Below are 72,089 nucleotides of genomic sequence, written 5' to 3'. Positions count from 1 at the left end.
CACAGCCTCTGGTGTGTGGCTTAAAAATATATATATATATTTTTTAAAAAATATGTATCTCCGCTCTCAGGAGTGGTCTTAAACTCACCTACTTCTCCTCTCCTGGTTCAGGAGCAGCCAATCTGTTTAAACAGCAGATTCTCTCGGACATGGTGCATTTGGGCTGCTCCTCAACTTTCAATTCTTCAGAAATTTAGGGAAATGTAGTTGTTGTTTCCAAGGAGCATGCACATTTTTAGGAAGCCAAAATTCCCTGTAAAGAAATCCCAACATGTAGAAATGCATGCATACAGAAAAAACAAAACAAAACAAAAAAACCCCCAACCAACAACAAAACCCTACATTAAAAGAATGTTATAGTTGCAAAGACAAGCACTCAAAAGTTAAGAAATGCCAGACCTACAGTTAAACTGTAAAATTAGCAACCTTAATTCAGGCCTCTTGTGCGTGTATTGTGATACAGGTTTTAAGTCAGATCACATACTATTTTGCCACAAAACTCCTTCCTTATTCAGTGTATGGAATGGACCACGTCTGAGATAAACCAGAGTTGTGTAGTGAAGGAGGCTATTGTCTATAGAACCCCTGTCTCATTTGTTGCACAAGTTGGAAGGTGTGTTGTGAATGACAGGACTGCAGGATGAAAAAGTTTGGTCTTATGGTTAAGGCACTTGAATGCTCACCTGGACATTGGAGTCTCTCTCTGCCTGTGCCACAGAGTTCCTATCTGATGCTGGGCAAGTCACTTAAACCAAAATTTTGATAGGTGGCCACTGGATGTTCCTCATTTTCTTGGTACCCAACTTGAGATGCTGGGGTCCTATTTGCAGAAGTGCTGAGCACTCACAGCTGCAACTGAAGGCAAAGGGAGCTGTGCTTTGACCATATAAAGGGTTATAAAAATGCAAAATACTCTGAAAAAAAAATCAGACATTACATGTCTCAAGTTGGGCCCCCCAAATTAGTAGACATTTAATAATTTTGGCTTTAATCTTTGTGCCTCTTCTGTAAAATGGAGATAATAGCTTCTTAACTCTCAGGGATTTTGTGAAGATAAATTCATTAATGTTTAGAATATCTGAGTGCTTCACAATGATGAGTGCCATAGGAAATTAATAATAATTTATTCAGAGTAAGATTTGAACGGTGTGCTGTAAATAAGGCATAGGACTGGACACTGATTAATGAGGATGACAAGAAATATTGAATAGCTGGTCGTTCAGTGAGCACCATCCACCCTCCATTCTGAACAAAGCAGGTGTCCTATGGAAAAAATATGATGTGATTAAATTAAAAGCTGTATCATAATGCACACACAAAGGGACTAAATTAAAGCAACATGGGCAACATTAATGTGCCATTTCCCAACTTTCAGTGTTTGGAATTTGTAGCCTTAATACTCTTTTAATGTAATCATAGAATCATAGAATATCAGGGTTGGAAGGGACCCCAGAAGGTCATCTAGTCCAACCCCCTGCTCGAAGCAGGACCAATTCCCAGTTAAATCATCCCAGCCAGGGCTTTGTCAAGCCTGACCTTAAAAACCTCTAAGGAAGGAGATTCTACCACCTCCCTAGGTAACGCATTCCAGTGTTTCACCACCCTCTTAGTGAAAAAGTTTTTCCTAATATCCAATCTAAACCTCCCCCATTGCAACTTGAGACCATTACTCCTCGTTCTGTCATCTGCTACCATTGAGAACAGTCTAGAGCCATCCTCTTTGGAACCCCCTTTCAGGTAGTTGAAAGCAGCTATCAAATCCCCCCTCATTCTTCTCTTCTGCAGACTAAACAATCCCAGCTCCCTCAGCCTCTCTTCATAAGTCATGTGCTCTAGACCCCTAATCATTTTTGTTGCCCTTCGCTGGACTCTCTCCAATTTATCCACATCCTTCTTGTAGTGTGGGGCCCAAAACTGGACACAGTACTCCAGATGAGGCCTCACCAGTGTCGAATAGAGGGGAACGATCACGTCCCTCGATCTGCTCGCTATGCCCCTACTTATATATCCCAAAATGCCATTGGCCTTCTTGGCAACAAGGGCACACTGTTGACTCATATCCAGCTTCTCGTCCACTGTAACCCCTAGGTCCTTTTCTGCAGAACTGCTGCCGAGCCATTCGGTCCCTAGTCTGTAGCGGTGCATTGGATTCTTCCATCCTAAGTGCAGGACCCTGCACTTATCCTTATTGAACCTCATCAGATTTCTTTTGGCCCAATCCTCCAATTTGTCTAGGTCCTTCTGTATCCTATCCCTCCCCTCCAACGTATCTACCACTCCTCCCAGTTTAGTATCATCCGCAAATTTGCTGAGAGTGCAATCCACACCATCCTCCAGATCATTTATGAAGATATTGAACAAAACCGGCCCCAGGACCGACCCCTGGGGCACTCCACTTGATACCGGCTGCCAACTAGACATGGAGCCATTGATCACTACCCGTTGAGCCCGACAATCTAGCCAGCTTTCTACCCACCTTATAGTGCATTCATCCAGCCCATACTTCCTTAACTTGCTGACAAGAATACTGTGGGAGACCGTGTCAAAAGCTTTGCTAAAGTCAAGAAACAATACATCCACTGCTTTCCCTTCATCCACAGAACCAGTAATCTCATCATAAAAGGCGATTAGATTAGTCAGGCATGACCTTCCCTTGGTGAATCCATGCTGACTGTTCCTGATCACTTTCCTCTCATGTAAGTGCTTCAGGATTGATTCTTTGAGGACCTGCTCCATGATTTTTCCAGGGACTGAGGTGAGGCTGACTGGCCTGTAGTTCCCAGGATCCTCCTTCTTCCCTTTTTTAAAGATTGGCACTACATTAGCCTTTTTCCAGTCATCCGGGACTTCCCCCGTTCGCCACGAGTTTTCAAAGATAATGGCCAAGGGCTCTGCAATCACAGCCGCCAATTCCTTCAGCACTCTCGGATGCAACTCGTCCGGCCCCATGGACTTGTGCACGTCCAGCTTTTCTAAATAGTCCCTAACCACCTCTATCTCCACAGAGGGCTGGCCATCTCTTCCCCATTCTGTGATGCCCAGCGCAGCAGTCTGGGAGCTGACCTTGTTAGTGAAAACAGAGGCAAAAAAAGCATTGAGTACATTAGCTTTTTCCACATCCTCTGTCACTAGGTTGCCTCCCTCATTCAGTAAGGGGCCCACACTTTCCTTGGCTTTCTTCTTGTTGCCAACATACCTGAAGAAACCCTTCTTGTTACTCTTGACATCTCTTGCTAGCTGCAGCTCCAGGTGCGATTTGGCCCTCCTGATATCTTTCCTACATGCCCGAGAAATATTTTTATACTCTTCCCTGGTCATATGTCCAACCTTCCACTTCTTGTAAGCTTCTTTTTTATGTTTAAGATCCGCTAGGATTTCACCATTAAGCCAAGCTGGTCGCCTGCCATATTTACTATTCTTTCGACTCATCGGGATGGTTTGTCCCTGTAACCTCAACAGGGATTCCTTGAAATACAGCCAGCTCTCCTGGACTCCCTTCCCCTTCATGTTAGTCCCCCAGGGGATCCTGGCCATCTGTTCCCTGAGGGAGTCGAAGTCTGCTTTCCTGAAGTCCAGGGTCCGTATCCTGCTGCTTACCTTTCTTCCCTGCGTCAGGATCCTGAACTCAACCAACTCATGGTCACTGCCTCCCAGATTCCCATCCACTTTTGCTTCCCCCACTAATTCTACCCGGTTTGTGAGCAGCAGGTCAAGAAAAGCGCCCCCCCTAGTTGGCTCCCCTAGCACTTGCGCCAGGAAATTGTCCCCTACGCTTTCCAAAAACTTCCTGGATTGTCTATGCACCGCTGTATTGCTCTCCCAGCAGATATCAGGAAAATTAAAGTCACCCATGAGAATCAGGGCATGCGATCTAGTAGCTTCCGTGAGTTGCCGGAAGAAAGCCTCATCCACCTCATCCCCCTGGTCCGGTGGTCTATAGCAGACTCCCACCACTACATCACTCTTGTTGCACACACTTCTAAACTTAATCCAGAGACACTCAGGTTTTTCCACAGTTTCGTACCGGAGCTCTGAGCAGTCATACTGCTCCCTTACACACAGTGCTACTCCCCCACCTTTTCTGCCCTGCCTGTCCTTCCTGAACAGTTTATAACCATCCATGACAGTACTCCAGTCATGTGAGTTATCCCACCAAGTCTCTGTTATTCCAATCACGTCATAGTTCCTTGACATCACCAGGACCTCCAGTTCTCCCTGCTTGTTTCCAAGGCTTTGTGCATTTGTATATAAGCACTTGAGATAACCTGTTGATCGCCCCTCATTCCCAGTATGAGGCAGGAGCCCTCCCCTCACAGACATTCCTGCCTGTGCTTCCTCCCGGTATCCCGCTTTCCCACTTACCTCAGGGCTTTGGTCTCCTTCCCCCGGTGAACCTAGTTCTCTTAAGTGTTTTTAATCTCTTAAGTGTTTTTAAAAAGGAAACTGAAAAGGCAGAAATCCCTTCATGTGGAACCATACTGACCTCTGCATGGGTCATCCGCAATGTTGGAAACCTTTCAGTCTACCATTTGAGTCAATGGTTATCCTCTGTAAGGAACAGCTGCTACAAGGAGATGAGAGGCACGCTTTGCCATAGGTTGCTAGACAGCAGAGGAATGTTGGGATTCAAGAATCACAGAAATGTAGCGCTGACAGGGAACTCTGGGTTCTATTCCAGGTTCTGAAGGCAAGTGTTCCCTAACAATTATAGACCCTGTCAGGGTTCCTTCCCCACTCTGAACTCTAGGGTACAGATGCACTTACATGAGAGCACTTACATGAGAGGAAAGTGATCAGGAACAGTCAGCATGGATTCACCAAGGGAAGGTCATGCCTGACTAATCTAATCGCCTTTTATGATGAGATTACTGGTTCTGTGGATGAAGGGAAAGCAGTGGATGTATTGTTTCTTGACTTTAGCAAAGCTTTTGACACGGTCTCCCACAGTATTCTTGTCAGCAAGTTAAGGAAGTATGGGCTGGATGAATGCACTATAAGGTGGGTAGAAAGCTGGCTAGATTGTCGGGCTCAACGGGTAGTGATAAATGGCTCCATGTCTAGTTGGCAGCCGGTGTCAAGTGGAGTGCCCCAGGGGTCGGTTTTGTTCAATATCTTCATAAATGATCTGGAGGATGGTGTGGATTGCACTCTCAGCAAATTTGCAGATGATACTAAACTGGGAGGAGTGGTAGATACGCTGGAGGGGAGGGATAGGATACAGAAGGACCTAGACAAATTGGAGGATTGGGCCAAAAGAAATCTGATGAGGTTCAATAAGGATAAGTGCAGGGTCCTGCACTTAGGATGGAAGAATCCAATGCACCGCTACAGACTAGGGACCGAATGGCTAGGCAGCAGTTCTGCGGAAAAGGACCTAGGGGTGACAGTGGACGAGAAGCTGGATATGAGTCAACAGTGTGCCCTTGTTGCCAAGAAGGCCAATGGCATTTTGGGATGTATAAGTAGGGGCATAGCCAGCAGATCGAGGGATGTGATCGTTCCCCTCTATTCGACACTGGTGAGGCCTCATCTGGAGTACTGTGTCCAGTTTTGGGCCCCACACTACAAGAAGGATGTGGATAAATTGGAGAGAGTCCAGCGAAGGGCAACAAAAATGATTAGGGGTCTAGAGCACATGACTTATGAGGAGAGGCTGAGGGAGCTGGGATTGTTTAGTCTGCAGAAGAGAAGAATGAGGGGGGATTTGATAGCTGCTTTCAACTACCTGAAAGGGGGTTCCAAAGAGGATGGCTCTAGACTGTTCTCAATGGTAGCAGATGACAGAACGAGGAGTAATGGTCTCAAGTTGCAATGGGGGAGGTTTAGATTGGATATTAGGAAAAACTTTTTCACTAAGAGGGTGGTGAAACACTGGAATGCGTTACCTAGGGAGGTGGTAGAATCTCCTTCCTTAGAGGTTTTTAAGGTCAGGCTTGACAAAGCCCTGGCTGGGATGATTTAACTGGGAATTGGTCCTGCTTCGAGCAGGGGGTTGGACTAGATGACCTTCTGGGGTCCCTTCCAACCCTGATATTCTATGATTCTATGTGGGGACCCGCATGAAAGACCCCCTAAGCTTATTCTTACCAGCTTAGGTTAAAAACTTCCCCAAGGTACAAAACTTTGCCTTGTCCTTGAACAGTATGCTGCCACCACCAAGCGTTTTAAACAAAGAACAGGGAAAGAGACCACTTGGAGATGTCAGAATATCCCCTCCCCTTTCCCTGGGAGGCTTGAGAATAATATCCTAACCAATTTGTTACAAAATCATCAAAGACCCAAACCCCTGGATCTTGGAACAATGGAAAAATCAGTCAGGTTCTTAGGAGGAGGATTTTATTTAAAAAAAAAAAAGGCAAAAATCATCTCTGTAAAATCAGGATGGAATATACTTTACAGGGTATTCAGATTCAAAACACAAAGGATCCCCCTCTGGGCAAAACCTTAAAGTTACAGAAAACAGGAATAAACCTCCCTCTTAACACAGGGAAAATTCACATAAAACAAAAAATAAACTAATCCACCTTGCCTGGCTTACCTATACTGGTTGCAATATTGGAGACTTGGATTAGGATGGGTTGGAGAAGATGGATTTCTGTCTGACCTCTCTCAGTCCCAAGAGAGATCAACCATGTAAACAAAGAGCACAAACACAACCCTTCCAGCCCCCCAACATTTGAAAGTATCTTGTCTCCTTACTGGTTCTTTGGGTCAGATGCCAGCCAGGTTAGCTGAGCTTCTTAACCCTTTACAGGTAACAGGATGTTGCCTCTGGTCAGGAGGGATTTTATAGCACTGTATACAGAAAGGTGGTTACCCTTCCCTTTATATTTATGACAGACCCTTTTGCCCCTATACCCCCCAGCATGCCCCATTCCCCCTCTGATCCCTACTCTGCATTAGAGTAAGCCATTTTCACTCTCTCCTCAGGTCTGGTGTCTGGCACCACAGTGACACTTGCCAGCTAGGAGGAGTAATTGAAGGGAAAGATCCACTCAGTCCCAGCCACTCTTCTCTACAGCAGTGGTTCTCAACCAGGGGTACATGTACCCCTGCAGGTACGCAGAGGTCTTCTAGGGGGTACATCAACTCATCTAGATATTTGCGTAGTTTTACAACAAGTTACACAAAAAGCACTAGCAAAGTCAGTACAAACTCAAATTTCATACATGTTTATACTGTTCTATGTACTATACACATCAGTACAATATTTATATTCCAATTGACTTATTTTATAATTATATGGTAAAAATGAGAGTCAGCAATCTTTCAGCAATAGTGTGCTGACACTTTTGTATTTTTATGTCTTATTTTGTAAGCAAGTAGTTTTTAAGTGAGGTGAAACTTAGGGTACGCAAGACAAATCAGACTCCTGAATGGGGTACAGTAGCCTGGAAAGGTTGAGAGCCACTGCTGTAGAGCATGTTTCAATCCAAATGAAATCTTCAGATAATTTAGCTGCCAGCCTCTAACAAATCTCTCCTAAACATGTGCATGCTGCATTTCAGAAGCCAAATGTGTGAATTTTTACATGGACAGAAAAGGGTATTTGCCTGACGCTAAGGTAATCTTCCTGCTAAATTTGAAGTCCCTGCTCCAAACCATGGAGGTGCTAATGCATTGCACTGAGACAATTGTAAAAAATGACTCAACCATTTTTGCTGAAACTTTCCAGAAAATATCAGTCTGAGACAGGCATCTGGCATGGAAAATTTTAGCCTGAACAGTAAAAGTTTGGCAAAATTTTAAGCAATGAAGGCAGGGTGTTATAATGGAAAGTGTCAGGCAACCTAAACTAAAGATGTCACTGCCAGCTCCACCTAGAACATCTTAATCCTGCACTGGCAGGGAAATGGACTTGGTATACTAACAGGTCTTTTTTGCTATGGTTCTGTGCTTCCTTTGGATCACCGCATTGGTCTCACTCCCAGGAAGTTCACCATGTAGTTCTTGGTATTGAAGACACTTAATTCCTAGATTTGGTCAGATGGGGGCGAAGGGGGACTTTTTAAATTTTCCCACAGGAAGTGATGCAGGTCCCATCAGCTGAGAAACATATGGTAAAACTGGCCTCAAGAAAACCCTAGGGAATTGTAGGGGACACATGCATAGTCCCCAGATAAGAAGGAACTAGATGACTCCTACCTTAATGGGGCTTTCCCATCTGTAACTTTATTTTAAAACATCTAAATGTTTGTTTTGCACATTCCAAATGCTTTTTCCTAAAGAGATCTACCCTTGTTCTTGCCTTGAGAAATAGCACTTTTACATCCAACACTGTCAACTCGCTGACTGCCATTTATGGCATTTAGAAACCCTTCATATTGCTTATCACTAGAGAGTCATGGTCAACAATTTGCCTCTAGTGTGAAATTGCTAGACCCTGGTGTGGAGTATCCTGACACTACTCTGGATTTGACATACCCATTTGTTTACATGGGGAGTGTTGAGTCCTTGAGTTGGCATTGGGTCAATTTGCATGCATGTTTTTAGTTGTGCACACAAGCCTAGAGGCAATAGGTACATTTTATAATTAAAATAAATAATTTATAAGAGATGTTGATAAATGTCAAAGAATAAATGAAAGCCACTATTTTTGTGGGCCACACAAAAATGTGTGGACATCTCTACTGCTGGCTCTGCCACAAACTATTCAGACACTATTCTAAGAGCAGTTCCCAACCTAGCTGACATCCTTGATGCTTCTGGTTTAAAACCAATGAAGTAAATAAAAGTGGATCACACTAAGCAACTTCTGTATTTAAAGAAAACCATCATTTATCAGATGAGACACTTCACTGACAAAGTTTAGAAACAGAAGTGCACATGGGGGTGGAAGTGGAACACGTTATCACTTATTTTGCTAAGTTTGACAGTATACTTTTATTGTCACAACATTGACAATATTTGTTAAGTCAAAGCAATAAATTCCTAAATCGAGACTAACTAAAGAGTTAGCTCCCTCTTTTTGTTGGCAAAGAAAAGAGAATGTCCAACATTCATCCCAAGCCACACACTGCAAATGAACTGAGAAATTCTTAATTGACAAGGACTCTGGGAAAGAGGATAAATAGAAATAGAAAAGTACCCTGCAGGAATGCTGCAATCTCAGCAAGCCCCATTCTGACCAATGGGTTCCACCAGCACCACTTCACTGTCACACCCACGCTGTGCCTCTGCGGCTCATCCTGTTTACAGAATGTGCAGTTTGCAGATAGGAACAAAAATATCAAGAGCCTTTTGAAACTATTCAGTTTCAGAAAGAACGCTTCAAATACTATCCAAAGTATTTTTCTGTTTGTTTTTTTTTAAGTGCTTCATGATTTCTGTGCTATTGAAAAGTGCTAGATTGATGTGATAGCCGAAGTCCTATAATTTATACCTACAGCAGTTGATGCACAGGGGAATTTCCTACATGGCTCTCCTCACAGATAGCCTCAACCTCGACTTTTAGAGACCAATATCATGTGTGAGAGAAGAATTCAACCTCTGGATCCATTTGAACCTTGGGCTCCCTGCTGAAATTGCTGAAGACCAGACTAATCAGTGCTCACAGTGATGCTAGTTTTGGTGAAACAAACACAAACACTGACATGACACCACCAGCTCATTTCAAGATGGCTCCAGTTGACTTGGGCCAGATTTAACATGGTGATTCAGGTGAACAGCTACTTGAGAGCCACTTGGATTTAACATTTCAAATTACAGGGAAATGAAGTCATGACACGCCAGCAAACAACAAGGCCACTGCAAAACAAGGAGCAATGGTATGGGCATGGTAAAGTGGGGTGGGCCCAGCAAACCCCTTCTCCTGGAGTCAAGAAGCTGTGACTTGAATGGTGAAGAAATAATCTCTCCTGCAACTTCTCTGTTGAGTTGTACATTATTATTACTTCGACCTATATAGGAGAAAGTGAATAGGCAAAGAAGTATGTCATTGAGGCGTGATTGCATGAGTTCATTTAGACGTCAGTGAACCTCCTCATTCCATTGCAGGTGTGTTTGTTTTACATCACATACAACTCTTTATTTTGAATATTGATTTTATTTCCAGTTTCTACAATCTGAACAAAGATTCTCAGAGAGTACACAGCATGTTTTTAGACCAAGGGACACAGACATGAGTTTTCCTTGTTTACAACCTTACCAAACAAATAGCCCTAACAGTCTGGAGTCCAAGCCCTGTTAATAGGGAAACTCCATGACCACACAAAACACTTGTGATATGTACATAGTGCTGCATACAGGCTTCTAGGAGAAAACCATCCCAGTGCTCTCTTTGGATAGGCTGCCCATAACAGATGAATGATCAAGTTTCTTCTAGCTTTTCCTGCTTTTGGCTTAGTCTCTGGTGCAGCCAAAGGTAAGAGAGAGAGGGGGAATTCTTAGACTTCAGCTCTGCCCAGGGGCCAGCTCAATGCACATGGCCTCAGTTCAGGGTATTAATAGCAGACCTTCCAGTACCAAGGACTAGAATACACCATTCCGGGCAACAAAGACAGCTGCTAGCACTAGATATCAGTGCCAATTCCAGGACCCATGATTTCAGAGTTGGCATGGGGCACTGCCCTATCAGTATAGGAATTTTACATTTATTTTGAAACATGCCAGGAGATGCAGTTTGGTGCATTTTAAAGCTGGTCATTGCCCTCTCATTATTAGAGACCATGACACCAGTGGGAACAACACTCTCCAGCCACATCATCTCCTGTCAGAAGCTGGGTGCAGCAAAGCTCTTCCATAGGAAGACACCTGCCACCTGCCCCTTCCCTATCAAACCAGGGGCCACCAGTGGAGCACTTCTGCAGGGAGGCATCTTTCCTTATGTCACACCAGGGGAAGTGGACTCAATTCCTGATTATAGGCGATAAAATGCAAGGAAGTACTTTATTTCATCAGATGTCCTGCCAAGACAATAGCAAGCCCACCAATTCCCTACTTGCTTTAGTCTAGGGGAGAATCCACAGACACTATACAACTGAGCTAAAGAACTGAGACAGAGCTCCTGAAGTTGACTCAACACTGATAGATTCTGTATAGAAGGAGGGATTCCTGCTTCACTTATGTGTAGCTGTAAGAGGGGGGCATCCTAACTGTGAAGGAATCTTTAACCAGGAGATAGTTGGGTGCCATGAAAGTGCACATCAACACCACATTGCCTCACTGTCTCCAGTCCTGCGAGGTTTCACACAAATGAGGTAAGAGATGTACGTTTATTTGCATAAGCAAAATTCTTGTCTTTCTCCTCGTCTCACCAACTGTTAATTCCATGCTTGCAGCCCTTTGGCAACACAATATCATCTTCAGTCATTTCACAGATCTGGATTTTTTGCCCAGATTATACTGCCGGGAACCGTAATGCTACCCACCTTTCATTGGATCTCTCTTCTCACACAATAATAGGGTGGAAAGATAGGAAGACAAAAGCCAACCTGCTTCATATATTTCAGAGCCAAAAAACTATTTGACCATCTAATCTGACCTCCACTATGAAGCAGACCATAGAATTTCACCCATTTACCCCTGCGTTGAACCCAGTAACATAGGTTTGACTACAGCATACCTTCCAGAAAGGCATCCAGTCTAGATACGAAGACATCAAGAGATTGAGAATCCACCACTTCCTGCATAGGTTGTTCCATTGGTTAAATCACCATCACTGTTAAAAATGTGTGCCTAGTTTGTAACTGGAGTTTGTCTGACTTGAGCTGCCAGCCATTGGTTCTTGTAATGCCTTTCTCTGCTAAAGTAGAGAGAGCCTGTTAGTACCCAGCCTCTTCTCCCCATGAAAGAACTTCTGCACTGTAATGAGGTCACCTCTCAACCTCAGTGCTACACTAAACAGATTGAGCTCTCTAAGTCTCTCACTAGAAGGCCTTTTTTTGTTTTGTTTATTTTTTACATAGCTGTTCTATGATACAAAGGCAACATACCTCCCAAACCAAACGGTTAAGCTGGGGCAAAAAAGGGGACAAAATTAAAGATACAAGAACAGAGACACTGGGGGCAGGTGGTGTTCACGCTGCGTATTTGACAGTCCCCCATAACAGGTTTTATCTATACCTCAATAATAAATGCCAGGCCCTTTCTGGTTCATATAATTCCTTTATGGTTTTAAAGCACCTACCCTTTTCTTTCCCCCCTCCCCCTCTTTTAAATACAGTAGACCTCAGAGTTACAAACACCTCCGGAATGGAGGTTGTTCATAACTCTGAAATGGTCATAACTGAACAGAACATTATGGTTGCTCTTTCAAAAGTTTACAACTGAACATTGACTTAATACAGCTTTGAAACTTTACTATGCAGAATAAAAATGCTGCTTTCTGTTTATTTTTTAATAGTTTACATTTAACACAGTACTGTACTGTACTTGTGGTTTTGGTGTTTTGGTCTCTGCTGCTGCCTGATTGTGTACTTTCGGTTCCAAATGAGAGGTGTGGTTGATTGGTCAGTTCATAACTCTGAGGTTCTACTGTACCTACTTCTTCTCGGGGTGGGGTGGGGGCGAGAGACGGACACCAAGGGACAAAAGACGAAACTAGTGGCACCCAACCCAATCTCTAGCTGCCACTGTGGCAATTTACTTTTCCATCACATACCCACAGTGTACATGGGTCAGTGATGTCCATGATGGCATGACCCCCTGTGGCTGGGAGCACGGCAGACAACTGCCTCAGTGTCATCTTTGTTCAAAGCGCCAGTAATGTGCATCTCTGCACACACACTACAGTCATTCAATTGTGATAATTGATCATTCAGTGACACCAACCACAATGCCTCTTTTGTTTCTTTTCCCCATGTGTGTCTTCATAACTTCTTCACCCTTTATTACATTGTAAACACTCCAAGGCAGAAGCTGTTCTTTTAGTCTGCATTTGGTACAGCACCTAGCAAAATTGGACCTTGATCCTTCCTGAGGCCTCTGGGAACTACAGTAAAACACATATAATAAAACAGAATTACTGAATTAGTAGATGAAGGGGTGTGATGGGGTGTACAAATCCTGCACTGGAAAAGAATGGGTTAAAGAGCTACTTTGGGCCTAGGCAGCCGCACCTGCAATGCATGCATGCACCGGAGGAGGAGCAGAGCAACTCAATAGTAGTCAGTCAGTGGAGGTGAGCAGGCCTACACTCTTAGCTCCTCAGAGGGAGTACTATGGAAGGGCCAGCTGCCTGGGGCCCTTGACTATTAAGAACCTACCTGACCTGCTGAGGGAAAAGGGACTTTGGATACCTGCAAGGCCTGGGATTTATCTTTTGATTTATTTTCCTTACATGTCTTTGCTTTGCCCTTCTGAGAGAGGAGACTGGTGGGAAGCAATGCAGGGGAGCAGCGGCACAGCCCATTAGGGTGCAGGACCTTGCTGCCCACCGCATGGCCCTGGATTAGGACCTGGTGGAGCAGGGCCGGCTCTACCGTTTTTGCTGCCCCAAGCAGTGAAAAAGGCCTGTTGCCACCGAATTGTCGCCGCAGACAGCAGGAGAGAGAGAGAAGCTGCTGCCGAATTGCCGCCACAGCCGGCGGAACGGGGAAGCTGCCGCCAAATTGCTGCTGCCGCGGAAACTCTGCCGCTCCTTTCTGACTGCCACCCCGAGCACCTGCTTGTAACGCTGGTGCCTGGAGCCAGCCCTGCGGTGGAGAGGGTAGGCCTGGGTTCCCCTACCAACCTGCAGATAGGGCTGAAGGCAAAGAGCCTACACCGGATACAGAGGAACATGGACTAGGAAGACTCTATAACCCAGAGGGTCATGACTCTGGGACCTTGACCCTATGTGGCCTGGAACCTCTTTGCCTGACACTAAGGCTATCCTCTGTTGGACTCTGTGTACCCTGAAAGGGGTGGACACAATTCATGACTTGGCCAGAGGGCTGAGTCACTGAAAGGGCAGACTACTGCTGTGCTGGTACAACTGTCAACAGGGGGCACTAGGAAAGAAGACAGCCTGCTTTGTCCTCACCGACCCCCTAGGAGGCTCATGAAGTGAGCGATCGCCTTCACAAGTGAACACAGTGCGACAGAACCGGACTTCACTTTGTACAGCATCACAAAAAATCTTTCTTGTTCTCACGGAGCTGACAATAATTCTGAGCACACCATGGACTCAAATTAGATGAAAGGCCAAGAGCATAATGAGTAAGCCATTTGGGGAAGGAACAGTCTTTGTTCTGCGTTTGAATTGGGCTCAGCGCAATGGGGTCTTGATCTATGACTAGGGCGCTTAAGGGCTACTGTAATAAAAATAATTAATAATAAATGACAACATGGTGAGATGGGGCAAGAAGTTCAGTAGAGAGCTACACGGCTTGAGTGTAAGGTCCAGTCTTATTTAACTTCTTCATTAATGCTCTGGAAATGGGAGGAGACAGCACATTACATTAAATCTAACTGGGAAATTGTGAATAGCAGCAAGGCAAAGAATTATAAACAAGAAGAGGTTGAAAATACAGGAATAAAATTAAATTCAACCTGGAAAATACAGTTACATCTAAGGAAAATCTAAAGACACAACTTATCTATAGCACTTTTCATACATAGATCTCAGAGCACTGGGCAAAGGTGAGTCAGCATTGCTATTCCCAGTTCACCACACAATCACTTCCACAGCTCATTCAGTCCTTTGTCTCACCTGATACTACCAACACAAGTATTAATCAGTTCCCATGGCAACAGTATTTTTTGTTTTCATATTCAGTATTTCTCTTTAAATAAGCTAGCCTAGGCAGGGGCTATCTGTACTTCCTGTCTTACACAGAGCCAAGCACGTTGTTGGTGATTAATAATTGTGTGGTATACATCTGTCCACTAAGACCATAACAGACTGCGAGCAATCATCTTAAAATCTACTAGAGATCTGCAAGCTAGCAATCTGTTTTAGTCACTTCCGGGTGAAGTCAAAATCAGTGACTTAACAGATAAAGGTTTCATACAATCCACTGCTGAGCCTTTGAGCTAGGTGGTACATTTACCAATAAATACCTGAACTAAAAATTTTCTGGGCATCTTTCCTAATGTTGTCATGAAGATACACCTGTCTCAGAAGGTCAACGTGTTGCCCTTGCAGACCTTTCACGATCCATCTCGGTGCTGTCAGCATGTTGGACTGAAGTCAAAGGCAGGAAATGTAACTACATAGGTCCTGCAAGGGTTCCAACTCAGCCTCTCTATTATCTTTTCTGTCTATATGACACTACAATGCTTTCCATTCTGTCCTACAGAAAGTATCACCTACATTCCCCTTTGACCTGTACCAACCATTGTTACTTTAGCTTTTTCACATTCTTCTGGCTGTCCTTAACTTAGCTTTTGATTTCCATGTAATATCAGATTCCCTTTTCCCATGTTTCACTCTCCCTTTTTAAGCTTCTGTTGCATCTTCCAGAAAAAATATCTGTAATTCTGCTCTGTGCATCACAGCTGACAGTACACTGCATCACAGCTGGCAGAACAGGACCACTGCAGAGCTGGGCTTGTGGTCCATAGATTCTCCAGGCAGCAACCAAAATTCTCTCCTCCTCACAGTTAAACATTCAGAACATCTCTCTCCTCCAAAAATGATTTTCACAGTGATAAATGGCACGGTAGTTGAGCAGCTCAGATACGATGGTGATAGGGGGCATCAAATACCTATATCAGTAAGACACTAGCTGCAAGATGACACTTCTTCCACAGAAGACTTCAAGTGGTCTTGCCCCTTTTTAAAAAAGGGGCTTCCTTGTTCTCCCACAATTACCAGGCTGTGAGATCAGCCAGTGCTGGTTTTGTAGCATCTACTATTCCAGGACCTTTAGCTTTGAAGATGTTTTAGCCATATGCTCCTCCCAGCTGTGGAATTCTCTTCCACCTCACATCCATCATTCCAGCCTTGTCATTATGATTAAATGAAGCTTTATTTTCGAAGGGAAAAAAAAACAAAAAGAAAGAAAAAGGAAAGAGATCTGAAGTGGGGGACTGAAGCTTAAAGCCACATGGTGAGGTTGGTGAGAGACCATGGAACAGGTCCAAGAGGATCCTCAAACAAACAGATTTCATTATAATGCCCTCTCTCCTGCACAGTCTACCTTAGTTCAGTAAAGCTTTGTTTCTACAGCTCAAATATCTCAGTCTTTTGAACATTTGTGCCCACACTCAGCTTCTGGACCTCCCACATCTTTCCAGAGGCCTCCAGTCTCTTAACTAACTTTCTAACGCTACGTCTACACTATGGACCTTACAGCAGCACAGCTGTACCACTGCAGCTGTGCTGCTGTAAGGCCTCCAACGTAGCTGCTGTATGCCGACAGAGAGCTCTTCCACTGGCTTGTTTAAACCACCTCCAATGAGCGGTGGTAACTATGTTGGCAGGAGAGCATTTCCCGCTGACATAGCACTGTCCACACCAGTGCTTTTGTCGGTGAAATTTGTGTAGGTCAGGGGTGTCCCCCCGACCGATAAAAGTTTTGCCAACAAAAGTGTTAGTGTAGACAAAGCCTAAGTGTAACAGTGAGACTTTGCTCTGGGCTGTTGATTTTCCCTGAGCCAGGACTGTGTTCCTGCTCCCTTCAGAGTCACACAGACTATGATCTTTCAAGCTCCTGCTTCACTAAGGCCTGGTCTACAACTGAAAGGTTTATCAGTATAACTATCAATTAGTGGTGTGGATTTTTACTAAAATAGCTATACTGGGTACAATCCCCAGTGTGGCTGCAGTTGGTATAAAAGTGATTTACACCAGTAGTTATTCCCCTTCCTGTACAGAGGTAGCTATACCGGTAAAAGCACCTGTATACCAGTAAAACTACATCCACACTGGGAGTTTTACCACTTTAACAATCCCAACAGAGTTAAAGTGGGGCAGCTAAGGCCACGTCTACACTATAGTGCCATAGGTGTCAGCATAACCCCATATGTAGATTCAGCCTTCAGTGATGGAAGCGGTTTTTCTGTTTCTGTAGGAACACCACCTCCCCATAACGATGGTAGCTAGGTCGATGGAAGCATTGTTTCATTGACCTAGCTGTGTCTATACCAGGGGATAGGTCAGCAGAGCTATGGCACTCAGGGATGTGGATTTTTCACACCCTTAAGCATCACAGCTATGGGAATTTAAATTACAAGTGCTGACCAGGCCTTAGCCTCATGCTGGGACTCAGCACCAGCTCTCTGAGGTGGGTGTCAGCTCCTGCTGCCCTGGAAGCAGGATCATTGCATAAAGTTTCCTTGTTTTATTATTTTACTGACACTTGCTTCTTAAAAACCTTTGTCCCCTTACTCCCTTTGCTGCCACAAGTAGCATTCCTCAGAGATGGGCAAGGAGCCTGGACATACAATAAACAACATGACTGAGGGGAAGGAGAGGAAAGAGAACACCTGCCCTAGAGAAAGAGAAACAAAATAAATCAGCTGGATCACAGCAATACTAAGAATCTTTATTTAAAACCTGAAGCAAGCTACTGATCTCTGAAAGGGATTTTACAACAAAACAAATCACATAACACTCCAATTTCTGGAGTCACAGCACAGGGTGCAACATTTGTCCCAAACTCAGCTTGTGGAATCCCCTACAAATCAGCAATCCTGTCCAGAGCCTGGCTGACCCATAATTGGATTCTAGACTGCAAGTGGGAAAGGGAAAGCAGTTGCAGGAACTCACATGATTGAGACCTCCAGCCCTTTTGGAAACATCCCATGGCAGGAGATGCTACCTACAAAGGAGGTGTCTGCTATGGTTATTATTTCAATAGTGCCATAAGTATGCTCAATCCTTTGGAGACAAAAGAAAATGGGTCGGTACCATGACCTGAAGAGCATACAATCTAAGAGCTTGATCCCACAGTCCTTGCTTGGATCAGCAGCTCTATTGACATCAACAGGAAAATTTGAGAATAAATAGTTTCCAACCTGCCCTCTGAGAACATAGAGTTGCAGTCTGGACCCCTCAATAGTGAGACTAGGCTGCTGATTCCATATAACAATCTACTAATGGTGAATGGTGCTAGCACCCAGGAGGGAGAGGAATTATGTACGGAGATACAAGTGAATATAACCAGGAGTAACGAGATGAATTTAAGACAGGGGAAAATTAAGATGACTGTTAGGAAAACTCTCAGTGAGATGTATTAGGCTGATTAATAGACTTGCAACCAAGGGAAGCTGTGAAGGGTCTTTCTCTGGGGATATTTAAAGCTAGACTGGACAAAGCACTAGAAAATGCTTTTGTAGGGAGCAATCCTGCATTAGCAATGAAAGACTGCCTGTTTTCATACATGTCTTGTGAACATGGGTGTTGCAAATGGGTTTTGGGGATTGTGACCACCTTCTTAAGGTTAGAAGGAAGGTCATATCATGTTTTCTGTTGTAACATGAGGTCAAAGTACAGAAAACATTGAAAAGCCCCGTTTTAATAGAACTTTTCCATCTCTGATCTATATATACTAACAGAACTATAAAATTAACATGGCACACAATAAATGAATTAAAAACTGGCTAATTTACAGGTCTCAAATTGTAACTGTAAATGGAGAATCATCATCAAGTGTGTGCGTTTCCAACGGGGTCCCACTGGGATCGGTTCTTGACCTATGCTATTTAATATTTTTATCGATGATCTGGAAGAAAACAAAATAATCACTGATAAAGTTTTCAGGTGGCACAAATTGGGGGGTGGAATAAATAATGAAGACAGAGCAATCTGTATCACTTGATAAGCTGGGCGCAAGCAAACAATATGTGTTTTAATATGGTGAAATGGAAATGGGTAGATGTAGGAACAAAATGTAGGCCATACTTACAGAATGTGGGACTCTCTTCTGGGAAGGAGTGACTCTGAAAAAGTTTTGGGGGTCATGGTGGATAATCAGCTGAACATGAGCTCCCAATGCCATGGCTAAAAGAGCTAATATGATCCTGGGATGCATAAACAGGAAACTCAAGTAGCAGAGAGGTCACTTTACCTCTGTATTTGGCACTGGTGCAACTGCTGCTAGAATACTGTGTCCAGTTCTGGTGTCCACAATTCAAGAAAGATATTGATAAATTGGAGAGGGCTCAGGGAACGGCCATGAGAATGATCGAACCATTAGAAAATATGCCTTATAGTGAAATTCTCCAGGAGCTCAATCTAGTTAGCTTAATGAGCAGAAGGTTAAGGAGTGATTTGATTACAGTCTAAGTATCGACATGGGGAAGAAATATTTAATGGGCCCTTCAATCTTGCAGAGAAAGGTATTACACGATCCAATGGCTGGACCTGAAGCTAGACAAATTCAAACTAGAAGTAACATGTACATTTTTTAACAGTCAGTAATTAACCACTGGAACAACTTTCGAAGGGTCATAGTGGAGTCTCCATCACTTGATTAAAAAATTGTCAAATTGGATGTTTGTCTAAAAGATCTGCTCTACGAATTATTTTGGGGAAGTTCTATGGCCTGTGTTATACAGGAGGTAAGATGAGATGATCACTGGTCCCTTCTGGCCTTGGAATCTATGAACAGCAGAGATACATAGTCTCCACTCTAACACTGGAAGTAAAAACAAAGAAGTCTAATTTCAGAGTGTGTTTTGTTAGGGTAGGTGGCCTGTCTAAATTCTTCTAATGGCACTCATCACTGAAGTTTCTGAGCTTCTTCTAAGAGTCAACCAAGTACCACAATAGGCCACTGGTCTAATTCGCTTTCATGAGGAAGCCAGGGAAATGGTTTAAAATGACGAATACAACTGTGCTTTAAAATGATGAATACAACTGTTCATGGAAGGAAAGGTTTATGGAATTGAAACAAGGGACCATAGGACGACTACACAGCTAACCTGCAGTTAGCTGCAACCCACTATTGGATTATCAACAAATGCAGGGAATAGGAGTGACATTACTTACTCTCAGCTCCTCAATGCTCACAGCCCCTCACTCTTTAACACATATCCCCTACCTGTGCTCACCCTTGCATTAAACAAACAGTATCTAACAACTCCATTCACCTCTCCATTGAAACACCACCCTCTATAACCAAGAAGCAAATTAGCAGTTGGATGGAGTTTATCTCCTGCTTTGCCCACAAGGACTGAAATAATAAAAAAGCCAAGTTATTCCCTAAATTATGTTTTCCCAGTGTCCCATCTTCTCTGTACGGGTTTTAGATCGCAGGCTCTTCATGGTAAGGTCTGTCTTTATTACTTGTTAAGCGCTACAGACTTGGTTTTGTACAAAGCACAAAAATAAGAATGTAAAGACACTAACTTCATCTGAACATTTCTTTCCCCTCAAATCCCTTGTAATTGCTCACAGATAATCCAAACTAGCCTTTAACCTTTGTGCTCCTGTACAAGGGTAACAAGGCTCTCCCTCTAAGGTATTTCAATATGTATAAGAAAGACGCATGAGATTTTTCAGAGGGATTTACGTGGGCAGAGCTGAGAGTTTCCTTGGGACAAAACAAATCCAATTTGGGTCTCTCCCCAAGAGTAAATAGGTATTAGTGGATAAGACATGGACACTCTAATGTAACTATTCATCAGTCATGATTTAGATTATTCGAGAGCGCTTTGTTTGATTTTGTAACTTACTTTTTGTGTTATGTTATGAGTCTTCATGGCTGGCCATTTAATTTTAAAATTTTAATACAAAGAAAATTTAAAAACAATTAAAACATTTTCTGATATGCTCATAATCAAATCTATCCCTCACTCATTTGATTTATAGGTCAGAGAGCAAAACAAGGGAAACATGCAAATCCATCATCTGCATCTAGGGGTGCAAGTTCCACCCCTATGTTGAAAATTTATTTTTGCTCTTAATGGATGGTCCTTTCTGGTGCTCCACCCACTCAGCCAACCAGTAGGTTTTGTAATGACAAGGGCCACCTATTTGAAAACACTCAAGAGCTCACAAGGCAACTACGGTTGTCAAGCAAGCATGGCATGGTTCCTTTTGTACACCCTATCCAGGCACATCTGCTAAATATGTAACCCAGAATCTGTAGAGAGGTTTTTCAAGAGATAGGGAAACAAGCAGAGTACAACCAGGGATACAGGAAAAGAGAAGGCAGGAGAGACCCCCTCATCAATACTGCAAAGTGAAGAGCCATCAGGGATAAAGGGAAAGGGTTGTGGGGAGAAAAGAACGCTCCCCAATATACTGCACAGCAAATGCCATCGGGGTGCAAGGAAAGGTGGAGAAGGCAAACACTTCCTATATATACCACAGAGCAGAGTACAACTGGAAATCCAGGGACACCCCTCCCATATATACTACAGAGCAGAATACAATCAGTGATAGAGGGGGACCACTCCCATATATACTCCAGAGACAGAGGGGAACCCCACTTAGATATACTTCAGAACACTAACCTTTGAGGAAGACAGGGAGAACGTGAGACGGGGAAGTGGTTCAATCTGTAGAGAGTGCTTTGAACTCAGATAATACTCTATATGACTTTTAGTACACAGTGGGACATGGACTTCAACTTCAAGTGTCCTGGGGATTGCTTACTGTAGTGTCTGAAGCTGGATGCCCATGGATAGTATTCCAATATTTCCTCTCTGTCATCTCCCCAGTGAAGACTTCTCAGAGGATATTTTAGGGCAACTTGATCCAAGCTTCCTCTCATAACTCCAGTCTGCACATTTTTGCCTAATTAGTTCTGCCAACCCCTTGTCCAGCAGGACAAATGGAGAGGATGGGGAATAAGGAAAGAATACTGCAATTCACAGGGCAAGACTAAAGACACTCCAAACAAGGAAGGACAAAAAACGCTGAAGGACCATGCTGACAGTGAGCCACTGGCAATTCCTGACAGGACAAGCACCACATTTGCTTCATTAGAAGCAACATCTTGACTCCCAAGTCCCTTAGTGAGAGGCTGATAGGCATTTTGCTAATACAGAATTCAAGTCCCACATTTCAAACCTGTTTGCACTCTCTGTTCCCCTCCTCCTCCCCTGACCAGGGATACTAAGCTGGCCTTTGTTTCTGACATTATGCTTGCCAAAAACAGATTCTTGCCTCGGCAGAGCTGCAATAGGACTTTCTCCTGCTATATTCAGCCTTTTGCAACAAACGATATGCCCAAGTGGTGACCAGCTTCATAACAAAGACCAACACCTGCAAACCCAGAAGGCTCTGTACACATCCCAGCAGATGCTAACAGGTGCTGGGGTAGGAGATGAGTGTGTAATAAGTACTCACAGCAATAGCAGGAATGTTTTAAAAAAGCTGCAGCCCCAGCATCACCAGTTACTTTTTACACAGATTCACAAACATGATCTCGGGATGTATGGGGCACACAGCTGAGTCTGGAGGATGGTGAGCATCACGCACCAACACTGATGAGATGGTTATTGCCAAATGAGACGTTCGGTGCTGATGTACTTCGAAGTCCAACATTTCATAAACGCAACCAGCTCCGAATAGAGACACCTCCATCTAGCTGTATCCAGGGCCCTTCTCTTGTGGTGTTTTAAAGAAGTTAGATGGAGCAGCAACAGTGGATTTCTCTGCTGCCTGGGTTCTGACCGTCCAGTCAGAGCTCTGGGACCTCTGGGACTGTGTCGCTGGCAGGGATGAGTCTGCTGCATCCATGTGGACAGGTAAAGCTGCTGGAACACAAAACAGTAGAAGGAAAAGGAGAACGTGGAGAGAGAGGAGCAGAGGACAGGAGAAAAAGTTAAAACTTGTAACCTCATAGCAACCTAAGCATTAATCATAGATTTCTGTATGTTATTCTAGTGACTACCAGAAGATCTAGAGCAGTGAATCTCATCCTTTTCCATACTGGGACCTCTCCCCCATTTAGCAATATGTGTAGGGCAATGAGGTCACAACCCCAATATCTGTTTGCAACCCCCAAGCTGATAAATCCTGACCCACAGCATCTATTCTGCAGGTCTTTTTAAAATTCAAGTTTGAATAGCTTGGATGAAAGAGGATAATTTAATTAGCACCAGAGAAGATGAAAATAAGCTTTATGCACTACAGAATAATGCATCCTGGGCAAGCACAACTGTTTTAGCATGAGGGACAGGGTGGAGTCATCATGTGAGCTCTATAAGGAGAGAACTGCAAAGGGAAGGCAGTAATGTTCTGGTGTCCAATAGAGAATGGTACAGATAAAGCAAATGCACTGTGAACCTCTGTATGGACTTAGTAGGGTAGACAGTGTATCACAAAGACCTGCAAAGAAGGGGCAAGACAGATCAGAGTAGAACTCATTTGCAATCTCCTAAACCAAACACTTCTTCAAGTTGGACCAGACTGGAACAGGTCAAAGTCTCCATACCTAAACTCAACAGTCACCTAATGTCTAGACTGGATTACAGCTAGCAGTTTAGAGGTAAAATGCTCCATATCCCATTCCCAATCTCCATCTCCTGAGTCAGCCAGTCCCCATTAACAGAACTTGACAGGATGAATAAAGAAGAATAAACTAAATGATACATTATTTCATTTGTTAGTCTCTAAGAGCATTTCTGCTTCTGTGTTTTGTACAGCACCAAGTACACAGCCAATACTTAAATATTCTCACAACAGAGAAGAATTGTTCACATCCCTTTTGCATTCAGCCAAGCTACAGAAGACCATCTGGGACACCCAGTCTGATGCACCACATTACAAACATCTCCTCACTCCCATGGCTACCTGCTCTAGCCAGAATTTGTGTTTTAAACATGACAGAATTCCCATCTGCTACTCTGCTTTCTAGCTGGAAAGCACTGGCTTTGAGTCTCAGCCTTTCTGAGCAACTGAGTAAAAAGGACTTGCCAGCACATTTCTGAAGACAAGAGTCACTTCCGGAGGCACTGAAGTCTCCTTCTGAATTCCTTCCTGTTCGTTCTCAAGAGTTCTGGGGGAAAATGTCCAAATCTCTCTTCTCCAGTGACATCTATTTTAGCAGTAGTCACTAATCCAGTTTGCCTCAGGCGGCCGTGCTGTTACTGGAAGTTTCCTGCTCTGACAATGGGATATAGATTTGGGTGCTCCCCTTAGCTTATTGGGTGCATCCAGGCATGCCTTTGAATACAGGTCTCTCCGACAGAACAAGTGTTACCAGACACTATTTACTGGGGATCAAAGGCATAATTAACTTAGCTAGCCTATTAAGTTTGAAAATAAATGGAGTCCCAGGTCTCTCCTTTCATTCCTGACACTGGAAAGGAGTGAGTGTGTGCATCTCATATGGTCTTTAACAACATCTGCTGAATTCAGTCAAATTCAACTTAAAACTTTGTGTGGATGGGGGAGGGTGTGACTGGGGAAGATTTGTAGCTGCATGTTTAAGAAAGAAGCTAAATTCATCACAATGACAGGGGAGAGTGTTGGCAGAGATTTGAGCTATTTATTCTTTTAGGAAAATCCTATAAAGAATGACACGAGGAAGCCTCTATCTGCAGTCTTGTTCATCACGCTGGTGAGGAGTCCGATAACAGATGTATGCAGAAGCGTGATTTAGTGCCAGGAGCTGGCCCCTGATGTGTATTAATACAGCTGCAAAGCGGAACAAGCCCCTCTTCATCACTCATCTCTATAAAAGAGGTGGAATTCGAGATGGCCCGATGTTAGGCAGAGCAAGCCCATTTGTTCTGCTGACTGATGGAGCCAGCTTAGGCTGTGTCCTTCACCTCCATGGGGCACTCAGGTTGCAAAAAAGGAGCTCAATGAAGCAGGACCTGGTCAACAAGTGAGACAAGAGCAGTTGGACTCAGCCAAGGAGCTATTTAAAGGAGAAGTCTGGCACTGTGTACATGTGCCTGTTCCCTACACTCATTTATGGGCCTGAATTCTAATTCACCCCAGAACTTTATTGTTCATTGAAGGAATAGGATTCCTCAAAGAGACAACTGCAGTGAGAGAAAGTGAGGTTGCCAAACTAACCCAAGGAAGGGGAACCCCTGGTTAATGACATTTTAGTACTAGTGAGAGTGCACGAGAGAGGGAGGGAGTCTGTGATTATCTCTTTGTGTTATCTTATAAACATAAGGCTGGATTAAATTGTTTAAAGTGTTTTGGGATCTATTTTGATGAAAGCAGCCATAGAAATGGAAGATTAGTCTATAGAAACAGAGCAGTAATACACCACAAAAGTTACATGCGGAACAGGAAGAACCCTGGAAAGCAGCAGAAGGATAAAATATAATGATAGGACAAGAATTCCCACTAAGAACTCTATATACCCCAAAAATGGTCATAATTAGCTATTCAGATACATTTCTATACACCCTTCAACACTAGGAATCTGATTATCCCATTATAACATTCAAGACCAAGAGTGGAACTGCTAAATCCAAGAATACCAGCAAACAGACTTTTGCCAGGAAGAAGCAAACTGACACACTTCATTTGCTTACCTGACACATTTTTTCTGTCCCTTTGAAACAAGCACAAGTACCTCTGGATACACACTGACTAGACATATAACCTGAACTGCACTGACTGCATGATTTCCTTCCAGCTCCGTTACTCTTCATCTCCCACCAATCCCCAGAAAAGGCACTGACATGATTCCACCTATCCACTAGTGGTTCCTCTGGTCTTTTCCATTGTTTCCTAGATCTGATTATCACTTAGCTCTTGGCCACGCATCCTTCTTGCTGCTGATTCCTGACACAACCATTTAGTCACAAGGTACCAGAGGAACATGGGTCACATGGAAATTGCATGTTGGAATTAAAAAGTTTCTAGGAGTGAACTTACTCTAGCCAGGTATCTCCCCACCCTCTTAAAAACCTCTTCGATCCTCAGATTTATACCCATTTCACACCTGTGTCACCTTCAAAACCCTAAAAAATAGTCACTTCTGAGGTATAATCCACCTGGAAAAAAGCCAGAATTCTAGATGTTACATTCCTGGAGCAAGAAGGGGAACAGGGGCCATTACCACTTGCAGTGGTAAATGGCTCCAGGTGGAGTTAGCGTTACCAGTATGGCTATTGAGAGGTGACATAACCTTAGTGAGAACTAGGCTCTTGCAGCAAAGGGTCCAGAGATCTCCTTAAAGAGAGGGAACCAAACCACCAGTTCATACCAGGCATCGTGAAAGATCTGGGAAGTACAGGAGCTCACCTCCTCATCACCATGGGGTTGCATGGCTTAATTTTAAACTGTGGAAATAATGGCTTATGCAGCAGCAGCACCAAATATTGACATTGAAAGACCTTGCAATGTGAATGATAACAACTCACCATGGGTACACCTTCATATATTCAAGCATTAGGCCACTCTTTTTGTTGCTGTGCTAAATGCAAGCCACTTACAGCCGTAACTCACTATCACCTTCTCACTTGCATTTCATTTAACTTTAATCCTCAGTATTCCTGCAAATATTGTGCTATTTTCAGACAGACAGTCTTCCCCCTCTCTCCAGCTTAGGAATTCCTACCTTAGACCTCCACACCAAGATTTTCAAGTGACTAGTGACTTTTGGGTGCCCAACTTAAAATACCTTCAAAAGGCATGGTTTTCAGAGGGTGAATGCTTCAGACTTTCTGAAAAAAAATTAAGGGACTTTAAGGCATCACAAGTTAGGGATCCAAAAACCAAAGCACCCAATATCACTAGCCACTTTTGAAAATCTGCTTTGCATATGCTGGAAAGTCCTCTCAGGACAAGTGATGGTGCGCAGACAGGGGTGCTAAGGTTAAATCAAGTTACCTGAAGTAGGGCTGGAAAGAGAGGCTACAGCTGCTGCTGGCTTTCGTTTCCTCTTGATATCCCTTGAGCAGGGTGGTCCCAGGTGTATATTTGTCTGTCTGGGGAGAAAAACTGAAATATTAAAAAGATTGTCCTGATATCACCTTATCAAGAAGGGACACTGACCACTAAGCCTTAACACTACCTGGCCAGCTTCCATCCATCTACTTGCTGCCTGGGTAAAGAGACAGCCTCTAGAAGCAACAGCAACTCATTCACATCCCCCACTGCATCCACAGCCTGTGGCCAAAACTTTGTTTCATCCTCAAGCTCAGACACCAGATCCAGGATATGAGCTGGGGCAGCAGATTAATTTTCCCAAAATATAGACTGCTCTTCAAAGGCTCTGAAAGAGCTAATAAAATCATTGCACAGGCAGGGATGGGACTGAACAGGTACTTAGTGGATGTGATATCAGCATTTCTGTGGGGCCCTATCACCTTCTGCAGAATATAAGTTTTATTAAAAAGTAAGGCAAGTTTTCTTGCCCCTATGGTTATGAAAATAGCTCTGCACTCACATCACATTTAAAATGTTATTATCTTGGAGCATGCCTAGACTACAAATTTTGTATCGGTTTTCTGGCACAAATACATGAGTGCTTAAGCCGGTGCAGTTGTAAATCAGGCTCCTGTGTTTTCAACACTGTGTTATGCAATTGTGCTGAAAACACCAGAGCTTGGTCCATGCTAGTACATACATCATTTTGTAATGCAGCCTCACTGAGCCAATGCATAGGCTGAAACAGTTTAAAAGCCTAAACTGCCCATTCATAGGAGCTTATGTAAACTCTGAAGCCTAATGATAATGGTTTCTATGACACCAATTTAACTGTTTATCACTTTAGAAAAAACATTCTATTATTATGGATCACAGTGGAACTGGGATTGTGGATGAAGGTTGAACAGAGCACTGTCATCTAATCCCTCCCACCAACACTGACCTCTGCTCATAAGAAGAAATATCAAGAAGTTTAATTCAGAAAATATATTCACAGCAGTAGTTTGAGGAGACCTACCCAAACAATCCAGAATGAATAAGGAAGAATAATTTAACAGTGAAATTGAGTTCAAGTTCCTGCTCTGCCACAGACTTCCTGTGTCACTTAGGGCTTGTCTACACTGCCCCACGGTTCAGACTACAGGGGTGTGAATAGCAGTGCTGTAACTCCCCCAGTTGGACACTGTGAGCGTAAACTAAAAGGTTCCTCACTGGCAATAATGTAGAGCAGGGTGTCTCAACCTGTAGGTCAGGACCCAAAATTGAGTCGCCAGACTGTTTCAAAGGGTTGCGTAGCAGCTCCTGTCCCACAGGGCTGGCTGGGCTCGCGTCCCTGCTCCAGGAACTGCAACCTCTGGGTCCCAGCGCCACTCAGGTTTGGCCCAGCCATCATGATGATGGGAGTTCTGATAGGCTAAATTTGAGTGAGGTCACAACTCCACTCACACAAATTTGGGCCAGTCAGGGGGGCAGGGCCAAACCTGAGCAGCGCTACAACCCCAGAGGTTGCAATGCCTGGAGCGGAGAGCCAACCCCACAGTTCAGCAGCTGCAGGAACAGCCACTGTGGGGTGAGTGCTGGGCAGGACCCATTCGAAACTACCCCAGGGCCTCCACCCTGAGACTATTCACTGGGTCCTGACAGGCCATGAACATTTACAAATGGGTCCTGAGCCCAAAAAGGTTGAGAACCACTGAAATAAAAGATGTTAATGTGAACTAGCAACCTTTTAGTTCGCAACCACAGCGTGCACACGGGGGAGTTGCAGCACAGCGGGTGCGTGCTCCTGGGCAGCAGGTGAAGCTTCCCCTTGGGGAGGCTAGCCCCACCTCCTCTGTCCAAGGCCATGCCCCTGCTTGCTGCTCTCAGCCCCCCAGGACTCCAGATGGAGGAGGGGGGTAGTGGCTGAGACCTTGGTCAGGGCCACGAGGGGGAGAGGGAGGAAGAAGGAGGGATCCTGTGAGCTCCAAGCCTGGAGCCCCTCCCACGTTCCACCCCTTCCCCCACCCCATTCCCTTTCCCTGCAGCCCTGTCCTGCCCCTTCCCCTGCGGCCCCACCCCCATTCTGAACCCAGCCCTGCCCTGTTCTGCCCCTTCCACGTGGGCCCGCCCCCACTCCACCTCTACCCCCCAAGTCCCTCTCACTGTGGCCCCAAGAGCTGAAAAGCTCTGCGGCTGAGAGGGAGAGCTCCTCCAGTCCCGGGCCCGTGGCGGGGATAGATTTTTCCAGGGGTCCCAAATTGGTCAGACCCCCTGGGCACAGGTCCTGTGGAGTAATCTGCCCCCCACCCTGCCAGCGGCGCAAGGTTTGGGAAGGCTTAGCCTCCCCTAGCCTCCATTATGTGCCGCCTTGTGCGCACTGCTATCCACACCCCCATAATCCAAACTGTGCGACAGTGTAGACAGCCTAAATCTCTCTCTGCCTCTGTTCCCTGTCTGTAAAACAGGAATAATAGCACTTCCTATCTCACAGGGGTGTGGAGAAAAATTACATTAAAGATTGCGAGGCATTCAAATACTACAGTAATGGAGGCCCTGTAAGTACCTAAGATATAATGAAAGCTTCCATTTCTTTCAGATCCTCATGCTTTTACAGCTGGTATTTCTATAATTATTTTTTCTAGTGGTTTAATAACTATGCTTTTCATCCTTAGGGTGATGGGTTCCAGTCTCTTGTAGGTCACCAGGGAAATGAGGTTCGTGCTTTCATATTTCCAACTGAGTGTTTGTTCATTTAGAAATATGTTTGCTCATGATGTGTTCACACAGTTTGTGACTCTGAGCTCATAGGAATCCAGGACTGCATGCTGTAATTCAACTCTGAACTGCATCAGCATAACTGTGTGGGAAGCCCTGAGAACGAGGCTAATCAGGGTGTGCTACTAACTGTGGAAGCATCCCTGGCTCTAGCCAGTTAGAAGTCTCAAATTCATGAATACTGAAGAATAAAAATGCACAACAAAACAAAATCTTGCATTCTGTGCCATCAATTAAAGTTTAAAAGCTGCCAGGAGTCATTATGTGCACATGAAATCAGTCACTGAGGAGATATTAAGAAATCTTACCAATGGGATGATTTTATTTTAAGCCTAGAAGTCAGCTTCCACTAAAGGCCAAGTTTCAGAGTAGCAGCTGTGTTTGTATTCGCAAAAAGAAAAGGAGTACTTGTGGCACCTTAGAGACTAGCCAATTTATTTGAGCATTTTTCAAATAAATTTTCAAAGGCAAATTTTCAAATGCCCTCAATTTTGCAGGTGCAGATTAGGCTCAAGTGTTTGCATGAGTATGTGCAGGAAACAGAAGCCAACTGAAAATCCGGACCTATGGGACAGGTTTCAGAAACGCTCACACAATTTGTGTGTGTGTGTGTGTGTGTGTGTGTGCGCGTGTGCGCGCGCGCAAATGAGGTATTTGTGCACACAGAAGGCCAGCTAGACACCTACGTGACCCCTACTCACTCAAATACCTGATTTGCACATACATTCATGATGGCACACAAAATTTGACAATTGTGGCATGGGTTTCTGAACATCTGAACCTGAACAGCTAGAAGAGATTAAAACAAACAATTGTAGTCTAAGATTTTTATTTTGTACTTTTCTAAGGCGGGGCTAGATTACAAGATGATTATAACAAACAAGCTAGATGACCATATAAAATAAAATAACTAGCTCTTCTATAGCACTTTTCAACTTTATAACTCTATACAAATATTAACCAGTTAATTCCCACAATACTCCTGGGAAGGAGATGGGCATTATCATTCCCACTGAGGCAAAGATGTGAAGTGATTTGCCACAAGCCACTGAAGGAAGCTATGGCTAGGATTAGAATACAGGAGCTCCGAGCTCAAACCCCAACCACCTCTCATTACAATTACAAAGAAACAGAATTTAAAAAACGGTCAAAGTTTCAGAATTATTTACTGCACTGAAAACAAAAGCAGGAGCAGCTTCCTAGTCAGATGCGAGTACCAACTATGCTGCATTCAGCAGCCCTGCTACTACTACAATAAAGGCTCAGGGGTCATAAAGCATAATATGTATTTCATTCAGATTTATCCCTTATTGATCACCCACACTCCAGTTAGTTAATCAGGAGCCTCCTGACTGCTCACTAGCTTTGATCGACCTGGTGGTAAAAGTGTCAATTTCAAGTGTTCAGTGCACTTTAGGGCACTGTAAATCTGCATACAAGGCCATACGCTGGGGGGTGGGGGACAGATGTGCCCTATTAAAGTGCATTAGGATGACAGAGAAAGTCCAAGCATACGGAGTATATCTTATCAAGGATGTGGCGCTGCTCTGTATTAACCTACAAATACTATATATTTCATATGATTCTCTGGTTGTTGTAGGAAAGGTATCGGGTAGCTATATTGGGTTATTTGGAGCTGCATGCATAGCAAAAGCAAACAGGAAGACCAGTCAATTGGTATAGATAAGTCACCTTCTGACAAACAGCAAGAGACCAGGTTGAGACATTAACTGTAAAGATCCTACATATAGGCTGTGACAAAGTGGGAATTTTTTGTAATGTTTGTATGAAGCCTATGTATGTCTCAGTTTCCCCTATATGCTGCACTGTTACCTAGTGGGGGGAAAATGTCTGTTTGCTCTTGGGCCAGGCTAAGACACAGGTATGAATGGTGCCTAGCTGTCTGGGACTAAGTGGGTCATTGGAAAGGAATTGGCTGAGGCCAGCCCCATATCAGTGGAGAATCCATGAAGACAATGGCAAATCTGATCACCAGTGTTGAAACCTTGCAACCAACTACCATAGATTGCCCCACCTCTCAGCAGGGAGGCTAAACAGCATTTCCCAAGCTGGAGAACAAAGGACTTGGGGTGTGGGATATGAGGCGAAAGTTAAGCATGGGCTGCGAGTAGCTGTTGGGCACACACTGGGGAATCTGACGGAGGGACAGGCAGAGCTTGAACAATGGGGTTCACTACAGCTTGGCTGGGTTCTGGCTACCCAGAATGGACTATGCTTTAACCTTATTTCTCTAGGATAACCAAGGACTTCCTACACTGTGTTCCAGTTGACTAATAAGCCTGACTGTTTGACAACACTGACTGAATGTCTGCAGATGCTTGCAGAAGTGCATTGCTCCTTAAGAATGTAAAAATCTCTCGTCGGGGTCTGTCTCAGTGGAACTCGCTGAACTGAGCTAACAGTGAAGCAGCAGTGCTGAAGGCCAAGAGGTCCAGCCTAGGGAGGCGGTGAAGCTGTGAGGCTAACCCTGGAGGAAGAGTGGGACACTGAAGGGGTCCTCCCAGAATGCTCCAAAGCTGGGGCCATAGCATAGGCTCCAGCCAGGAGTTACATAGCTGTCCTGCCAAGGCTGGAACCAAAATATCAAAAGGACACTAACCAGTTACAAAGTAGCTTAGAGAAGAGAAGTGGGGGGGAGGAGTGAGTTGTCAAATGCTGCTCATGGGGAGCAGTCAAAGGCATGCCCTGTGGGAGGATCTGAATGAGTTGGGCCTAAACTCAGGTAAGCTGGAAAGGGGTATAGATTGGTTTTGTCATTATGTATTATCTGCTGGACAGAGCCCTGAAGAACAGCCTTGCAGGGTCCAATCACAGTAGGGACTGCTGAGTAATCACAGGAGGTACACAGAGGGCTGTAACAAAGGTACCCTATCTAAGAGGAAGAACTGGGAGATTCTGCCCTGAGAAAGGTGTAAGCTCGAAAGCTTCTCTCTCTCACCCACAGAAATTGGTCCAATAACAGGTATTACCTCACCCACCTTGTCTCTCTAAAAATGTAGCAACTCCTCTGTCAGCCTCTCATCACGAACAGCGAATGAATGAGAAACTATGTGGGTATAGCAAGAATATATTTCTGAGAGAAAAGTCTATGGTTATCCACAGACAGTGGTATTTTTACCACAAGACTGGGGAGTTCTCTTGAGCATCTGGATTCTCTCCCATCCTGTTCTTAATGTTTTAAGTCAGGATGTACAAACCATAAAGCTGAGCCTGGAGAAAGGGAAGAACCTTTGATGGACAGCAGGTTGGGTTTTGCTGTTGTGCCTACTGTGCGCCAAAAAAGTTTAGACTATGGCTTCCTTTTGCACCATCACATGCTTAGCCAAAGAGATGCTTTTTTAAATTAAATAGATGGTGTGACTGACAGCCTGGGATCCTGAAATCCTCTGTTTTATCCCAAGATCAGTACAGCACAATAGAAGCTCCTCCTCCCCTTCACCCGATCAAGATATAGAAAGCCTGAACTGGAGGAATCATCACTAGGACAAAGAGGAGAGTTCAGTCCTTCGCTTTTCTAGGAAGGGAATCAATTAGCACCAATTGCAATGGTAGTTTTTGTGATGTGGACACCTGTCTACAAGGAACTAGACTGACAAACACCATGTTCATTTCACTTAGTCACTAAAACTAAGCCTGGTTTGTAAACTGACATCCAATTTTCCAAGACATTGGCTCAGAAGCACCACAACTGCAGAAAACAAAATGGCATCACAGGCTTTTCAGAGAACTCTCCATGCCACATTGGCACACTTGATTTAAAAAAAAAAGAAAATTTAGTCAAGAGGAAAAGCTCTTCAGAGCAATAGCTGTTGCAAAGATTCCCACTGGCATACAAAAGGACCTCACCTGGACTCTTTGTGATTATGATGTACAATCTAAGACTTCCTTGGAAGCTGGAGTGCATAGAACACACAAGGTGCAAGTCTCTCACTAAAATCCCACACTGCCCTGTTTCTCTGCTGACATAATCCATGGCAACCTTATTCTAACCATATCCTTGGATGCAAAGCATTTGTATCACACTAGTGAAAGTTACAGTGAGCATTAGGAGTGGCCATGCATCTAATGTTTTACAAACAAAGACTACTATAGCCTCATGTTAAAGTAAATGTTCAACAGAGACAGTCTTCTAACAAGGCTATTGGTACTAAAGTAGCACACAGCCCAGCTGTTGCTGCTGTTTGCTGGTGAGGCAGCAACACAGGCCAAATAAAAGGTTCCTTTTCTAAGCCCTGAGGTAAAACCTGAGGCTGTTTACGGTGGCTTCAAAGGTCAAAATTAATAGTGAGAGCAGAGTTCCTCCTCCTCTTTGAAATGATACAACCAACTGGGCACCAAAGTCTGATCTGCACATCACATGTGTGTAAACCACTACAAGGTGCTCTTTCAATCAGCACACACAGCTCCTATGCATGCAAAGGTCTCTTGTTATCACATCACAGAGCACACAATTCCTTTGCACAGCAGCATCTCCTCTTCTACCACCCTGAGCCCCAGGGAGTCCTAAAGAAGCACATTTTTAGGTTCCAAAAATCACCATAAGATTGTTGACTTCTGAAATCATGTGAACCGCATGGGTCATTTACTATACTCCTCAGCCTTCATGCAATGGCAGCACAGTCACCCAAGAAAGGATTTGTAAAGATGTAGTAAACACCACTCTTTACTGAGAACTGGGTGTGATGGCACACAAGTGAACTGCCTTCCTTCCAGTGTCCCAAGTAAAGATTCCAAACAGGGAAGAAGAAGGGATCCCTCTGCCTCGTTCTATCTTACCAATGTGGATTCAGGAACACAATTCAGAGGTCTCCCTAATTTAGGCTCCTTGCACTCAGAATCTAAACATCCTGTCTGCCTGGATACAGACCATCCCCCCTCTTCTTCTGACCTCCAGAAAGGACAATAAATGAGTTTCCACCCCAATCTCATTTTGGATCTCATTGATCAGCCAACAAATGGAAATGGAGGCAATCTGTCTTCCCTCCACCCATAACTCAGACTCCAACGTCCAGAGGGAAGAGGAACAGAGGCTCAAGTCCGCTCTGAAATTCTTAGACTCTAGGGAAGATCATGATACCAGACCAATGGACCAAACACAAACATGAAGCACCTTCCCAATGATGGAGCCATGGAACATTTTAATGTCTAATCAATGCTTCTGAGCCACTACAAACCTAGCCTATTTGCAGTACTCAGATAGGTCGTGCTCAGCATTACCACTCCATACAGTTTCTAGGTGCAGCAGAGAAAAATGGGGGGCGGTGGTGAAAGGGATAAAGGGAAGAAGAGGGGGAGTACAATACTTCGGCTGTCCATGCAAGCCTCTGCTCACTTGCCTCTAAAAGGCTGCATCGTCAAGTGGAAACCTTAACAGACAAGGCATGATTAGCAAACGCTTTTGTGCTCTTAAAGGAGAGTAATTATAGGCATGTGAAAAAAGGGAAGTGATCCCGGAGGTACTCTTCCTTGCACACCTCCCGAGAGGCAGCAGGGCCATTAAAAATTCCATGATGAAGAGGAAAAACAGCCTGGGAACAGCCAGGAGGCAATACAGCAAATTAATACACCAACTATCCCTGGGGAGAGCTGCAAGAAAGCAGAAAACTCTCCTCGCTTTGCAAAATAAAATTATACCACTAATGATAACAGTCACCACACACACACTAAACCGCTTCTAAAGATGGGTGTGAAATCCCCAGTGCTGCCCAGACACTTTGAATGAAATCTCTCTGCATCACAGACATAAAGCAAGAAAGGAAATCTTGTATGGTACAATTTATACAGCTGTTCAACGGTATCTTCCCAAGGAACCCTCCATACAGAACCTTCTCCTTGACACTGAAAAGCCCTTCTTATATGCCCATAGCTGTGCACTCAGCATTCGGGCCAGCAGCTCTGTTTAAATGAGGCACTGGGCTCCAAAACACTCACTGCACTGCACAGTCAGACAAACTGCACCAAAAGCCACCAGAGAGGCAAAGAAAACATTTCCACAAGGGAAAAGAGAACAAACTCCACTTGATAACTGGGTTTCTAGCAGATACATTTGCAAAAGGCTTTCCAAAGGCAGACATCAATCGTAAAAAAGACAAGAAATTGAACAGAGGGAAGCAGTATTACTTGGCACAGTGAGCACCACGCTGAAAGTGGGCATCCAGTACATTGCTACAATACCGCCAGGACAGGCTAATGTCTAACCAGACATCACATGATCTTTAACCTTTCTTCCTATGCCCTGTGTTTTCCCACCGCCATTTGATAAGTAGACAGATAGAAGCCACCTCTGTAGGAAGATTATTTGGAGTTTACAACAACAACATCAGCTGGGTCCAAACCTGGAACACTGGGAGATTTTGATAACTAGAGCAGTGAATGAGTAGATTCACAGGACTGTCTGACCCTCGAGCCAGGATTTACGAAAGCTGTTTACGGACCTTTTAGTGGCTCTGTAAGGGGTTAAAGGAGAACTTGGCTTTAAAGATCAACTGTTTGTTCTGGGGACCTTTCTATAATGGAGTTTGTGAAAGTGTGCTGGCATTTTTATATCTTTGGCAACACCTTTAGGTAAAGCGAAACACCTTTCACTAAAGATTTCAGTCTTACCTAGGTACATGGAGCTGCACATGCATTTTCATTTCTACTGCAACTTTCATCCCAAAGAATTTTTAAGCACTTTTCACACTATATACTGGAACCACTTCATCCTCATTGCAGGCCCCTGAAATGCAGGCACCTCTAGAGTGGATAAACCACTTGTTTAACAGCACATGGCAACACACCACCACAGATTAGGAGGCGGGATTAAAGGGCCAGCACATGAGATTTATACTTTGAAATCGGGCAGTAGTTTCTGAAGAAGAGGTCTCAGGGTACATGGACACCCATCCATTAGTTACTAAATTATTCACGTAGCAGAAATGAGAAACCCCAATGATCACACTTGCTTCAGAAAACCCTTGTTCGACATGGCCATAACCAGTAGCTTTGGGAGCAGGGCAGGACTTTCACTGGCCAAGCTAGGTGCCACCAGCTTTTTCCTGATTGGATTTATTAGCAGGAGACAGGTTTGTTTTTTATAGGGAGAACAGGGAATGGCTGGTTCCACTTGTAGCATTGGGCATATACTCAGTGCACCGGAAGGGACCTGCTCACTGCACTATGTAGAGATGCAGCTCCAAGCTTCATGGTGGAGTTTATAGGGGTGCAAGGCAAATGTGAAGGAGAGAACCACTGAGAGGAGCAGGTTTGCTGGTTAGTATTCTCTTGGATTCTTTTTACTCTCATCCTGTCACTGCTCCTCCAGCTGCCGTGTCCTACGCAGAAGTCACAGACCTGTATGCATGACATCATGGTGCAACATCACTAATTCCCTGCAGAAGCCAGTGGGAGGAGAGGCTGAGCTGGGAAGATGCCAAGCCTTCATTTAGACAAACAACCCTAGAATATTTTTCATGCCCTATTTACTAATTAACAAGTGAAAGGAAACTGAAGCTTTACATATGGAGAGCTCCTTCAGAATAAATCTGTCTTTAAGAACACAAGTAGAGCTCCCTCCCTGGCCAGGCTTCATCCACACAGTAAGAAGGGTGCAAAGGTGCATTACACTTTGACAGCAACAATTGCGGAGGATGCTGGAGTGACCTCTGTGAGGCCAGCATTTCAATCAGATTTAATAGTGGCCAGCAGAAGGCACTTGTACAGCACATGACCTTTCCCCCTCGAACCAAACAATGCCAACTCAAACATACCTGAACTCTTGGTCATTCCTGACCCAAGTTTCTCACCATAATCCCACAGCACAGAGATATCACCAGTCACAAAGTCATCTCAGTTTATCTACTGCCAAGTCTGCTAACCGTCCAGGACACCCACTTCAGATACTCAGGGATCTTAGGGTTCCTCAGTAACGCACATTAACCTACCGCCACCTTCTTTGCAGTTTGGTTTCCAATTCTAATAATAGGCAAGGATAAGGCCATCTATATCTTCATATGGTCTACAGCAACCCACCAGCTTGGTATTACTGGGCACTGTGTGGCAGAGGTCCAATCTGTATTTCAAACCCAGACCACGTTCTGTCCCCAGAACCTTATTGCTCACTACTCTGCATGCCCACTGGCAACTGAGTGGAGACCAAACTTATTGCATGTGTACATTTTATCAGGATTGGAACCCAGGTTTCCAAGAGCGATAACCCACAGGCTTGCTAGTACTGAAGGAACCAGACATGTGGCAAAGGAAGGGAAATGAGACAATCCTCATAATAGGAGCAAAGCAGGGGGATTACCTGGCAGTGCAGTGTGCTGGTGAGCATCTTCTGTGGGAGGCATCAGCAAGAACATCCAGAGAGTACAAAGGAGATAACGGATTGAACTGGAAAGTCCAAGAGAGATTATTTAAGCAGTGTTTAAAGGAACAATTTCCAGATGCAGCAGCTCAAATCCACTCTCCACATTGGCTCACGCAGTATTCAGAGACTCGCTCCAACACACCATCAAATAATGGGGGCAAGTGATATCTGATTCTGTCCCTTCCACTATCCTCTTTCAAGGCAACAACTCTGCAGAGGAGTTGCTCCTCTTGCTCAGCACACGAGCAACAGGGTAAACAAGAGCATATTCAGAGAGCCCTATATGGGACTGCTGCACTCCATGATGAGAGTCCACCTCCCCCAGGGAGAGCTTCCTGCCCATGCCCTTGGGTCTAAGGATAGAAGTCACTTCCATAAATACAAGTAAAGATGCAGTAAAACTCCTCCTCATGTTGGACACTTGGATCAGTGGAGCAGATTCATTACCAGAAGACTAACCATGCTCCCAAAAACTCAATTTCAGGGCTCAATTCAAAGAGAGCTCCCCATTGCTTCCACAGCAAAGGGACTAGCTGTATGAGAGACCCCCCTCCCCCAGTTAGCAAGGTCTCTCACATCAGGGACCCTTTTTAAGCCAATTTCAGAGAAACATGGATGTTCATCCCCCTCCTTCTCGTCTTCAGAGTAGTCCATGATCTTCTGTCACACTGCAGACACTGGAAGAGCCTAGGAGCCATCAACTCTATTAAGGGCAGCTTATCTTGAAGGACACAACCCTGGAAGTCTTTTTAAGAGAGGGGTGGGAATTGAACAGTCACTAATCAACCACATGATGACATGAAGCAACATTTACTCAATTTGGAAACAGACTGCAGAATTCATCCTGCTAGCTACCCTCTGGATGCCTGCGTTAACCTCTCAAGTAACCACATGCATCATCATCATCCTCTCCTCCTGTTTGTTCTCAACTTAGCCTAGAAGCTCTTCAGGGCAAGGAATCTATTTTTGTGTGTGTTATAAAGTACTAGATACATCTCTGGTACTCTATCCTAAAATAAGAAGCGGTAACTTACCCTGTAGAGTAACTGGAGGTCTTTGAAACGTGTCCCCCTGTGGGTGTCCACAGAAGATGTGCATGTGCCTCCAATAGGAGATTTTTGGCAGCAGTGCCTGTTTGGTCCGGGCATGTACCCTAATTATCGTAATGGCTCATACTGAGGGCATACAGGGCTGTGACAAACAAACTGCCATCAGTTCCTTCTCTACTGCAAAGTCTCACAAAGATGCCAAAGCAGAGAGAAGGCTCCACTTGACATATCTCCTGAGCAGTTCCCTCTGAAGGAGAGGAGAGCTTTGGAACCCAGTCTAGAATTGTTTGCAGAATTGCAGAACCAAAGGCAGCATCTTCCTTTGAGGTATGCACTAAAACATGGTGTCCTGAGAAGATGTGAACTGAAGCCCATGTAGCAGCATTGCATGTTTCTGCTATAGGAACTGGGGGTGGTTCATCTGTCACAGACCTATATATCCTCAGTACAGGGCTTGAGGATAGCTAGGGTGCATATGTGGATCAAACAGGCATTGCCATCAAAAAATCTCCGATCAAAGGCACATGCAGCGCATGTGCATCTCAAGTGGAGCACCCATAGGGACATTTTTCAAAGAACTGGGCGCTCGTGCTTTTAAGAAATGATAAATTAATAATCCTTCAGCTATGAAAGGACCCTGGTTATAAACACCACTCAGGAATCCAGAACTCAGTGCCACCTTTTATAAACAAAGGGCTTGATACAGGCTGAAGAGATGCTATAATCTCTGAAACGTCAATTATCAGACAGCTTCTCCTTTAAATGACCATTATTCTATTGTCAGACAAACATTACAACGGTATTGTGGGGACAAACCTCCAGTGACTCCTTGTAGCTATTTAAGTTCATCATAAGAGCAGCATTTCCTGTGGCTCTCTCAAGGTCTACAGAGTCAGTCTTCACTCTGACACTCAGAGCATTATGTATTTTGAATGTTAGAGAGCTGTTCTAACAGGCAGGGGACACTATGGCCTCAAGAGTAGTTCTATCGCCCTGGAGACATGAAATGCTCACTCAGAGCTATCTGAAATCCAATTTCAAGAACAAGGTGCATTCAACATCAGTGTCTGTGAAACAAAATGAGCATCTGACCACTGAACAGAAGGAGACACTATTGCTGTGAGGAACCAGACAGTACTGGTGCACCCGAGGAAGAGGCCCATTGCCTTGGCAGAGTCACAGAGACCGGGCTCTTCTGCTTTGGCTAGATGAGCCAATTGTCACTGAATCTGATCTACATAATACACTTATTGGAGAAGACTTGACAATGTGCACTTATGTAGGGGTGATGGAAAACAGAGGGAGTGACTATTCTCCCGCCCCATCACTTTCCAGTACTTCCCTGGTCTGGTGCTATTTAACTACAATCAGGCCAACAGCTTTTCTTCTTCTGCAGGATCACCAGGAAAAAAGCATGACCCAAAATGGATGGATGTGAAGGGTTAAAAGGAGAAAGTCCCATTCATGGGGTTTGCAGAGAATCCTACAGCCAAGACGACCCTCCCTCCAGCTCACTGTCAGGGAGGAAGTTAAACAACCAGTCGGACTGAGGGAGATTTCAGGAGAAGACTGGGGTCCTACGGAGGTACTCAGTACCAACAGCCCATATGATCCCTGGCATGTGGGATGTACTAGAAGCCCAGAAGATGTCAGTTAGAGTGAGATGAAGGGCTGGGACTGCCTTACCTCATGTGCACAGGCCACAATGTGGTGGAAATCGGAAGCCAGCACTTTGTTCTTTCTAGAAAGAAGGAAACCAAGTGAGAAAATAAAAAAGGGAAGAGCAGAGCCATCTTACCTGGTTGCAGTCTCTCTTCCCCATCGATGGTAACCAGAAACTGGAGGGAGGAAAGATGGAATGGGAGACAGAGAAAAGGAAGGAGCAAGGGGGCAGGAGGGTGAGGGAGAATAGAGAGAAGGGGAGAAAAAAACAGAGATGGAGAAAAAAGGAAGAGAGATTAAACATTGACAGGACTCATACTCAAAATGACAAGTTTAGACACAAGGAGCCAAGTAGGCAGGAAGTGAATCCGGATGCCGATAACCAGTGAAGATTGAATTCACTGCAGCATGATCAGGAAAAGCCACCCTACCTGTCAAACCACCACAGTGGCAGTTCCAGGGAAACCCACCCTGATCACCCATGGGTACTGGTTATGATCAGGAGGAGGAGCTGGGAGGGAAATGCAGAACATTGCATCTGTGGAGAAGCCAAACTGGCTGCTGTCCTGTCAGCATCACTTCTGCTGCCCAGCTCTGTTCCCATGGTGCTCCTCCATACACAGTGCTACTCAATAATGAGCACAGAGGGTCCTCTAAGGCTGTGCTAAGGACCGATGGATCTGTGAAGTGCATGTGGTAAAGGAGGGAGAAGGAGGAAGGTTCAGTGTAATTAAAGGGATAGCATGCCATAGCCATACATTGGGGCAGACCTATAATGGGGGCATATGAGCAAATGCAAATAGGGCAGAAGGGAGGAACAAGTCAGTTTTGGACCCAACTATCTCCCATCTCACAGGTTATTTTGTCGTCACTCCGTCCAGTCCCAGTGAGCAGATGGAAAGAGGCAGTCTCAAGGTATTGCACAGTTCACGCTCCCCTTCACCTACTCAAAGTGCTAGACCAGTGGTCAGCAACCTTTCAGAAGTGGTGTGCCAAGTCTTAATTTATTCACTCTAATTTAAGGTTTTGCGCGTCAGTAATACATTTTCACGTTTTTAGAAGGTCTTTAAGTCCATAATATATAACTAAACTATTGTTGTATGTAAAGTAAATAAGGTTTTTAAAATGTTTAATTCATTTAAAATTAAATTAAAATGCAGAGGCCCCCGGACCGGTGGCCAGGACCTGGACAGTGAGAGTGCCACTGAAAAATCAGCTCGCGTGCCGCCTTTGGCACGCATGCCATAAGCTGCCTACCCCTGTGCTAGACCACAATCAGTAGCAGATAGGTCCTTACTCTTTTTGACGTGGGTCACTAATGATGTGGCTCATCCTCTCACTGCCCAGAGTGCTCAAGCTGGTCTCCTGAAACACAAAAATAGGCAAAAGCTTCATCAGAGACATTCCCCCTCCTTCTCCAAGAAGCAGACAGCACAGACACCACAAATATATTCAAGGTCCTGTTTTCCCAGAGTAACCTCTCTGACCCTGGCTGTGAGGTCTGTGAATCCCCTCAGGGACGCAAGGCTCCTGTAAGCAGTTACTCCAGGCTGCTAGGCGAGGATGGCAGGAGACTCAGCTCAGGCAGAAAGGAGTTCCTATGGTTCCTACTAAGTAGAACCGTCAGCTCCTCTTTCTCACAAAACTGAACCTTCCTCCTTCTCCCTCCTTTACAACATGCACTGCACACACAAAAAAAAAGGGGGGGTGGGGGAGGGAAGGGGGACACAACAGGAAGGGGAATTTCACCAGCACAGAGAAGGCAACTGAAGGGCTCCGTGTGGGAGCTTGGACTGTCCAAAAGCAGCAGATTCAGTAAAAACTCCTGCAGCGGTTGAGTAAAAGCACATTCCAGAAGGGAAGAATTGCTTTGGGAGCTTGGTTCTGACCAAAGCCCATGTTTGTTGCCTGTACACATTCACACAGGAGGCTCTAAATATCAGGCTGTTTATCTTCACATAGCAATTGGCCATAAAAAATTCACTGTGGGGGGAAGGGAAAGAGATGTAGGTCAGGCTCCAGATATGAGGGGAGAAGGCTTCACAGGCCAGACTCTCCAGAGCTTATGCCAAACTGCCTGGACACAAATGAACATGAGGTTTAGGGGAGGCAGCAGCAGCAGCAGGGGTGAACAAAGATGGGCTATTTGTTACAGCAGGAAAATTATTAACTTAAAGTGCCGTAATGTTTAAATTTACGGTTTATTACTGTGTAAATTACAAGCCGTACTTTGGGTAATTAGCAGCTCGCTGGCGGGGAGCTCTGAATGAAACTCATTATTTATTATTACAATTTAGAGGGAGAGCGGGGAGGGGGAGCAGTGACCTCCGCTGGAAATGACAAAGATCCCTTTAAGGTGATGAAGATGAATTAAACAAGTAAATATTATCCTTCTCATTTGGGATCATTAGAGGAGCCTCCAACAGGCACAGGCCCTTGCAGGTGGCCTGAAGAGCCCTGCTCAAAACAGATTTCACATCAGCTGAGGACTCTTATTTTAAAATACTGGCTACAACTAAAGGTGAATGGGCTGAAGAAGGGAAGAACAGGAGCTGTTGAGTGTGACTAATAGAGAAGGGAGAGGAACTGCACCCCTGACATACACACACCCCAAACTCTGAATCATTAGAGGCGTTATCCTCACAAAGTGGGAGGGCTTCCTCTCTGCAGCTGAGAGGTTTTACCCTTTCCCCACCAGTCCTTAGGCAGGGAAAATGGATCTTCATCAATGAATGTAAACCAGTCTCTCCAAGAATACAGAGTAAGTCCCACCAACAAACACCCAATCCCTCACCTTTCTTCATCCCCAAAAGCCTCCTTACTCCATCATGGTTGATAGCTCCACTCTCCGCCCCATCGTCCCAACACTGACGTGGCTTTCCTCTTTCCCACCACATGCAGGCTTGTGGTAAATCCTGTCTCTCCTTTTGTAACAGATATATATTCTTTTCTCTCTATGCCAACTGCTGTAATTCTGGCCAAGGGTTCATTTCTTGCAATGAATTTCATTCATTTCTTGCATTCATTAGTGGAACCTTCTCTCTGACCTCCTGTCCTTTCAGCCATCCAAAATGATGCAACTAAAATCATCATTCTCTGCTGCCAATCAGACCACGTTGCTTCTCTGTTCAAAACTCTGGCTTCTCTTCACCTTCAACGTCAAGTTTAAGCTCCCAGTCTTTGCCTCCCAGGGTCTGAATCTGCACAGCTCTCCCAGATACATTAATGTTGTCATTTCCCCCTAAGCTCGAACAAGCTTTCTGCCAATATAGCTCCCTTTGTATTCACCCTCCATCCTCCCACCTTCTTTGGCTGCTTGTCTTAACATCCAGCCGAAAACCAAATAGTTATTTTTCAAAGAAAGTAGTATGTGACAGACCACCGTACAGGGTTCTTCTGCACAAAATAATCCACCTGCTGCCTTAGAGCAGCAGTTCCGAACTGACCAGCAGAGCAGACACAGAATTTCCCTCTTGGAAGAGGCAATACCTTGCCAACGAGCCTCCTACGTCCCTTTCTGAGACAACGGGCAGCAGCTCCTGGAAGGCGGTTCAGACGGGCATGAAACCCTGAAAACCAAGAAAAGGAAAAAGCTGAGCACTGAAGGCAGACGGTTGCTCCTGGCAAAACAGTGATGAGAGGCCTTGTGGTCCAGTGCCTAGAAGAATATGAGATTCAGAGTCATGAGAACTGGGTTTTATATTCTGCTCTATGTGACCTTGGACAAGTCAGAACCTCTGTGCCTCAGTTTCTCCATGAGAAGACTTACCTAAGAGCTACAGATAAAAATCTATACATTATAAAAAGGAGACTGAAGAAGTTAGGCAGCTGAAATGAAGGATGATTCACCATTTCATAGCGTTCTCTTTTGGCTGGTGCAGCCATCTTTAATCTAGACTTCTGTTTGCTTTACAGATAACATCAAACACAATATCAAAATTCCATTTACTGTAGAGGTACATGCAGAGTGTCCCCATTGCTCCAGTCTAAAAACAGGGCACAACAAAATAATCCAAAGCAAGCATATTTTAAAAATCTATAAACAGGTCAACTTTAATATCAGCTTAAGTTGAGCATCTCTGTAAATGAAATCTGCTCTCTCTGCCATTTGAAGGTTCACAAACACACTTCTGAACCCATCCCATTCCCTGTGGAGCTCACCCCTCTGAGCAGGCCGGGAAGGCAAAAGGAACGTAGAGTCGGAGAGTTTTTCCAGGCCAGAGTCCATTCGCTCCACCTCAGACCGGTGATCAGCTCTCCACTTGGGCAGGAGGTTGGGGACGGTGAATCCTGAGACACATTCTCCCTCATAGAACCAATCACTCTGCTCGTCATCCCCTAGAGAAGCAGCACAGAGTTACTCCAACAACCACTCTGAGTGACCATCAAAATGCTACATATTCCACATCAAAAAACTACCAAATTCACTTGAAGACTCTTTGGGAGTTACTCCTACATTTTACAGCAGTTTTATGTTAAGTTTCATTGATAGTACTGTAATTATAGGGAATTCAACAAGTGCTCCAATTATTCTTGTGCTCAGTCTACAGTGACATAAGCAGCATTTCCCATAGAACGTAGCATCACCCAGCATGAAGGCCTCTTTGTTGGATGGTCCTCTTTACTGACGTGTTTAGGAGGCTGAGGCAGCTTTATTGCGGCTGTGTCTCACTGACATTATTTCAGTGCTGTGTGGCGCCTGATGTACAGGTGTGGCTCTTTCTCCAATGTAATTACTGCAGGGGAGGTGAAAGTGTAGCGGCCTGGCACAAGCATTATGGGCTACTACAAAGGAGCCCTCAAAATGGGGGGAAAGAGGAGCAAATGCTGCACATGCTACCAATCTGTACATCAGGAAGAATGAGCCACAGTCAGAGGACAGCAGCTTCAAGGAAAAGCATATCATGCCATTAGGAATGGCTGGTGGCTTAGAGCACAGAAAGAGTCAATGAGTATTAACTGTGCCATACATTGGCTCTATGAAAACTCCATAAGACCTGTCAAGACCACAACCCACTCATGCCTGGGAGAGCAACAACCAACCACTTCAAAAGTCTCCAAAAAGCAGAGCCAGTGCAATTAACACAGCTGTGTCCTGGTAAATGAACTGCACTAGACAATATTCTGTTAAAGCTCCCTGGCTAGAATTTTCCTTGGGAAAATAACAGGTGAACAGGCAGCTCCGTGCAGTACTGGCGCCAGACCTCATCCTGAGACAATAAGCCAGTCCTGCATCCACTCTGAAAACCAGCCATTAGACAAATGAAGCAAGCAGCCCAGACCACATCAGCCCCCGAAATGACCCACAACAACAGGCAAATGCCTGGAACCAGGATATTTCACAAATACAGACATTTACTTTTATATATATTTGATACATACGCTCTAGACGGAGGCTTCAGAAGTGGATTCGGAGATTAACAACCAAAATATGTTTAAAAAATAAATAAGGACTGTTCCCCTAAACACTGGAAAAAGGATCATGTGTATAAACATGTCAGCTACTTTGGACACTAGAGCATAAGCTCAGTAACTCTCATCTCAAGCAATTTCCCTCAAAGTCACTTGCTACATTAGACAGACAATAAAGATCAGCATCCACTGCTCCTACAGTGCCTTTCACCCTGAAAGATCCCAAAGCATTTTATAAACTTATGTTCAAACTATACACAGGGACCACTCCTCTACCAATGAAATGCAGCTGCTCCTGGGGTGGAAAATGCCAACTGTTCCAATAACATAATAGTTAAAGGACAAAAAGGGAAGAAACCTGTATCCAGTTGAAACTACATGGCAAATTTAGTGAAGCAGAATGTAATTAACTAAGTTGGGATTGGGACAGAACATTAAGTTTAAAGGGACTTGCAAAGGAAAACAATTGGGCTTGTGCCCTTTCTTTTGCTTCTTTATGATTGATAAAGAAGCTTTGGAAGGAGTTTGTCCAAAAAGGGTATTTTTTCCTTGCTTGTTTTTCACATTAGAGCGTAAACAGCACCTGAACATTTAAGGCTTTGTCTATGTTGGGAAAATGCATCATTTCAGAAAATGTGTTAACATGTTTTAGCTAAAATGAGGTCAAACATGAAGTGGCATCTAGTGTTGACAGAGACAGTCATATTTTTAAAAAAAGTAATTTTTAAACGCAACTGTCCCTGTCTACAGTAGATACTACACCACATTTGACATCATGTTAGTCAAAACATACTAGTTAACACATTTTCTAACATAACGCATTTTCCCAGTGTAGACACAGCCAAGGACTGGAGAATTAACGAAATTATGACATCACAAGATTTAAGAGATTGGAATTTGAGCAACAGAGAGGGGAAGGGATTTTTAGTCACTGTTTAAACATTTGTGTTTGTTTCTTTGGTTGACATGTATTTAACTCCAGTACCTCATAATAATCTTGGACAAAGAATGTGTATGTTACAAATTCAACACCAACACCAGTTGAAGTGTGAGAGTCCACAAACTTCTGAGAACTGCTTCTCCCCTGCCTAATACACGTTTTGGTTGTCGCACCTCCACCAGGCTTAGTATGTTGCTTGTCATCTTAGATTGTGAGCTCTCTGGACCAGTATGTTTCTGTGTCGCAGAGTATGACAAGCAGATTGTGGGCACTTTTGTAATATATATACAAACAATTGACCTCTATTGATAGAGACTTCATGGAGTTCATGATGACCTCACTGAAACTAAGCAGGAAAGTCTGAGTAGTCGTCCCCAAGAACCAAATAAGGTACGTATTGCCTTATATCACACCTTCCAGTATTTGGATTGTACACATTTGATAAATATCACGACATTTTCATAAGAAAAGCATGATTTTAACTGAAATCACATGGAACACCTTTGTGATCTGAGCCAATTCCTCTGACTCCTAGCCACTATCCCTTCCCCGCACATCCTGATCCCCTCCAATTTCTAGTCCTGCACTGCCTTGAATTTGCATTTATAAGCATATAAAAGAGAAATTCCCATATTGCACCAGAGGGAAGTCACGAGACAGTAGTTACCTTGACGGCCTTCGTCATTGGTGAAGAGGCCAGTGTCACTGCTGCTGCATACACTGCTGGTTTCACTGCAAAGAACAACCACAGTTAACTGCTGAAGGGTATGCAGCAAAAATCTTTTAAATTTTGCCAGTGCCTTTCATCCCCAAAGGACCCCAAAGTACTTTATATACCATACAAAATGGGAATCAATTCATCACTGACACATGATTGCCTCTGGCATGGAACATGACAACTGCCTAACAGCTCACTACAACACTATGCAATTTAGGAAGAATCCTGTATCGAGTTAAAAAAGGAAATTTTAGGTTATCAGAACATAATTATCAAAAATGGGATTACGTCAGGGCACCAAGGCTAACGATCATAATTATGACACTCTTTGCAGATATCCCCGTCTCTGGTAACGACCAGGCAACAGAAATTAAGCTAAATGCTCCCCTCGCGGGTCACCCGATGGCCACTGGCAATTGTACCACAACTTTTTCTTTTTAGACTTCCATTTTCCAACATAAATGGAACATAAATGCTTTCTCTTCAATGCCTTCTCCTTTCTTTGGCTGGATAAGGGGCTGTAAGGGTCTACACTTCAAGCACTACAGCGGCACAGCTGTGCCACTGTAGCATAGACCCTACTAGGGGTTATTCTGTTGTTGTAGTAAGTCCACCCCCTTGAGAGGCAGTACCTAGGTTAATGGAAGAATTCTTCCCTCAGCCTACCTGCATCTACAGTAGGGGTTAGGTTGACCTAATTACGTCACACAGGGCATGAAATTTTTCACAGCCCTGACTGAGCAACATAGCTAGCTCAACCTAAGTTTAGATGTAGACCAGGCCTCAAGTCCCTAACTACTCATCCAAATAAACTAGTACTACATAGCTTGCGGCTGTAGATAACCACCAGTTGAACTGAGTTTTAAACTTGGCCACTGCAGCTGCTCCAGGAGACAGTTTACGAAGGAATTTGTTTGGAAAATAATCTGTGTAGAAAACTTAACTGTCTGTAAAAAGTTTTGAAAAGGCTGAACGTTGTGCTGCAAAATTACATGCTCATGTCAATCCTAGGTATTTGATGGGTTAATGCTAGGATTCGATCTTTTCTAGGACATATTATCCAATACTTCCATTATTCTGAGATCTCTCAGCAAAAGCAATACCCTTTCCACCCTGCACACAGGTTACAGGGCCTTACGGGAGAAGTGAATCCTAGCTTTAACTCAGCATCTGAAATAATCTCAACAGTGTGGTTAGATAAGATCCCCATGTACCCTGGAAGAGCAACATCACACAGCATGGTGTGTGGTTATACCAGCCACCAATATCCCCAGGAAACTTTATGGGACACAAGGCAAAGGGACAGTGAGTGTCACCCCATCCACAATTAACTGTATGTACTCACTAAAACCATATGCTGTGAAGCATATTACTGCTTTTTTAAAAACATGTTCTGTAAACTAGCTAAGACAATCCATTATACTGGATACCTGAAAGTCTGAACCTTCATCAGTGCATTAGAGTCCATTTTTCAGTTGGTAGTTTTAAACATACAGATGGAAGAGGTTGCAAGTCCCTCCCACATTCTAGCATGCAACTTAACACCAAGTTTTAAGCCAGCCTTTTATGAAGTTTGTGCCATCCATCCCCTAACATGCTGTATGAGAAAGGGACAGTAGTTAAAGCATAGGACCAGGAATCATAAGAAAGGGAAAGGATTATTAAACCAAGTTCCGAATCAAATTAACAGAACAGCCAGTGCCTCAAAGTACTGGAAAACCCTGCAGTGCCTTACAGATACATATTCCACCCCGCTTTCTACCTGCGGTATCAGTACAAAGGTTCATTGAAAGATATCCTTACCTATACTCCCTTTATATTTCAGGCCTGGAAAACAGAGTATCCTGTACACAAGCCTTTCCTCAGGTTCAGTAAGCACTGATTAATACTCTCCACTTGCAAAGGAGGCTACTTACCTTAACCATGAAATAATGAATGCTATTGATCCGACAAGCTACTGCTATAGAGTGTTATTGATCGCCCAATCTTTGGTTAAAATGGTCCTCATTTAGCAATTTCACTGTCGCAAACACCTGGAGCAAAGCATGCTTATAATTAAATAGTTTGGGGGAGTTAAAGTGAGAGGTGATGGACAGAGATCTCAGCTTTCCGACATTTATTCCTGCTCCTGAGCTATTGTTTGTGTCAGGAGGGACATTGATTTTCTATAAAAATAAGAAAACAAGAAGCACCAAGGGGCTGCAGAAGGTCAGGCCGGGCTGGAGAAGGAGGGGGAGGCTGAACACTCTGTCTCTGTCACTTGCCTTCCAGGAGAAGGGGATTTTTTCTTTCCTGAGAGATCAGCCCCTAATACATCAGCTGAGCCAGGCTCATGACTGCCACTACAGGCTGTCACCAAACCTGCTACTATTCAAAAGGAACTAAACTACAAACTGGGGACTAACTGGTCATTCTATCAGCCCAGAATATATCAAGATAAAACAAGCGCTCACCTTATCACTGGCTGGTAAACTTAGTACAACATCCAATTTGAAATTAAGCGATACAAAAGAAGTCTAGTTAGATACTGTTCTATGTGAAAGATGAGAGAAACAATATGTCATCCGTGAACTTGTAGTAGCATGTGTGTTAGCAAGGATGTTCTCAGACAGCCCTTGGACTATTCTGGTTTGATCTGCCCTATGTAATCACATTAAGCAGACAATTCAGACAGCATACATCTTAGATAAATGAGACAGACGTTCAGGGCCTCCATTTATAGTTCGTCAGTTCCCCATTGTGTGGGAGAGCTCCAAAATATTAAAAGGGGGACTGAGTGGAGAGGTTTTACTTCTAAGTGTCTTCGCAACTAATCGTCACCATTGTACTGGTAGCTCAAAAATCTCAAATGTCCCCTAAAATGAATCCATGTTTCTCTCATTCTTGGTTTCCCCTTCCTTTTGGCTATCAGGCTTTGATTCCCCTCTCATACCACTCTTAGATCAGTCATTTGCTCCCTCACCATGTTCCTATGTATCTTTCCTTTCCCCTCTTCATTTCAGTCTCCATCTCCCCCACTTTTATGTAGGATGTTTCCTAGTCCATTATCTATGTGTGTGGGAAGGTATTCCAAAATTCTTCATCCCCCACATCCCACTCTGAAGACATGATATGGTAACAAACCTTTCCCCAGTATAAAACTGAATATAACCCCACCGGTAATCCATCAAAGCTGCTTCCTCATTAAGGTCCTGATCCAAAGCTTATTAAGCCAACGGGAGTCCTTCCATTGAATTCAGTGGGCTTTGGATCAGAGCATAAGCAAAGGAAAGTGATGAAAGTGCTGAGTGTTCTAGCTCCACCGAGATGCTAGCTCCTGCTAACCTAGGAGGAAAGAGGGTGTGGAAAACGTCACTGCTGAATGATACAAGGCATTTGTCCCCATAGTGGCTGAGTGTGACACTTGTGTACTCCTAATCTCTGTTGACAGGAGAAGTGAGAAACGCAATTCAATCCCAAACTGATGTACAACAGCCACTAGAACACCAATGCTGCTTCCTAGCCCCACTTGCTTTGCCAATCACCTTTCCTCTTGCCTGTTTATGGCTATACTCCTAATCATTTTCTCTCCTCCCTGTCCAGTTTTCACACATTTCTCAGGATATGCCCTTGTTGCAGCTCTACGAAGCACTTCAGTGGTATCAGATGGAGCATCTACAGCAGAGTGAAAATGATGTAAGCATACGCAGTTTCACTCTGCTGTTTCTAGTAGGGAAGCACTGTATTTAGTGCAGGAGAGGCAAAGGCATGATCCCTCACTGCTGCCAGAAGCGTTCTACAAGGAGAAGTAATGCACACGTATTTCTCCCTCTAACTCCACTCCCCTCACCAAGCCACAGCCCAGACCATACAGGTGGAGGTGAGATAGTCAAACATTTTCACCTCTGGATTTCCAAAGAGAATCCAAAGGCTTTGGCAGCACATGGCAAGTGTCATCTGATGCAAACATATGCACAATAAGCCTTGGTCTACACTACAGAGTTAGGTCAACGCAAGACAGCTGACATCGACCTAACTCTGTAAGCATCTACACCAGGGATCGGCAATCTTTGGCATGCGGCACGCCAAGGTAAGCCCCCTGGCGGGCCGGGCTAATTTGTTTACCTGCCACATCTGCAGGTTTGGCCGATTGCAGCTCCCACTGGCCGCGTTTCGCCACTCCAGGCCAACGGGGGCTGCTGGAAGCAGCAGCCAGCACATCCCTTGGCCCGTGCCACTTCCCGCAGCCCCCGCTGGCCTGGAGCGGTGAACCGCGGCCGGTGGGAGCTGCAATTGGCCGAACCTGCGGACATGGCAGGTAAACAAACTGGCCTGGCCCGCCAGGCGGCTTACCCTGGCGGGCCGTGTGCCAAAGGCTGCTGATCCCTGATTTACACTAAAATGTAGCTCCCACCAATGTAACTCGCCAACTACTCCGACTTAGTAACTCCACCTCTGTGAGAGGTGTAGTGTTTAGATTGATGTATTTATGTCGATGCAGCATCAGTGTAGATACTGTGTTGCTTACATCGACTGTTGCTGATTTTCAGAAGCCACTCCACACTGACAGTTAAATCAGTACAAGCACTCCTGGTGAGGACGCACACTGCTGACACAAGGAACATAGTATGGACATGCAAAAGCGATTTAATTAATGTAGTGGCTGTATGTCATGGTAACTTAGGTCAATATAATTTTGTACCGTAGATATACCCTAATTAGTCTGAGGGAAAGGAACCAACTGAGGGAAAACAAAACAATCACCCAGCACATTCCTCAGGTGATGGACCAAAACAAAGCTGTGTGTTTGCTTTCTCAATGGCTGGCACAGATAAGGCTGGATGAAAGCCAGCTGGTTTAAGTTCAATTGAACATGATGGAAGAAATACTGATTGGTGTAGAAAGTACCTCGAGGAGGCTAGCAATGTCTATTACTGCTCCATCAAGTGAGGGAATCTATCTACCCATTGTCATTGATATACATTCTCAAGGTGCTACTCAATATATCCTGCCTGTACTACTAGATAAAAATGTCTTTTCCCATCTTTAGATGGCAAAAAAAAGCATCCTCTCTTTGGTAAGAAAGGCCTCACCTTGATCTATGCCTTTGTTACAACTACACTAGACAACTAACATGCAGTACCTTGTAAACAGAACAACGTTTTGATCAAGGTACATACAGTAACTGTAAACAAGGCTAACTGGTCACTACAGGATTCTGTTTTCCTTTGCTGTTCCTCATAAACCCTTGGAAACATGAAACTGAAATCAGTCTCATCCATCACTCACTGGCTTGTCAACATGGTTTTACTTGCAAAGACTAGAGCCACTAGCATGCTAGTTGTCACTGTGAAGACAGAGACAACAGACTTCTCATTGGAGCCATAAGCACACCGGTTTGTTATGAGGACAACATGCACATGTCACTACTGGGTCATGAAGACAACATGCACACTGATTTAGCACCACAGGACTGCAGGCAAGGGTTTGGAGATTTTTTTTTTCTTGTATCTTTAAGGGAAAACTTTGTTTGAGAGGGAACTACCTAGACCAGGGCACAGTCTTTGCAAGCAGCTGTAAAGGAAGTTGATAATCTGATTGTGGTAGGTGAAGGAAAGGCCTGGAGAGCTCACCATTCAGACATGTTTTCATCAGAACCCTGTTTTTGTTCATCCGCTTCACACTCCATCCTCTCCTTCCTCCCCCCTTTACTGAGGAAGGGCCTGTTCTCTGCTGACTCGCACAGGCCATGGCTGGATGAAGTCCAAGGGGCGTTCTCCTTCCAGCGTGACAGACGCTGCTTCTTGGCTGACTTGAACCTATAGCCTCTCTCATAGTTCCACTCCGACACCTTGAGTTTCTGCTGGAGGCTAGCAGCTACCTCTGAGGTCACACGTTTCACCTTCCGGCGACGCCTGAGGGGCCGGCAGGGTCCATTTTCCGTGAAGGAGTCTGACTCATGCCAAGAATGCTGCTTGCTCTTTAGGGTGGCACTCAGAGCTGGGTGGCGTTTGGCCACAGCCATGTCATCCGAGTCACTGAAGTTGGCAGTCAACACCTCACGACAGTCCTTCATGGCTTCATCCAGGCTTGATTCCGAAGCCTCACTGTAGCAGCAGGCATGCTCCGCCTGGTGCGTGAAGTCTGAGCGCCGCTTACGACCCCTCCTCTTGCGAAGCTGCCGCCGCTGCTGCCTTGGGCTCAGGGCCATCTCTTCCCACAGCTCATCCAGCTTGTTTTGTTCTGAGGTCTGCTCCAAGGCCGAGGCCAAGTCATGCACCAGCTCATCCATGGGCAATGTCTACTAAACACGAAAACAACCAATTAGCACCAGCCACTAATGTCACTGCAACAGCACGTCACTAGACCAGCATAAACTAGAGCCTTCTTCACACCAGCAACTTGGTTAGACACTTACCTTGGACCTGCCCAATAGGACTAATACAGGCAAACTGTTCTTCTTGTGCTACAGCTCAGTCTTCCCTTTAAAATTAGGGCTACCACTTCCCCTTCCCAGCCAAGACTGCCTCATGCTATAGCAATTAAAGACAAGTTTATGCCTGACACGGACACAGGATTGCATTTTCTTCCTTGAAGCACTATGTCCCAGTATCCAGCCTAAAAGTGAAATGGCCTGCATTCAGAACACCATGTGATGTCATACCATCAGCTGTTATATGCAAGAAACAGGGTTGGGCCTGCTCAGTACATGGATGGGAGACCTCTACCAGTCACAAAGGGACTGTGAATGACTTAATAGGTGGCACACTTGGCTCAGACCAATGACACAATGGGTATTAAAAAGACTCTATGCTGCATGACGGTCAGTCTTTCCAAAGAGGAATAAAGCTTAAGTCTCATACTAATGCAGTCACAAAGATTCCATGATGCTTTGCCCCCCTCTCTCCTTTTTTTTTTTTTTTTTTTGAGGTGGGAAAATCAGGCGTTAACCAGGAATACTGTTCAAATTTCAATCGGCGTAATTATAGTCTAGTTCGTTACATCTCCCTAGCCATTACAGTTCTATATGGGATTGTTCTTCATCTCTCACCCAAAACTGTTGTTTCGTGTTGCTGTGCACTACCAAACAGCTGTGGTTTCCCACCCCACAAACGACTGCTCACTCAATACACAGGGAGTCTTTAATCTAACGCACTTTGGAGTGCGATACTACAAAACCAGGATCCTGTTGTTGTACAATAAATCCGCTCCTGCTAAGATACTGACACTTTCTAACCACAGCAGCAAACTGGACCCCCAACACAGAAAACTGAAAACACCTTATGGGAATATGTATATATCAATAGATTTGTGTACACTGGGGCAGAGCTGCCTCAGGAAATAGGGGACACCGTGCCTTGCCCTCCCCCCACAGCCCTGATGAGGCCAAGACCCGGGGACTGAGGGAAAGCATCAGGGAAACACACAGGACAGAAGCTCTGGGCACCTTTCTAACCCAGGAGTCGGAGACGTAGCTAAAATCCCCCATCACCCAACGCAGCACAGACCGACGCCACGACTCCTGCGTTCCACTTCCTCAGCTCCTCCCGCAGCTCATCTCCCCGCCGCCGCCGCCTGTCAGCCTTCGGCCGGAACCACCCTCACCCCGCCCACGGCGCCCGCCCTGCCTGGGCCCCAGGCCCTCAGCCCGGCTCTGGCACCACCCCAGGGCCTGGCATCATCCCCCGACCTATGTCAGACCCTCGCGCTAACCGACCCTCCCAGCCCCGAGCCGGGCCAAGGCGGGTCTCACTCACCCGCCCGCCCGCCTCGGCCTCTCCGGGGTCCTCGGCCTCCTCTCGGAACAGGACTTCCGGTCTCGGGGGTCACTTCCGCCCCGCACCGCGCCACGCCCCCTCAGCGTGCACACTTCCGCCCCGCCGCGGGGGAGCTGTGCGAATGATGAGCAGCTGCGGGAGGCGCGTGGCCCGGGGGGCGCACGTGCAGCTCAGGCGAGAGGGGCAGGACGATGCTTGCGATCTGTTCTCTGCTCCCTTCGGGCTCTTTCTTTGCAGCAGCAACAGCTTGTCAGGCGGGGGGCTGGCCCCGCTGCTGTGCTGCCTAAACAGAGAGCGGGGGGGCTTGGTGTGACCCTGGCTGGGGCAAAGCATACAGCTGCTCCGTGCTGCTCTCCGCCCAGCCTGTCCATCCGCCCAGGAGACTGGAACCACTGCCTCCTTCCCTCCTAAGGCAGTGAGTTTCGGGGACTCTACAATGCCCCTACCAAGAGCCCTAGATGAGGACCTGGCTTTAAGCACAGCTGAAGTGGAGGGCTCTCAGGGTTGTGTGGGACTCTCTTCCCTGCTCAGATTATTTGTTGAGCTTCATCCTTGCATTTATACAGGTGTGAGCACAAGGCTCCTGCCCCAAGGAGCTCACAACAGGACAAGGTGATAGGCAAGCGAGACACAAGCCAAAATTTTTATTGGCATGATAAAACCAGAGGTGAAAGTAAGTCGGTACAGCGTACTGGCAAGAGCCCGTGCACTGTATCGGGGTGGATCGGCTTCCCCAGGCAGCAATTTAAAGGGCCCGGGGCTCCCAGCTGCTGCTATCACAGTCCCAGCCCCAGGCCTTTTAAATCTTGATTTAAAGGCCCCGGGGATGTAAAGGCCCCGCCTCTTCGAGTAGAGGCCCCTCCTCTTCCTAAGGACTCCAGAGTATCAGTAAAATCCTTTAAGTTACTTTCACACCTGGATAAAACCTGTGTGTGTTACTAAAGTGTGAGTAGACTGAGGGCTTGGGTCTCTATCAGAGGTGGATGTGACCCAGCTAGTATCTGCTCCCAAAGTATGCTACATCTACAGAGTGTGGTGTTTGGCCTGAAGTGGACAGATGGGATTGCATCAGCCTTTATCCTACTGAATGGGGTTATATCCTTTATGCCCAGTTATCATTATTGTCTATGTTTACAGATGGCACCCAAATGCAACAGGCAGTGGATACCTCACAATGCAGTATTGCAAACATATGTTACATACAAAAAAGCTGTTTGTTACAGGGGAGAGTGCAGCATGCAAAAGTCAGGGAGTGGCAAAGTTCAGGTTGTTCACACATTACCATACAGCATTAAATTACATGTCTATGGACTGTTTTCTCTACCTCATTCAATGCACGTGTTGTACAATGACAGTGAATAAGGCAGATGCCTACCAACATATGGTCCCACTCTGCTCAGTGTCCCCTTCAAGTTCCCTTTGTTTGACTCTTTGACCTTCACACCTGCCCCTGTTACATTTTTCTTTGTCCCCTGTAATTATTTGAGTACCTGGACCTTGTGGATCCTCCCCTAAGGCTGGTGGAGGGCCCTTTAGCAGTCCTTTAGCCCACTTCCCAGAATCCAATAGGAACATAAAGTCCCATGTACACCATTCAACCTCCGCACACTCCTGCCTCATTCACTATCCATCCTGTACACTGAATGAATGGGGGTCCTGCAGAAAAAAAAAAAGTATGTAATCATATAATTACAGGCTTCATGTCCAATGACCACCTGGTCTAGTGGTCAGCTCATGGCCTTCTGTCAGCCTAGTCATCCCAGAGAAGGCTGACTGGGGCCACAATCACCCCCATATACTCCAAACCTCCCACAGAGATTCTGTCACTACAGTGGAGCAGGGGAGGGGGGAAGATAGGGGGACCCACACGCACTCCAACACAGGACCGTAGGGTTTATCAAAGTACCCAGCCCACTTATTGAGCTACTCCAAATTATGTTTTCCCTTGGGTACTTCCAACCACACTAGAGCTCCTCAGTGTGGGGCATGGTCTCTGACCTAGCAGCCTATCCCCAGTCTCTGACAGCCCTGTTCAATCAATCTCTTTTAGGGCTTTTCAGCTCCTAGAGAGGGGAAGAGAGCCTAGTCCCTGCTACTAGAGCAGCCATCACAAAGCTTTTGCCACTCCTGCCACAGCCGCAGCCTTGCTTTCTGATGCCACATGCAACTCATTTCCCCCCTTTTCCTGGGCAGTGTACTTTTAAACTGTTCCTCCACTGAGAACACGCCCTACACCTGCTGAGGGGTAGCACCTCCCTAGTCCAGTATTGCTGTACTCCCAGTCCTGGTTCAGAGTGGGGCCTGTAGATGCCATCACGCTGTATGAAACTGCGTAAGCACATGGGTCAGAGGCAACGTTGCAAGGCCAGCATTAATTTTGGCATTTATTAGAAAACATCTAGCCCTTCCTTTGGAGATGACTGCAGGATTGTTCCCTATATTAATTTTTCCAGGATTTTGTCCAGTCTAGTTTTAAATATTCCAAGTGAGGGGCTTCCACCATTTCTCTTGAGAAACTAACACAGGAATGCCAGACTGATCAGATTAGTGGCCTGTCTAGCTGCTATACTGTCTCAAAAAGTGACCAATACCAGATGCTTTACAGGAAAGCATAAAACTTCTAGCCCAGTAACTCAAATAAACCACATGATTAGGAAATGTCACTTCATGTACAGCCTAAATTTTCGTTTCCTTTTCCCCTCATTCTTTAGTTCATTCTTTGGAGCATGGTAAACAAAGCTTCTCCCTCCTTGCTTACTCCCTTCAGAGCAGTGTGGAGACAATGCATTTAGAAACCAATCCAATGCCCAATAAAGTCAAGGAGTGTCTTTCCACTTACTTCAATGGGTGTAGGATTGGGTCTTTGTCCTATTGGAGAGGAACCAAGCAACACCCCTCCCCCCAGCCCCAGGTTGACAATAGAGACAAACTGGATGGAGCTGCAACCAGCAGTCTCAGCTGGAGTGTGGTATCGCAGAATCTTGAGGAAGTTAAACTGAAAGTAAAAGGCAGAGAAAAACAGGGATCCGGGTGGTGCTCCAGAATAAGCAGTTCATTGATTTATTCTGTGATTCTGTGGTTGAAGATTATGAGATAGAAATAACTTTCTCACCGCTCGTTTGACTCATGGTGTCTTGCCCAGTTGTCCACTCGCTGGCACATTCCTTACAACCATGGGCGGCAGCACGTATAAGAGGCTGGGGGAGGTTAAGCCTCCCCAAAAAAGGTTGGCCATGTGCAGGAGGGCAAATTCTGCAGATGTGGCACAGGTCACCTCCCTTTGGAGGCATGCCAGCCTGCCGCTAGGGTGACCAGGTGTCCGGTTTTTGACCGGAACACCCAGTTGAAAAGGGACCCTAGTGGCTCCAGTCAGCACCACCGACCCAGCTGTTAAAAGCCTGGTCGACAGTGCTGCGAGTCTAAGGCAGGCTAGTCCCTACCTGTCCTGGGGCACCGTGCTGCGCCCTGGAAGGGGCCAGCAGGTCCAGCTCCTAGGCTGAGGGGCCACGGGGCTCCACGCGCTGCCTGAGCACCGGCTCCGCACTCCCATTACTTGGGAACCAGCCAATGGGAGCTGGGGAGGGGGGTGCCTGCGGGTGAGAGCAGGACCCCAACCCCCTGCCCCAGCCCAGTGAAAGTGAGTGACAGTGGGGAAGAGCGAGCCACTGAGGAAGAGGGATGTAGTGACCCGGGGCGGGGCTTTGGGGAAGGGGCGGGGCTAGGGTTTGAGTTTTATGCAATTAGCAAGTTGGCAACCCTATTCGTCACCTTTGGAGCACCAGAAATGAAACTCCCTAGAAGTGAGGGGGCCACTGGTGCCCAGACTGTGGCTCCACCCATGCTTTGTCCTGAGGCCCTGCCCCTATTCAACCTCTTCCCCTGAGGCCCTGCCCTTGCTCCACCTCTTCTCATTAGGCCCCCTCCGCTCGCCACTCGCTCTCCTCTGCCGCACAGAGGAGCAAGTGGTTGGCGAATGAGGGGCATGGGGAAAGAGGCGGAGAGGAGCAGGCAGGCGGGGGGGGGCTTGTGGGAGGGATGGAGAAGAGCAGGTGGGGGGCTCGGGGGAGGGAAGAGGTGGAGTGAGGGTAGGGCCTCAGGAGGGTGGAGTCATAGTCCAGGCACTAGTGCCCCCCCCCACTCTTCTAGGGAGCTTCCAGTGCTCGCGTGTAAGCCTCCCCGAATGGAAGGCTAACGCACCACCTATGCTTACAACCATTTAGTACACTCTCATGCCACAACACGTGTCCACACATTGCCTTGAAGATGGGCACGTTAGACCAATATATATAGCTGTCAGGGAATGGCATAGTTCTTGTGTCACATTCACGGAGAGCCACTGCTCCTCCCACAGAGAGCACCAATTAGTCTTTATTTTGACCTCTTCTAGTTGATGGTTCTGTACCCCAGCCTGACCAAAGGTTGTCAGAGGAGCTGTGGCTGCATATGTGGTCTCTCAAACCCAGCTGGAAAAGGGCCTGTATCTCCCCGTGCTTGACTCAGTGTCTAATCTTCAGTCATTTTCTGATTTAGTGGGTGTATATTATCAGTCACCACCGGTTGTTTATGAAGTTCTTATTTATGGAAATATCAGCAACTAACTTGTCTGACCTCTGGCCCTGGTTTGAATGAAAGTTACATCTTCCCTATTGAAAGCCTGACATTCCTGTATTGATTTTCTGAAGATTTGTGCTTTGGTAGGTCCCATTGCTGGAGTTTCAGCTCCTGTTTCTACAGATCATTAGCTGCTAATGGAAGCTGTGAGTTCACAGCTTGCCCCAGGTGCTTATTCTTTTGTTGTTTGTTTTCTTTTGGTTTTTAGTCATGGGAAACATAGAATCATAGAATATCAGGGTTGGAAGGGACCTCAGGAGGTCATCTAGTCCAACCCCCTGCTCAAAGCAGGACCAATCCCCAATTAAATCATGCATCTAGTGAGTTGGGCAGGAGGACTCCTGGGTTCTATTTCTGGCTATGCCACTGACTACATATATCCAAGTCAAACTTAATTTTGTTATTTCCTGCCCATATTTCTAACCTCAGATCTTTTGTATTCTCTGTCCTTATTAGGGTTTGCAGCTCCTCCCAATTTAGTATCAACTGCAAATTTCTTTAACATGCCTCTCATCCAGATCATCAATAAAGACATTAAATAAAACCAAGCCTAACCCCCACAACCCAGTTCTTTGCCATTTTGTATTTCCTTTTGTTTATGATCCTTCTGCTAGTTTTTTATCCATGTGGCAGTGCTCATATTCAAGCCAATATCAATTCATTTTTCAAGTAACATTTTACAAGGCACTGTATCAAATGCTTTGCTTAAGTCCAGATATATTACATCTGTGGCATTCTCTTCATCCATTAATTTTGTAAATTTAATCAGAGAAAGTAATCAGGTTTGACTGACGTGATTTGTTCTTTATAAATCTATGCTGCTTCTTATTACTCATAGTTCTGTTATCCTCTAGATGTTTACATTTTTCATCTTCTTTTACTATTTATTCCATTAATTTACCAGGAACAAAAGTTAGACTCAAAGAGTGATAATTTTCCAGAATCACTTTCTTTTCTTTTTTTAAAGAATGGCACTACATTTGCTTTTTTAAAGTCCTCTGGCACCTTTCCTAGTTTGTTATGATGTTCCAGAAAGTTCAGGCAGTTCATTGAGTTTGTTAGCTGATCACCACACCACCACAGAATGCTGATTTCTATACAAGCTATTTTCCTAAGTATTCCCTTACTTGTTTTTCACCAGTCACTTCAGTGACAAAGTTTTCATTACTTCCTAACTGTGAGGCTCTATACCTTATTTTTTTTGTTGAAGAAAGATTTTTTTTAAAGTAAATCACTATCAAGGCCATTTTTTAGTTATTGATTCCACCCTCCTACCCCCCTCATTTATCAATGGACATACTTTCTGGTACTTTTGTTGCATTAATTTAATTGTAAATTTCCTTCTTATTCTCTTTTTTAACCCTTTTGATGGCAGTAACTAATTCTGCTTTATCACAGTATATTGCTTTCCCTTCCATTTTTCCATTTCCAGTCCAGGGTTTTTTACCCTGAAATCTTAAATCCCTCCTAAAATCTAATCCCTTTCTACTACTGCACTCAACCTTCGTGCTTCACGATGTAAGACAGCTACTAAATGCCTAGGTTTTGGAAGAAACATTCCTTATGGGCAGGTTATTCCATCAGTATCCACTTCAGAGTTTCTTGCACCTTCCTCTCAAGTATCTGGTCCTGGCTGCTGTTACAGATGTGATGCTGGATTAGACAGTCAATTATGTAGCCATTTCTATGTTCATATGTCCTAGGGGTGTGAAAGTCCATAGCAGATGCCTGCTGTAGTTTCTCTTATGTTTTCCGTTCCTTGTACCTTTTCCCCCCAAGTATTTCATTGCCACTTTCTTCATGAACAAACTATTTCATTTGGGGCATAAATTTTGGATATAGCAGGCCAAATTGGGAAGCATCGCTCAGATCAGATTCATGATGCAGTTTTGCCTGAGTAAGGATGGCAGATTCTGGTGCAGTTTGCAGGAGAAAGAAGAAGTGGCAGCAGGAGCTGACCTGGGTGTTTGCCCCGGGGAGCAGGAACCAGGCTGGCAGATGCTCGAGTTCAGGATCCTGACAAAAGGAAGAAAGTAGAGCAGCAGAATACGGACCCTGAACTTCAGAAAAGCAGGCTTCGATTCCCACAGGGAACTGATGGGCAGGATCCCCTGGGAGGCTAATATGAGGGGGAAAGGAGTCTATGAGAGTTGGCTGTATTTTAAAGAAGCCTTATTGAGGGCACAGGAAAAAACCATCCCGATATGCAGAAAAAATAGCAAATATGGCAGGCAACTAGCTTGGCTTAACAGAGAAATCAGTGAGCTTAAACAAAAAAAGGAAGCTTACAAGAAGTGGAAACTTGGACAGATGACTAGGGAGGAGTATAAAAATATTGCTCGAGCATGCAGGGGTATAATCAGGAAGGCCAGATCCCAACTGGAGTTGCAGCTAGCAAGGGATGTGAAGGGTAGCAAGAAGGGTTTCTACAGGTATGTTAGCAACAAAAAGAAGGTCAGGGAAAGTGTGGGACCCTTATTGAATGGGGGAGGCAATTTAGGGACAGATGATGTGGAAAAAGCTGAAGTACTCAATGCTTTTTTTGCTTCGGTCTTCACAGCAGACAAAGCCAGCTCCCAGACTGCTTCACTGGGCAGTACAGTATGAGGAGGAGGTGAGCAGCCCTCAGTGGTGAAAGAACAGGTTAAGGACTATTTAGAAAAGCTGGACATGCACAAGTCCATGGGGACAAGTGCAATGCACCTGAGGGTGCTGAGGGAGTTGGCTGATGTGATTGCAGAGCCATTGGCCATTATCTTTGAAAACTCGTGGCAATCGGGGGAGGTCCCAGACGATTGGAAAAAGGCAAATATAGTGCCCATCTTTAAAAAAGGGAAGAAGGAGAATCCGGTGAACTACAGCCTCTCCTCAGTCCCTGGAAAAATCATGGAGCAGGTCCTCAAGGAATTTGAAGCACTTGGAGGAGAGGAAGGTGATCAGGAACAGTCAACATGGATTCACCAAGGGTAAGACATGCCTGATCAACCTGATTGCCTATGATGAGATAACTAGCTCTGTGGATATGGGGAAACCGGTGGACGTGAAATACCTTGATTTTAGCATAGCTTTTGATACGGTCTCCCACAGTATTCTTGCCAGCAAGTTAAAGAAGTATGGATTTGATGAATGGACTATAAGGTGGATAGAAAGCTGGCTAGATCAGTAGTGGGTAACCTCGCATGCAGCCCATCAGGGTAATCCGCTGGTGGGCTGTGAGACAGTTTGTTTACATTGACCATCTGCAAGCATGGCTGCCTGCAGCTCCCAGTGGCTGCGATTCGCCATTCCCAACCAATTGACCGGGAACAGCGAACTGCGACCACGCTTGTGGATGGTCAGTGTAAACAAACTGTCTCACAGCCTGCCAGTGGATTACCCTGACGGGCCGTGTGCGGCCCGTGGGCCACAAATTGCCCACCACTGGGCTAGATTGCCAGGCTCAATGGATAGTGATCAACAGCTCAATGTCTAGTTGGCAGACGGTATCCAGCGGAATGCCCTAGGGGTTGGTCCTAGGGCCGGTTTTGTTCAACATCTTCACTAATGATCTGGATGATGGGATGGATTGCACCCGCAGCAAGTTCGTGGACGACACTAAGCTGTAGAGAGAGGTAGATATGCTGGAAAGTAGGGATACAGTCCAGAGTCACCTAGATAAATTGGAGGATTGGGCCAAAAGAAATCTGATGAGGTTCAACAAGGACAAGTGCAGAGTCCTGCACTCAGGACAGAAGAATCCCATGCATTGCTACAGGCTGGGGACCGACTGGCTAAGCGGCAGTTCTGCAGAAAAGGACCTGGGGATTACAGTGGATGAGAAGCTGGATACGAGTCAACAGTGTGCTCTTGTTGCCAAGAAGGCTAACAGCATATTGGGCTGCATTGCCAACAGATCAAGGGAAGTGATTATTCCCCTCTATTCAGCACTGGTGAGGCCATATCTGGAGTACTGAGTCCAGTTTTGGGGCCCTCACTACAGAAAGGGTGTGGACAAATTGGAGAGAATCCAGCGGAGGGCAACGAAAATTATTAGAGGACTGGGGCACATGACTTATGAGGAGAGGCTGAGGGAACTGGGGTTATTTAGTCTACAGAAGAGAAGAGTGAGGGGGGATTTGATGGCAGCCTTCAACTACCTGAAGGGGGTTCCAAAGAGGATGGAACTAGGCTGTTCTCAGTGGTCGCAGATGACAGAACAAGAAGCAATGATCTCAAGTTGCAGTGGAGGAAGTCTAGGTTGGATCTAAGAAAGTGGTGAAGCATTGGAATGGGTTACCTAGGGAGGTGGTGGAATCTCCATCCTTAGAGGTTTTTAAGGTCAGGCTTGACAAAGCCCTGGCTGGGATGATTTAGTTGGGGCTGGTCCTGCTTTAAGCAGGGGGTTGGACTAGATGACCTCCTGAGGTCTCTTCTAACCCTAATATTCTATGATTCTATGAGAAGAAGGCAGGAAAAGTGGGAATAAGAATTAGGAGGAACACAGCAGAACCTGCTGGCATAACCTATTTGCTGGTCAGTTTGCAATATGTCTGTATTACTTTACACCAAGTACCTCTGTAGAGAGGCAGGGAGAGAGAAGAACTGTGCACAGGGCTAGGAACCAAGAGTTCTAATCCCAATTGTGCCTGATTCCATCCATATTCCTGGCAAATTACTTAATCCCTCTATGTCTCAGTTTCCCCATTTGAACAGTGCGAATAATGGTATTGACCCCTGCTTCCAGGTCCATTGTGAGCCTTCATCTGTTAATGTTTGTGAAGTGCTATGCAGATGCATACTCAGAACGATTATCCTGGCAGGACAGGTACCATTTTCTGGACTCTATATGTGCAAATATTTTATACAGTCCAGGGATAGTTTTACTTTGATGCCCCTCCCCTTCCACCTTTGTTAGCGTCAATATTATTGGGAGTGGGCAGGGAAGAGAGGGCATTAATTGCTGGCGGTATTGCCAAGGTGAGCAAGAAAGGGAGCTCCCCTGGATCATACCAGCCAAGTCATTGCTGTCCCTATGCCCAGCAAGCTTTCCACTGGGTATACAGAGAGGTCCAGCCCTAGATGATAGGACAGGTGTAGAAGGGGGTTATCACTCTCCCCCAGTGAATGCTCTGCAAGGCCCCCTGATGCTTCTCGGCAAAACCTTCCAGGGGTTAAAAGGAAAGAGAGGGAAGGGGACAAGAGACAAAGGGAGGAATAAAGTCAAAAAATGTGCCATGAAGCTTCTGCAGCGAAATGCGGAGAAAGTCATTTCCAACTTCTTTCATCTCAGAGATGAAGCCACTAAATAAAAGGGCAGCACAGAACACAAGGGCTTTTAATCTGTCTCATCTCCTTCATAATAACTGCAAATTTTCCCTGGGCTCCTGGGAGTGAGCCTCTTTCCTCTGTCTTTGCCTTATCTCCCCCCTCCATATTTCACAGACGGCTCGGCTCCCCTCACTCCACTGCCCCCGGCCTAGTCTCTGCAAGGCCTGTGGGAGCCGCCAGCTCCCAGGGCCTCATTGTTCCCGGCTTGGGAGGAAGCTCAGAGAGGGAATTGAAGGCAAGTCAAAGGGAAACGGCATCATCGCTGCTTCATTAATGGGAGCCTTTCAGTGGCAAACATATCAGAGCGAGGTCTTTTCAGAGGCAGTAATTAGCAATTTGGAGCCTTCCCCCCTCAGGAGATGCAGCTGCGATCTAACAAGTGGGAGTAGCGCTCGCCTCCTTTTACGCTTCATATTTATTGTTTTTCATTTTCTCCATCTTCCTCCCATTGTCCAGCCTCCTCCTCACTACCAGATAAGGGCTCTTTATTAATCGCTCTCTTTTAATTCTTCATTAATGATAATAACTTTCTCTGCCACGCAGAGAGGCGTTAATCTTTCTTGGGTATTGAGAAGGACAGGGTTGAAAGGGAGAAGGAGTGAAGGAGTGCACAGTGGACAAGGCAACTCTGTAGCTTTTCCCTACTGAAAGGGAAGCTTTTTCCTTCTTGGAGGCGTTTCTGAAGACTTGGGTTGCCGAGTTGCGAGTGGCTTGTTGGAAAGGCTCAGCCCACTGATCAGGCCATCTTACAGGAAACTGATGGCATGCATCAAACTGTACCCTGGCTTTGCAAACATGGTCCTTACAGGAAAAGGCTACACTGGGTACAAAGAAAGAGACTTTTAAAGATGGCATCCACAGAATGCCTTGATTTGTCTGACAGCAGAGGTAGGCCCCTCTGGCTGACACCGGTTGCTTGGGCTGGGTCCCCAGCTAGAGCTGTGACAGAGAAGCTGCCCTTTTACCCTAGAGATATATTACATGGGAAAAATATATATATACACCTGGGCATCTAGACTGGACCCCTCCCCTCAGAGCACAGAGCATCCTGACTCATAAATTTTACTGGAACATGCTCCCTTGAACCAGACAAGCCTGGATTCTGCCCCTGGACTGGATCTAACTGGCTCCTGCCCTCTAGGTCAGGCTGTATCCTGTGCTCCATTCCCCTTCCCACTGTATTAGATGGGACTCTAGTGATCCTTGCCACCATCTCTCCCCAACACAACGTACTAGACTGGTTCTAACCCCTTTGCATGAAACTGAACTAAATCCTGGACCAGCTGCAAGTCCCTCCCCCTCCAACATATGCTACTAGGGCTCTATTCCTCCTTATCCAGCCTTTGCTGATTGGCAGGTAGTGGGGTGATGAGGCTTCTTTGGCAGTTTCCAGGAAGATTGCGCCTGCATATCCCCAACCTCCCCTGCACCACAGCCAGGGGAGCAAATGGGACATGTTTGTTTGGTGCCATCACTGCCAAGCCCTTTGCAGGCATCACAGAGCTCCAAGGCAAGGAGGAGGCGGCAGCATAGAGCTGCTGGGAGGGGGAGGGAAGCAGCTTGACAATCCCCTTCGAATTATAAACATATCCTCTTTAAGTACATTTCTAAGGATAACATTTGTATTACGGTGTCCTGTGGCTGCTGATAGGGCCCTGCTTATCGCCTTGGTCTCTCCTCCTTTCTCTGGGCCCTGCTGGGAAAGGTCCCTATCTGGAGCTGAGCTGGCAATCCTCTGCCAGGCAATTGTTTCAGTCCAGGGGAAAAATTAATTTCTGCCTATCGTTAATTGAGAGAATTGTGTGGAGAGCTGGGAGGGGGGGTTGGAAGGAGGGGGATGGAGTGGGGAGAGATCGTGTTATTAACAGTGTCCCTTTCATAACCAAATACCCTGATTTCCATCAGCAGCATGAGAGGCTCATTACAGCAGGAAGGTGATTAGAGAACTTGGAAGAGCTATCAGGCTGAGCAGGAGAGTGACAGGGAATTTGGGAGGGACTCCCAGCAGAAAAGCTGTCACACTAACTATTCACTCTCACCCTCACATCAGTGTCCCGCTGTCTCTTCCCTCTGCACCAGCTGCCCACAGCCTCAGTGGAGATGAGCTGAGAAGGCCTGGAAAGAAGCTGCTGGGAGATCTAGAGAAATTGGAGGCTGAAAGAATCCATCCCCTGACTAAGGAGCTTATCTGTTCATTGCTGGTAGCCCAGGAGAGGGTTGGAGGCTCCAGGGCAGGGGTGGGCAACCTACAGCCCACGGGCTACTTCTGGCCCATCAGACGTTTTTATCTGGCCCTTGAGCTCCTGCCGGGGAGTGGGGTCGGGGGCTTGTCCCACTCCAGCTGCCCCACTCCACTACCACTCCGCCCTCCTGGCTCTCCCAGCCCCAACTCACAATTCCACCATCTTCCAGCACACGCAGAGCCACAGTGCACAGACGCAACTTCACTGAACTGTTTCTGGGATCGGAACCCCATCCCTGCGCGGCAGCCACCCCCACCCATGCAGCAGCTTGCCCAATCCCCACCCGGTCTCCTATGGCCCCACCCTCGAGAGCCTTGAAACTGCCCAGGTGCCACACCTGTCCCAGCTAGGGTGCCTCTGCCCATGGCGGTGCCTGGTACAGCCGCCTTCGTGTCACTGCTGGCAGAGTCCCTAAGATGTTACCAAGGTGGGGGAACTCTACATGGGCAGTACCTGGGACTCCCTTATATAGCCCCCCCATGCTACACCCCATAGAGTCCCCCTCCTCCACTGGGCATTCATGGCCCGCCATACAATTTTCAGACCCAAATGCTGCTCTCAGGCCAAAAAATTTGTCCACCCCTGCTCCACGGGAATAGCAGCATGTGTGCGAGATGGGACAGGAGTCTGCCCTTGCTTTTCTGGGAGCCCCAGGGAGGACTAGAGTCCACAGGGAATAGCAATGTGTGTATGTATGATACAGCAAAAGGCTTCACGAGCATTGCTAGAAGTCCTGGAGGGAGTGGGCTGCTTCGGAATGTGCTGGTCAGGAAAATCACATAAAACCATCCCAGGTGCCTCACAAATGGTCCAAGAGGAGGTTGCCTGGTTTGCAAGTACCTGAAACCAGTCAGCCCCATTCCCTCCCCATCTCTGACTCAGGGCACGTCTTCTCAGGTACACCTCTCTTTGCTATGAAATACATAGCTCTCTTCCACAAGATCCCCAAACACACAGCTGAGAGGTACCTGATCCCCATCAACCCCTATCTCTGAGACACTCAGACCTCCATGTATTCTCCTTCCTCATGAGACATCTGAGATAGCACATGCTTCCCCACCAAACCTCTAGCCTTCAGACACTGACTTCCCTCATGAGACACTCAGCCCACACCCATTCTTTCTCTGACAAGGAGCTAGAAAATCCCCTTGATTCCTGCCACTGCAAGAAACCCACCCCACTTTATTTCCTTTCAGGCCAGCGAGCTCCCTTGGAAACTTAGCCAATGCACATATACATTACAATAACACTGGTGGGAAATAAAATGAGCAGTTGAGCTTCCCACATACAGCAGATAGATAATACAAGAAAGCATTGCCACTTTGATTGCATTTAATTTTTTTTCTAAATTTGGTGGCTTCTCAGTCCTGTTCCCAGTAGATCGGAACATAGTAATTACAACACCTGATTGGACCAGTATTCCATCTAGTCAACTACTCTACTCTCTAGCAGTGGACAGTACCTGATGCTAATGAATAATTATGGAGTAACTTTCCCATAAGGGAAGTTTCTGCTTAACTCCATCAGTGTCCAAATCTCACACACAAACCCCTCGTACAATTGCCACTAATTGCCCCCCCTTGTTTATTTTATTTATTTAGATGTACAAGAACTAGTGAAGGTGCCTTTCATACTCCAGTTGCCCCCACAATTATTTAAAAACAATCAATATAAACAGAAAAAACAGCAGCAATCCCACAAAATATAGCAATAACTACAGAAACCACAGAGCATAGACACAATACTAAGAACTACTCCCCTCCCTAAATGTCAGTCCTCAAGTATCATCATCACCATCATGGCAAATTCCAAAGGGACATGATCTCCTTGCAGATCAAGCACCACCTTGATCGATCTCTAGCTAGGTCTTTAAAGCGGTCTGGGAGGATATTCAGTTTATGTCCATCATCGGTACTCATGACACCAAAGCGCCAAGAAGTCTATATACTAAGATGGGTGAACTTCAGTGCTTGGTATTAAATGAGGATATTGATATAATAGGCATCACAGAAACTTGATGGAACTATGATAATCAATGGGGCATGGTAATACCAGGGTACAAAAATGTATAGGAATGACAGAATAGGTCACGCTGGTGGGGGAGTGGCACTATAATATGTGAAAGAAAGCATAGAATCAAATATAGTAAAAATCTTAAATGAATCAAACAGTGCCATAGAATTTCAATGGACAGAAGTTCCAAGTTTGAATAATAAGAGTATAGCAGTAGGAATATAGTGCTGACCAGCATGGTGGCAGTGATTGTGAAATGCTCAGGGAGATGAGAGGCTACAAAAACCAGAAACCCCAATAATAACAGGGAACTTCAACAATCTCCATATTGAATGGGAACATGTCATCTCAGGACAGGATGCAGAGATAAAATTTCTAGACACCATTAATGAACGCTTCTCGGAGCAGCTAGTCCTGGAACCCACAAGGGGAGGGGCATTTATTGATTTAGTCCTAAATGGCGCATAGGATCTGGTCCAAAAAGGTCCACTACTGAATCACTCAGTAATAACAACCATAATGTAATTAAAATAACATCCTTGTAGGGGAGAAAATACCAAAGAAACCCATCAAAAAGGGGAATTACACAAAAATGAGGAGGCTAGTTAAATGGAAGTAAAAAGGCATAGTCACAAGAGTGAAATGCCTGCAAGCTGCATGGAAACTTTTAACACACACCATAATGGAAGCTCAAACTATATGGTATAATCCAAATTAAAAAAATAGAAAGAGGTCCAAAAACACCTCCATGGCTAAACTAGGGCTGCCAGGCATCCAGGTTTGGACTGGAAGGCCTGGTCGAAAAGGGACCCTGGCAGCTCCGGTCATAGGCTTGCCAACTTTCTAATCGCACAAAACTGAACACCCTTGCCCCACCCCTTCTCAGAGGCTCCGCCCCTACTTGCTCCATCCCCCCCTCCCTCCGTCGCTCACTCTCCTCCACCCTCACTCACTTTCACTGGGCTGAGGCAGGGGGTTGGGGGCTCCAGCTTGGGGTGCAGGCTCTGAGGTGCAGCCGGGGATGAGGGGTTTGGGGTGTGGGAGAGGACTCCAGACTGGAGCAGGGGGTTAGGGTGCGGGGGGTGTGGGCTTTGGGTGGGGCCAGAAATGAGGGGTTCAGGGTACAGGAGAGGCTCCGGGGTGGGGCAGGGGGTTGGGGACTCTGGCTGGGGGTGCAGGCTCTGGAGTGGGGCCAGGGATGAGGGGTTTGGGGTACAGGAGGGCGGTCCGGGCTGAGGCAGGGGGTTGGGGTGCTGGTGGGGGTTTGGTGTGTGGGGTCCCAGCAGTGCTTACCGTGGCTCCCAGGAAGTGGTCACCAGGTCCCTGCAGCTCCTTGGTGCATGGATAGCCAGGGAGGCTCCTCACGCTGTCCTTGTGCCCAAAGGCACTGCCCCTGCAGCTCCCATTGGTCACGGTTCCCAACCAATGGGAGCTGTGGAGCTGGCACTAGGGGTGCAAGCAGGACACGGAGCCTCCCTGGCTGCCCATGTGCCTAGGGGCTGCTAGGACCTGGCAGCTGCTTCCGGGAACCACAAGGAGCTAGGAGCTTGCCTTAGCCCCAGCCCGCACTGTGCCGCTGACTGAACTTTTAACGGCCCAGTCGGCTGTGCTGACCAGAGCTGCCAGAGTCCCTTTTTGACCGGGTGTTCTGGTCAAAAACTGGCTGCCTGGCAGTCCTATCTGATCAGCATGACTGACTGGGCTGTTAAAAGTCCGGTTGGCAGTGCAGTGGGACTAAGGCAGGCTCGCTGCCTGCTGTGGGTCCGCGCAGCTCCTGGAAGTGGCTGGCATGTCCATGCAGCCCCTAGGCTCAGGGGAAATCACGGAAGCTCCGTGTGCTGCCCCAGCCCCCAGCGCCGGCTCCACAGCTCCCATTGGCCAGGAACTCCGGCCAATGGGAACTGAGGGATTGGCGCCTGCGGGTGCGCGCAGCACGCAGAGCCCCCTGGGCTCTCCATCTAGGAGCCACAGAGACATGCCTGCTGCTTCTGGGAGCAGCGCAGAGCCGGTGCCTTAGCCCCGCTGTACCACCAACCCGGAGCCACCTGAGGTAAGTGCCACCCAGCCGGAGCCCACACCCCAAACCCCCTCCTGCACCCCAATCCCCTGCCCCAGGTCGGAACCCCCTCCCACACCCTAACTCCCTCCCAGACCTCGCCCCCCCTCCCCCACCTGAACCCCCTGCCCCAGCCCTGAGCCTTCTCCCACACCTTAACTCCCACCTGGAGCCTGCACCTCAAACCTCCTCCCACAGGACCCAACCCCACGCTCCAGCTCTGAGTCTCCTTCCACACCCCAACCCCCTGCCCCAGCCTGGAACCCCCTCCTGAACCCTGGCCCCATCCTGGAGCTCGCACCCCTGCTAGAGCCCTCACTCCCTCCCGCACTCCATCCCCCTGCCCAATCCCAGTGAAAGCGAGGGAGGGTGGGGGAGAGTGAGTGACTGAGGGTGGAGGGCTGGAGTGGGTGGGGGGCGGGGGCTCAGGGAAGGGGAAGGGCCTCGGGGAAAGGGCAGGGCAAGGATGTTCGGTTTGGGGCAATTAGAAAATTGGCAAGCCTAAGCTAAACAACAGAGTAAAAGGCAGTT

At 45.9% G+C, this 72,089-nt stretch overlaps 1 protein-coding gene across 7 annotated transcripts; it reads right to left on the bottom strand.

The window, feature by feature from the left end:
- Window positions 1–11,850: 11,850 nt before the first annotated feature.
- GPATCH2L (G-patch domain containing 2 like) lies at window positions 11,851–55,391 on the bottom strand. 7 transcript variants are annotated; one of them, XM_074955991.1, is made up of 10 exons: window positions 55,308–55,391; window positions 53,184–53,851; window positions 47,521–47,585; window positions 44,663–44,839; window positions 43,991–44,070; window positions 41,799–41,866; window positions 40,526–40,580; window positions 37,728–37,813; window positions 26,624–26,721; window positions 11,851–22,575 (listed from the first exon to the last, which is right to left on the bottom strand). In XM_074955991.1, the coding sequence occupies exons 2-10, from the start codon at window positions 53,840–53,842 to the stop codon at window positions 22,403–22,405; spliced, it is 1,461 nt and encodes a 486-aa protein (XP_074812092.1). In that variant the 5' UTR covers window positions 53,843–53,851; window positions 55,308–55,391; the 3' UTR covers window positions 11,851–22,402. The 7 variants fall into 7 exon arrangements, with proteins under 7 accessions (XP_074812092.1, XP_074812089.1, XP_074812087.1 ...); XM_074955988.1 differs by having other exon boundaries at window positions 53,184–53,854; window positions 55,308–55,372; XM_074955986.1 differs by lacking the exons at window positions 40,526–40,580; window positions 55,308–55,391 and adding exons at window positions 40,638–40,677; window positions 54,998–55,141.
- Between the last annotated feature and the right edge of the window lie 16,698 nt (window positions 55,392–72,089).

Source organism: Natator depressus, chromosome 6 (genome assembly GCF_965152275.1).
Source record: "Natator depressus isolate rNatDep1 chromosome 6, rNatDep2.hap1, whole genome shotgun sequence".
Classification (NCBI taxonomy): domain Eukaryota; kingdom Metazoa; phylum Chordata; order Testudines; family Cheloniidae; genus Natator; species Natator depressus.
This window is presented reverse-complemented; position numbering and strand designations above follow the sequence as displayed.

Coding starts and splice junctions, on each gene's coding strand:
- GPATCH2L (XM_074955984.1), bottom strand. CDS start 55,039: ATGGGGGATTTTAGCTACGTCTCCGACTCCTGGGTTAGAAAG. Junction 53,852..54,997: donor CCGACTCCTGGGTTAGAAAG/GTGCCCAGAGCT, acceptor CGTGTTTAGTAG/ACATTGCCCATGGATGAGCT. Junction 26,722..37,727: donor CCAGCACACTGCACTGCCAG/GTAATCCCCCTG, acceptor TTTTCTCCCCAG/ACAGACAAATATACACCTGG.